This window comes from Ips typographus, linkage group LG12 (genome assembly GCF_016097725.1).
Source record: "Ips typographus isolate SLU linkage group LG12, UJ_Ityp_2.0, whole genome shotgun sequence".
Classification (NCBI taxonomy): domain Eukaryota; kingdom Metazoa; phylum Arthropoda; class Insecta; order Coleoptera; family Curculionidae; genus Ips; species Ips typographus.
In genome coordinates, this window is record NC_138433.1 from 9,256,742 (window position 1) to 9,328,830 (window position 72,089).

The 72,089-nt window shown below is 36.4% G+C and overlaps 1 protein-coding gene and 4 long non-coding RNA genes across 6 annotated transcripts; 4 read left to right on the forward strand and 1 right to left on the reverse strand.

Annotated features, from left to right (window-relative positions):
- Window positions 1-1,228: 1,228 nt before the first annotated feature.
- LOC145736622 (uncharacterized) lies at window positions 1,229-32,178 on the forward strand. The gene is made up of 2 exons (XR_014180056.1): window positions 1,229-3,006; window positions 31,954-32,178. It is a non-coding gene; the product is annotated as an uncharacterized LOC145736622 (long non-coding RNA).
- Window positions 20,052-23,407, forward strand: LOC145736706 (uncharacterized). The gene is made up of 4 exons (XM_081991122.1): window positions 20,052-21,504; window positions 21,568-21,818; window positions 23,082-23,302; window positions 23,368-23,407. The coding sequence occupies exons 1-4, from the start codon at window positions 21,087-21,089 to the stop codon at window positions 23,405-23,407; spliced, it is 930 nt and encodes a 309-aa protein (XP_081847248.1). The 5' UTR covers window positions 20,052-21,086.
- An 8,542-nt stretch (window positions 32,179-40,720) lies between the features above and the next one.
- LOC145736251 (uncharacterized) lies at window positions 40,721-42,198 on the forward strand. Its single transcript, XR_014179856.1, has 2 exons — window positions 40,721-41,965; window positions 42,018-42,198. It is a non-coding gene; the product is annotated as an uncharacterized LOC145736251 (long non-coding RNA).
- Window positions 42,199-42,278: 80 nt separating this feature from the next.
- Window positions 42,279-42,937, reverse strand: LOC145736249 (uncharacterized). 2 transcript variants are annotated; one of them, XR_014179854.1, is made up of 3 exons: window positions 42,612-42,929; window positions 42,442-42,550; window positions 42,279-42,360 (listed from the first exon to the last, which is right to left on the reverse strand). It is a non-coding gene; the product is annotated as an uncharacterized LOC145736249 (long non-coding RNA). The 2 variants fall into 2 exon arrangements; XR_014179853.1 differs by having other exon boundaries at window positions 42,442-42,937.
- A 773-nt stretch (window positions 42,938-43,710) lies between these two features.
- LOC145736250 (uncharacterized) lies at window positions 43,711-44,099 on the forward strand. The gene is made up of 2 exons (XR_014179855.1): window positions 43,711-43,936; window positions 44,018-44,099. It is a non-coding gene; the product is annotated as an uncharacterized LOC145736250 (long non-coding RNA).
- The last annotated feature ends 27,990 nt before the right edge of the window (window positions 44,100-72,089 follow it).

The following is a 72,089-nucleotide window of genomic DNA, read 5'->3' on the forward strand; positions in this document are numbered from 1 at the left end:
GCTATCTACATTTGCATTCATTTTTCCTGGTCTATATTAACAGTAAAACTGTATTCCATTAGGAACATACTCCATTTGGCCAGTCTGGAACTTGAATCCTTAATATTTAATAAATATTTCAGTGGCCGATGGTCCGTCATAATGGTAAAATGAGTTCCTGTTAAGTAGATTCGGTATTTCTTAACAGCGTACACTATAGCCAGGCATTCTTTTTCAATTGTCGAATACCGCTGCTCAGCAGTATTTAGCGTACGGCTAACGTAACATACAGGATGTTCGATTCCATCATATTTTTGCGTCAAAATGGCGGCGATTGCAGTTGCACTTGCGTCTGTGTTCAAAATAAATTCACGATTCATATCTGGGTACTTTAGAATAGGCGGCTTAATCAAGCTTGTTTCAGGGTATCAAATGCGATTTGGTGGTTCTGTGTCCAAAGCCATTTTTCATTTTTTTTGGTCAACTGAGTCAGTGGGTGACTAACCTTGGCAAAATTTGGAACAAACTTGCGGTAAAATCCACATAGTCCAAGAAAAGCACGTACCTCTTTAACTGTCCTTGGCACAGGATAGTTTTCAATAATTCGAGTTTTCTCAGGCTGGGTAGTGTACCCTCCGGCTTTTATAATGTGTCCCAAGTATTCGGCTTCCCGTTGTAAAAATTTACATTTAATTGGTTTAAATTTTAAATTGCTCTCCCGCATTTTTCCGAATATATGACGTAGGCGCTCTAAATGTACGTCAATATTGGCTGGACTAAATACAATGATGTCATCCAAATATACGAGGCACTCATTGTAAGTAAGATTCGCAAATATATGGTTCATCAAGCGACTCCACGTAGCAGGTGCGTTTTTTAATCCCATTGCCATTCTAGTAAACTCATAGTGATTATCTGGAGTCGAAAATGCACTTTTTTCTCTATCTTCAGGGTGTAAGGGTACTTGAAAATATCCAGATGCTAAATCCATGGTACTAAACAATTCCGCATTAGCCAATTTGTCAATAGTTTCTTGAATGTTAGGCAGGGGAAAGAAATCTGTTTTTGTAATTGCATTGAGTTCACAATAGTCTATACAAAGCCTATATTGCACCTCTTCACCTGGATGTCTTCGCTTTTCAATCAATATGGCAGGGAAACTCCACGGAGACTTTCTACAATAATTCCGTCATCCAATAAGTTCTGAATTTCCTTTCTCAATATTGGTTGTCGATGATACTCTCACGAATAACATAAATTGCACTATGTTCCGTTACCTAGTCGGGCCCCGGTCTCCCCTAGTGCACTGTCTGAATCAGCAAGACCGGCAAATTGGGGTCACGATGTGGGTATTTAATCAGCGTCTCAAGCCATCGAGGATTACCGAACTCTGGGGTCATCCCCAGAGGGAGGTCACGAGCGACAGTCCGAACTTTCTAGTGCCCGGACGGCTCGTTACACTTGGACGGCTTGGCGACACTTCAGAAGGGCTTACGCACCTACCACTAGACGTACACACCCACACACCCCCTCTTGGTCAGTGTTCACTGCCTAATAAAGAAGACATACTTAAGCTACGATCTTGTTTCTCTTCCTACGCTACCCCCAAAACGTGACATGGTGGAGGCGCCCCGTTCAATCCCCGTCTATTAATCTTCATATTGATAGACACACCCTCGCCAATTGAAGCCAATTAAGTCACGGGAAAAAGATGAAGGAATAACAGAGAAGAAAGAAGAGAGGCAAAGACCAGAAGAGAGACAAAGAGAGAGAAAGAAAGAGAGATCAGGAAGACGACACAACAATGCCCACCCCAGAAGAATCAAGCGAGTTTTGAAGGACCAGCCTGCAGGTCCGCAGTTGCTTGAACTGAGTAGGGCAATATCAAGAACGGCCTGTAGGTTGCCCTAAACATTTTAGTGTACAGGATCACATATTAGTTTGTATAGTATTGGGTAAGATAAAACTAAATTTTTTGATGACTAGGTTTCGTAAAATAAGTGTATGTATAGTTAATGAAATAACAATTTTTTCTAGACCAGTGACGCCATTCCCGACCTAGGTACTTTGCTGAGGTAGCAAAATCGCGCAAGTATCAGGTGTTTTGTTTATAATAAGGTCAGATGCTAATACATGTTATGTCTGTTTATGTTATTGGAGTCGGGCTTGTTTGCTAATTAATTGTTGACTTTAGGGGCCACCTAATTACCTCGTTGCGTCCATCGACAAATTGACCTGATTAAAGAAGCGAGAAGAAGAGGAGCAAGCCTAGGAGAAACCAGCATCTTCGGATGGGTTCCGCACCGTCGGTTCTACAGCCGCGTGCACCCAGAGTCCCTTAAATGACGGGCTGAAGAAGGTTCTCCAGATGGGCTTAGAAATGATGTATAGTAGTCCAAAGCAACGTGTGCTAAAAAGAGAGCACGCAATGGACCAAAGATGTCGAAGCTAAGCGATGGATTTCCGCTTAGACAATGTAGTGCCGAGAGAAGGTACTAGAAGATGGTGCCCGATGCAGGGGACAATTTACGCTTAAATGAGAAGGCAAGAAGATGGACGCAACAACAAGGTTGAAAGGTGACCCAACGAAAGGAATAAGTGTTTTTTGGGTATGCAAACATGGCAACGTTTAAAAATCGAGAAGTAGTTAAGATATTTGTTCAATAAAGTTTTTCCACCCCTTTTCTAGAAGATAAGTAACATGTGTTAGTTTAAGAAGTAATATTTGATGATAGGTTGGTTTAAATAAAGTACTCCCCCACCTGCATTAGAAAATAAGAATAGAAAATAAGTGAGTTGATTTTGTAAACATGGACTTTTAGTGTTCGGGGCGAACACTTGTTGGAAGGGGGAGATGTCACGAATAACATAAATTGCACTATGTTCCGTTACCTAGTCGGGCCCCGGTCTCCCCTAGTGCACTGTCTGAATCAGCAAGACCGGCAAATTGGGGTCACGATGTGGGTATTTAATCAGCGTCTCAAGCCATCGAGGATTACCGAACTCTGGGGTCATCCCCAGAGGGAGGTCACGAGCGACAGTCCGAACTTTCTAGTGCCCGGACGGCTCGTTACACTTGGACGGCTTGGCGACACTTCAGAAGGGCTTACGCACCTACCACTAGACGTACACACCCACACACCCCCTCTTGGTCAGTGTTCACTGCCTAATAAAGAAGACATACTTAAGCTACGATCTTGTTTCTCTTCCTACGCTACCCCCTAAACGTGACAATACGGTACTCGGTATGGCCTCTTATTATCGGCAGTACGTTTTCAGTGATGATACGGTGTGTCACTTTTGTCGTACAAGTCAACTTTTGGTCAGGATAATGGAAAATATCTATAAATTCTACAACCAATCTTTTTAGCTTGGCATCGTCGTCGCTTTTGACGTCTTCCAGGTTCAATTGCTTTAATATTACTTGGGTACTTTCTAAATTTACTTTTCTAATAGCTTGCTCTTGTACATCAGGCTTATTCTCAATATCCACTTCAAAGGCGTCTGCTATCCTTTGTCTTCGCTGTACCAGCATATCTTTATCTGATACATTCATGAGCCTCACAGGCACCTTGTCGCCCTTTTTACAGAGACTTCTCGCAACTAGTAATCCCTGCTGAGAATCTTCACATGGCTCTATGACAACATGCTGAGTCGTAACTCTTGAAGAATCAGCTATACTAGCTAAACAAATCACCTCACTTCTTGGGGGTATAATTAAATCTTCCTCTAATAAAATTTTCCACGATTTTCCCTCATTTTCCACATAATGAGTCTCATCAAAAAATTCTCCCCGGACTTCGGAGCCTTCCATTTCGGCAGCTCGTGAATCCATTTTAAAATCACCGGAACATATAAGTTTGCCCTCAGAACATCCATGCTTTTCTGAGTTTGATTTTTCCATTGCTTCCAAACGACTACCAATCGTTTGAAGGCCCACATCCCTCGTGGTTGGTAGCAACGATGAATGATCGTTGGAGATAGCAGTGTGTGAATGCGTCTGATTCTGTACTTGTGGTCCATCTAAAGTCCCATGTAAACTCCCCAAATTCTCTTCATATAGAGGTAGTTTTTCGCCTAGGAGTACCATTTCACCTCTTCCCCAATCAATAGTTGCACCATGTTTATGCAAAAAATCGAGACCCAATATTAAATCTGTTTGAAAACTCTCAGATTCAAGTACTTTGAACTCATGTTCTACAATTCTTCTTGGCCCAATGCCTACACGCAAATACGTGCTTCCTAAAATGGGAATACTATTTCCCTGAATATCCACTAAATTAATTCCACTATTTTGTAACGGTATAAACCCCTGAGCAACTGAGGGTTTCACTAGGGATAAAACAGCTCCAGAATCTATCAGCGCCCAATATAACTTTTCAGCTATTATTACCTTAGCAACATTGCAGGGCCTGGAGATTCTTTTCCACTCGCAAATGTTTATCCCTACAGTAACACTTTCACTTATTCCCACGTTGCCTCCCTGGCAGAAGGGGCTTCGGGGCTGGGAAGCGGCTGCGTCGGAGTTTAAATTTAAAGACTCAATTTCGGCGGTGCATTCCCTAGCAAAATGTCCTGGTTGGTTACATCTAAAGCAGGTTCGTTGTTGCTGATTGCTAGTGGTTGTATTTCTGGCCCTTACAGAAGTATTTCTATTTTGGTTATTGTAAACTTGAGTTGCTCATCTAGTATCAGGACAGTCTCGTTGGTAGTGCCCTGGTTTGTTACACTTAAAGCATAAGTTATTTCTCGTTCGAACCTGACGGAGATTTCGGGAATTTGCATTTCGGCAGTAGTTGTCCGTGGGTCCTGGCTTCTTGCAAATATTACAATAATACTTTTTAGGCTGTACGTTTTGTTGGTTCAATTTAACAGCTCGACACTCTCGGCTGGTGGATGAATGAATTAGATTCTCTATACTTTCCTCTTGCTCGGCACACTATAACGCTGCTGTCAAGTTGCTTGGGTTTTTACTAAGTACCCGTTGTTTTAAGGGATGCACTAAGGCCAATACAAATTGTGTGGAGATGTCCTTTTCCAGTTTACGTCGGTCAGCGGCGTCATCCGTAGCATCTCCAGTCAACTACAGGGTTTTATTAGCAAGCAGCTTCAGACGGGTGAGATATTGACGACAGGGTTCTCCTATGCGTTGGCGGCACTCAATGAAGTTTTTAATGGCGGATCCTTTCACACAAGGGCGGCTAAACTGCGTTCGTAATTCCTGCTTAAGCTTAGCCCAATCTGCGGTAGTTTGCAGTTCTGGTTCCGAATCAATCAATTGTTTGGCTTTACCACGTAACTTTATCCTGACAATGCAAGTTTTCTGTCGGCCACTCCAATTAGCTAAAATCTCTGTTTCTTCAATAATTGACATAAAGTCTCCAATTGAGCCTTGTCCGTCGTATGTTGGTACTATATCTAAGCACATAACTGCTCCATTATTAACCACGGGGTTAGTCGGCTGCTGGTCATCTCGGTTGGCTTGTTGTTCTGCTCCTCTACCTCTTCTCTCCATGTTTAGGGATAGCTTTTGGATTTTTTTTTTATCTTTTAATCCAAGTATAACTTGCCCCTTCTACCCTTTGTTTCCTCTAGGATAGTTTTAACAACCCCACACCTGACACCAAATGTAATGACCCAAAAATGCCTTAGCTAAAAAGCTTATTTTTGGGGTTCGAGGGGCAAGCGCTATACCCTAAATGACACAACCACCAATCTTTGATCAAACATTTATTCAGAATCGAAAAACATAGATAATTACTCAGCTAGGTACGGTTCGGTACCAAAGACTTAGGTCTAGTTAGCAATTCTGGCTTTAACGTACCTTCTGAACATGTTGAGTTGAGTTGAAGCGCCAGGCCAAGCGGTTACGTGGTTTCTTTACGAGAATTTTGGAGGGTTTTCCAAACACCTTAGTTTCACAAATCTTGAACACTGAAGAATTTTGGTAGAACTTATCTTGCACTACTGAACATGACTAGAACTTGACCCCATTAGGTCTTTTTTGGATTTTAACCGAATTTTCACACTTGTCTTCGACTTGACGTTTCAGTTTTGACTGCCCGTTTCTGACTGACTGTTTGCCAAAATGGTGGGAATATTTATACTACGAAATTTACATCTTTCTGTGGCAGGAATCCGTCAGGTCAAAAGGTGGAATTTGAAAAACATGTCGCCGAGTGCAATAAATAATAATAATTTTTTCCTGCAGCTGCAGGCAATAAATCATTTTTGCTTGGGGTCAAAAAGGTGAGAATTTGTGGCGACAGTATGACTTAGAAAAATTCCTTTCCTTATAAACACCTACTAATAGAAATATGTCCCCGCTTCTGGATTAACAACGCTGGCCAATTAAATCTCTTAGAGGTTTGGCTTAGGATTTAAAGTCAGATTTTTCTATCAAACTAGTCTTTCATTTAAGTGTTGTGTCTAGTAGTGTTCAGATGTGCCTCAAACTAATTCCGTAAGTTCTAATTTAATTTTGATTACAATTTTGACTTTGAAAAATAAACAAAAAGAAAATTGCTAATATTTTCCCGGGGCATCACAGTAGTTAATTTTCAAAAACGGAAAACTTTGTTTTTAAAAAATTATTCCTCGGTATTTATTGAAGCTTTGATTGACAATAAATTGCTATCTTTACTGTTTGTCGAGTTTAGAGCAACTTCATCGATACTTAACATTAAATTTTCACATTTACTAGGATTCTGATGTGTAGAAAAATTTTTATTTTGTCCAAAATTGTAAAACTTGTTGCTACCTCGATTAAAATTTTTACATTTTGGTGAACAATTATTTCTGGTATTACTGTTTCTTATACCTCGATTTTGATCAAACCTAGAATAATTTTGCTTTTCTCGTGACACATTTCGATAGTAGAAATCATTTTTAGCGGGTAATGGCCAAGTGTGCACGGTAAGGAACAAACCGGTTTCGGCCCTTTAGGCCATCATCAGCACTCTAATTCGTCAGATTGAGGCCGATCCACCGGAGATCACCACGCAACCAGGATGGATAGGACTCAATACGTTCACAACACTCCAAACGCAAACACCCAACACAGTTTGACTCAATCCAAGATTGCACAATACAGATACGTCACAATATGTTTGTTAAAATTAGATTAAAATGTTAAAACTTTTAAAAAAAAATTGTTAATAAAATGGGTTAAAACGGTCCCCGAGGGAGACGGTTTTAAAAATTTTAAAATAAAAGACGTTCGTCCCTTGGTCAAAAATTTTTAATTTTTAATTTTAATTTTGACTTTTAACGTTTTATCATTTAGTTTTTAATGTTTTAATTTCTAATTTATTCCGAAAACCGTTTTCACCCATTTTATTAACAAACATTTTTAGAAGTTTTAACATTTTAATCTAATTTTAACAAACATACTGTGACGTATCTGTATTGTGCAATCTTGGATTGAGTCAAACTGTGTTGGGTGTTTCGTTTGGAGTGTTATGGATGTATCCTGTCCTTCGACCCTGGACATGTGTCTGGTGGCTGGTTGCGTGGTGATCTCCGGTGGATCGGCCTCAATCTGACGAATTAGAGTGCTGATGATGGCCTGAAGGGCCGAAACCGGTTCACTAAAGATTATTAAAAATTTGCACGTAGCATACGTTCTTCACTAAACTACCCTTTGAAATAATTTTTGTTTAACTTGCTCCTTTTGTAATTATTATTTCTACCATAATTGTTGGACTGAAATTCACCATTTTTAGAATACTTGTTTGGCCAAGTACGATTAGCACCGAATTTGTCAAATTTGTTTTTCAACCGATCATTCATATCACATTTTAACAGTGTTTTTCATCTACCTGAAACAACTCTATCAAACGGCGTTCTGAAATACGGCAAATTCTACCAAATGTCACTCTGACACAAGGCCGGCGCCTCCACCAAATGTCACGTTTAAATTGTAAAGACCTTTTGGTCCAACAAGTCGCCTGCATCACAACAGTAGCGGGGATTTGTCATCGCTAAAAATAGCGATGATGCACTATGTGCATTCTGACTGTAACTTTGCCTTGCGCATTTTATTATTTTGCCATCTCCGAATCTCTGATTTAATTTAATGAATTTATACTTTTAAATAATAAGTCCATCTTTTAAATTAATGGATTTTCCATTCGTGACAATATTCAGAAAACAAAATATTGTAAACTTTTTAGTGTTTTTAACCTACCTCGCAAGACAATAATCTTTTATGTGAAGTGACGGAGAATGGTAGAAATCTTTTACTTATTTGAATAATGTTATATCATATTCTTGCTACTTTTCTATTACTCTATTTTTAAATCTCATTATTTATTGTAGGCATTGATAAAATACTGTACATAGACCAATCATTATTCGAAGATAACAATAAGTTATCTTTATATTGTCCATCCAATAGTAGCATGGAAGGAACAAGTCAGAAAACGACGGATCTATGGTATCAACAAAAAGATTCGAATGGGGGGATAGCGAAACCAAGTTATTGTTGGATTTATATCACGAATACTTACCTCAAGTTAGACCTCTAAAAAAATTTAGAAACAAAGAACTATGTGGCAGAATATTAGTGATGAAATAAAATTACACATGAAAATGGTAAGAACTCCTGGTCAGTGTGAGACCAGGTACAGAACAATCATAAAAAGAAAGGTGAATGCTATTGGAAATAACAGAACTTCAGGAGGAGTTAGAGTTGAAGTCCCTTTTGCTACTGGAATAGAAAAAAATCAGTGAATTGATGATAGCATCCAACCAGAGATTTTAATCAGTGCTAATAAAGAAGAATTATTAAAAAATATCTCTAGTAATCCCACAATAAAAATTAATAAAAGATAATCTTCCACAAATGAAAAAGAAATGATTAAATTCTCGAAGGAGCTACATGATAAGAAGGAACAAAATAAAGAAAGAAGACATCAAGAGAAGTTACAGCTTATTAAAGAACTTTTTGGGTCTGAGAAAAACTAAGAAAAAGTACTAATGTGACTTTCCAAAAGACATTTGAATGTATTACATGTTTTTTTTTACATTTCTAGTCCTGCATTTTTTTAAGGCTGTAGTATGGAGAGAGAATATTTTTTTATCTTTGGTTTTATAGTTTTTACGTTTTGAGTTTATAAAATTTTATTTTTGATATATTTTTAATACTCACCTGTTTTATAATAAAAATTTAAATAATCGTTATATTTGGTTTTAAAAGGAATAACAAATGAAACTCAATAAATATAATTCTTAACATCTATATATTCATTGAAATGCAAACTAATTATTCCCTATTTGATAGTAACACAGCAATATTATCCCTTTTAATCATTCTCTGCTCTCTATTGCCATGAACTTCAGGTGCATAATTGTCTTGTCCTATATCCTCAGGACATGGCTCCTCTTGAAATAGATCACTATTGTCTATACATAGTTGCCTGTTGTGTAAGACACAACAGGCAACTATAAATGAAGCCAATTTCAATCTTTTGACAGAGTGTGTTTTGATTCCAGTTTCATCAACTGTTGAGACCGCCCTTTCAAAATACCGAATGTGTTTTCAATTCTCACTCTCGTAGCTGAGATTTTGTAATTATAGATTTTCTGACTTTGGGTTAAGTTTCCATAGTCCCTATAAGGAGTCAGAAGATTTTCCGATAATGGATAGGCACTATCCCCCAAAACATGGAATTGAGGACCTAAACTATTCACTTTGGCAGAAATAAATGACAGTCTAAAAATCCTCGCATCATGATTTCTATTCATCAGGGGCTCTTTAGCATGAATTAAGGGAAAAGAAAAATATTCTCTCACACTATAAAAGGGGTTATTCAATAAGGCATCTTTGACTGTTCTTAGAAACACTCGTTCTTTGAGAGATCTCAAATCAGACGGTACATGATTCCAAATCTTGAGAAGACTACAATGCACATTCCTTTGCACAAACGAGTACTTGGTCCTATCCAACAGAAAGTCGTCCCCATGTCTAGTATCATATCCATGTACTTTAACGTTAGATTGAAATAATGTTTTGTTTTGAAGAATGAATTTTATTGATTCATAGACATAGAGACCGACCACAGTGAACAATTTCATATCTTTAAAAACTGATCTACAACTCTCCCTAAACCTCAGTCCACAAATAGCTCTGACACATCTTTTTTGCAGTACTTACACCCTCAAAACATCAGACGAACTACCCCAAAAAATAATTCCATACCTGAACCTGGAGACAACATATGCATGGTATGCATTCAGAGCACACAACTGACCAACCTCGCCTGCAATAACCCTAAGAGCATAGCAATACTTGGAGAGATCACTCACCAATCCATCGACCTGAGTCTTCCAATCTAGACGATGATCAATAGTCACGCCCAAGAAGGATACTGATTTTGATGTATCTATTTTAACGTTATTTATTATGTATGAGCTTTCCTCCTTTATGCTTGATCTAAATTGTATTAGCTGAGTTTTTTCGATATTCATTAACAAATTGTTTCGCGTAAACCAGTCTTGCAGAATATTTACAGAGTCCGTGAGGTGTTCCTGTACATCGTTTTCCTCAGAGATGACAATAGAGGTATCGTCAGCATACATTACCAATTGATCCTTTACCAGCGATGGCAGTTCATTGATATAGAGGATGTAGAGCAGTGGGCCAATGATAGACCCCTGTGGCACTCCTTTAGTAGTTAAGCAATAATTTGATTTAATTATTTCCCCGCGTTCATTGGTGTCCACTACACATTGGACTCTTCCAGTTAAATATGTCGATATAAGCTTCTTTGCCACTCCTCTTATACCATATCGATCCAGTTTTTCCAAAAGTATTGAGTGATCTACGCTGTCAAAAGCCCTTGACAGGTCCACCAAAACAGCTACTGTATTTTTCTTCTGATTGATTGAATCCAGTGTCTTTTTCAATGTTTCATAGGTGGCTTTTACTGTTGATCGACCCCTTCGAAAGCCATACTGACTGTCTGACATAATACCCCTTCCATCCAGATACCTAATAAACCTTTCATAGATCATTTTTTCAAAGATCTTGCTTAAATTTGAAAGTAAAGAAATTGGTCTATAGTTCTTGAGATTATCAATATCACCTTTCTTTTTATATATTGGCTTTATATGTGCAATTTTCAATTTACTTGGGAAGGTACCTGTTTGAAAACAGATATTTATTATATGTGTTAAAGGCTCTGCTATTATGTCTGCCACCTTTTTTAACAGTGATACCGGAAGTTCATCTTCTCCCACTGATTTTTTGTTTTTAAGACTATTAATGCATTTAATCACTTCCGGCTCTGTTACTGCCTCTAAAAATATAGATGTCTCACTATATTTCAGATGTGCGTAATCTGGTTCCAGCTGCTTTCTTGTGTCTGGACATGACTCAATGAAGTAATTGTTAATGCTGTCCAGTAAATCATTTTCATTGTTGTACCTGTTTTTAAAGTTGTCAAATATGCTACCTTTTTCTTGTTTTTCCTTCACTATATTATTAATTATTGACCATGTTGCTTTTCCTTTGTTATCTGCTTCGATTATAAAATTAGTGCTAGATAATAGTTTTGCCTGTTTTATTATTTTTTTGAGTATATTGCCAATAAGTTCTATAATACTTTTCACTTACCATATTATTTAGCATTCCACTGTAGAGATCCCTCTTAGTTGCACAAGACTTTCTTATCCCAGGAGTGATCCAAGGTTTAGTTTTATTGTTCTCTGGTTTTGGTCTACGTTTAGTAATTACCCTATTCAAGATATTTTGTAGTTTCCCTAAAAAAGTATCATACGCCACATTTGCCTCACTCATACCCATGAGATCCATCCAACACTCATTCAACAGCTCAATGCGGTATTGTTCTACTTTCACCCTAGAGAAGATTCTTTTTGGAACAGGTTTTATTTGCATTGTACTCTCTGCACTTTCCTGAAATTTCAAATATTGACCATGACGATCCGAGAGCGCAGTCACTACTGCAGAGCCATCTGTGTATTCAAAATTTATAAAAAATCCATCTATAAGAGAAGTATTTTTGGTAACCCTAGTGGGTTCAAACACCGTCTGATTCAAGTCAAATGTCAAAATTAAATCTAGAAATCTACTTTTGTTAGTATTGGTTCCCATTAAATTCACATTGAAATCCCCGCACAGAACGGTTTTGTAAAACTTATATTTTGTCTTTACTTGTGAAAGAATATCTTCAAGAGCCCTGAGAAATACATCAAAATCACCAAGGTTGGTACGATAGACACACAAAATAATAATTTTTCTGCCCTTACTTTTCACACATGCACATTCTAACTGATATTCAACAGACAACAGTTCAATTTCTTGGACAGAGTCAAATTTCAGGTTATCATTCACAAATATACATGATCCGCCATGCTGCCTTTCCTTCCTTGTGAAGAACGATTTTAGCTGATACCCCCCTGAATCTTGATGAACTTGATTTCCTCCTCGGTCATCCAATGTTCGGTGAGACATATCACGTCTGGTCTATCTTTTTGACTGTCGATGTATACTTCCAGCTCTCCCACCTTGTTTCTTAAACATTGAATGTTTTGATGAAACAGGATCAACAGATCTTCCTCCTTTCCAACCATATCATTTCCATAAGCTATGGAAAGTTTGTCCGGCGCGTCTAGTTTTTTATCTTTAAGATTTGAGGTTTGCCCTTAACATATTTTATCTTAAGGTCCTTTTCTCCCTTCTCCATCCTATGCACTCATATTCAATAAATGCATAAAAAATAACATAATACCAGAGACTTGGAAAACGGGAATAATAATCCCCATTCCAAAAACGGGACTAAACAACACACAAGTACAAAACTTTAGAACCATTACACTACTTCCTGTACTGAGCAAAATGTTTAAAAATATTATAAAGAATAGACTACATTGACTTCATTGGACAACACATACCGCCATACTAATTGGGTTTTAAACCTAAGCACTCAACTGTTCACCCCTTGTTGATACTAACTAGCAACATTCAAACTACGCATCTTGAAAACAAGAAATCAGCATGTCTCTTTATGGACATCAATAAAGCATTTGACAGCGTTTGGCACAAAGGACTACTATGCAAACTACACAAACTGAACACACCTAAATACTTAATCCACATTATTAGCAACTTACTGGAAAACAGGCAACTAGAAATACGTATAGACAACACCCTTTCCTTTCCTTTTATTCCTGAACAAGGACTACCACAAGGGTCGCCTTTATCACCCGTCCTCTACAATATCTACTGCCATGACATATACAACCACAATCTACTTGACAAAAACTACATAAGCAAACATGACTACATTCTACAATATGACTGACGGTACTGCACTCATAGTTCATGCGAAAACTACGGCAAAAGCTGTAGAGGAGCTTCAGACATTAACAGACAACACGACGGCATGGTTCTACAAATGGAGATTAACACCAAACTCCACGAAAAACAACTACTCTTACCAAATCACAAAATAAAAGAAACTCCCCCACAGTAACAACAGACGGTAACGTAACTACACCAAGACCAGAAATAAAATACTTAGGGATAACGCTTGATCAAGAACTAAAATTTACAAAACATGCACAAATCGTGGGAACTGAAATTATTAAACGAACTAAACATTTCAGAGCTCTTACGTACAAGAACAGAAGTATAAGCACAAAAACTGCAACTAAAATATACAAATTTATTTGCCGACCTCTACTCGACTACGGACACGTACTAAGAGTTATTGCTACCACCAAAACAAAAAAAAAAACACATACAAACTACAGAACAAATTGCACTTAGACTAATAACCAAGATTAGACACCCTCGAAAACCGCTACATAATCCATCTAACGAATTACTCTACAAACGGACACAAATGACAAAAATAACAGAACGATTAACGAAACTAGAGGCAAAATGGAAAGGTAACCCCCACAACTGGACAATAATAAATCCTCTCTCCCTCATAAGACCAACTAGACAATCTCGCTACGCCTTTCCCCAATATACTATGTTGGAGCATTTTACCTAAAAAACGGACTAACTGTTAATTTTAACTTTTTTTGTAAAACATTTTTTTTTTAACATGTAATTATTTATGTAAATACATACCAGCTTTATTTCTGTTACATTGGAATAAAGACCATTGTAGGTCGATAGCCGTTTTCCTCGGAAATAAATATTGTTTATACAGGGTGATTCCAAAGTTGGTGCTTTCTTTTCACCTGCGAATAGGGCTTCAAAAAATAAGGTTTTTTTTCTTTGACGCTTTTTCGAAATATGAACAATAACGAAGATACACTTAAATTTAATTTAAACTAAACTCAACAGCTAACAGCAGGGCAAAAATTCTGCGGAATTGATGATTTCCCAACACCTCATCATCATTTGTTTGATCAGTATTATGATTTTCTTCTTTTTTATTTTGAAAGCCATACATATTTAAGTTAAACTGTTGAAACATTTCCGGCGTTGGTTTAAAGACTTTTGTCCAAAAAATTTATGAAGTTTGTAAAATTTGATTGCCATACCAATCAGCCCAGTTGATTTCGATCAAAGTATTGTTGTCAGTTATACATACTTATTTTTTCAGTATCAATAAAAACATTGATGAATGGTAGAAATGCAAATTGTACCCGCAAAGTTTGAGACAAGCAAACAGAAGGACTATAAACTTGTAAATCTTTAAAGTGATTGAGATTTGTGGGAAATCTATCTATTGTACCTTTCAGTAGACAATGAACATATTTTTTCAATCTGTCCTTTATATTGATGAGATCCTGGGTGGATATTTTATTTTCATTTAAGGCTAGATTAAATTTAATACCCACTTCAATGTTGTTTGTATCAATAAGAGCTAAATTATTGGTTATATTGTTGAAAACATCATTAAAATTAAGAAATACCGGCTTAAAAATCTTTGCAGCCAGAAACATTATTATTGTTTGGACATCTTCAATTGATTTACCAATTTCTAAAAAATCTTTTTGAAATATCAAATTTAATGTATTCATTTCATACAATATGGGCTTTAAGAAGACCAAATATAGGTAATTTTGGGAATCCTGTAACATGCTATTTAAAGTCCTAGCCGTGTAAGATTTTTCTTTGTCTACAACTAATTCAAAGTAGGCTTTTAACTCTGTATACTCCTCTAAAATAATTCTAGTGACATTATATCTGCACAGCCATCTAGTTCTCCTTAATTTTAAAAATTTGTGATATACATATCGCTCAAACTTCAAAATATTTTAAATTAAAATTTCTTCGAAAAAATCTAGGGGTTTCTTACAATTTGCCAGCAATTTAGTTACTTAACACCAGACATCATTGATGCTAGACAAGTATTTAATTACTTACATTTTTCCAGCAAGAAATTTTTTTATTTTTTCTTAAGTGGTATTGGTTGGATTAGGCCAGAAAAAAGCAGACGTTTATTGTCTACCACGAGTCTGTAGACAATAAACGTCTGCTTTTTTCTGGCCTAATCTAACCAATACCACTTAAGAAAAAATACCTTACAGAGGCTACTACCAACCAACTACACAAAAAAATAAATTTTTTATGTGCGAATAAAAACAGTTAGTTAACTGTTTACTGTTTAACTGTTTTTATTCAAACTAAACTATAACTCCAATATATTAACATTTACAGACAAGTGAAAATCATTGCAGTTTACAGTGTTCTTTAAACTGCATTGCTGAACCTCAAGCTAATATGTCATGAATATATGTAGCCTTATCTAAAAGCATGTTAATTAATAGTAGTAATATTTTTGAATAAAGTGTAGTTTGTGGTGAGGTTAAATATTAGTTCTAGAAACCACTTATATGAGACATCTACCGATCAAGTACTATGATTGTAATGAAAACATCTTTGCTGCTGCAATGTTTTTTTTTTTAACAATAGATTCAATACTTGATAAATATAAATTTTTAGATATTTTGTTCCTATAAATACCATCTCAGAAGAATGTAATGTCTCCATTCTTTTAAGATGGACTACTTTAATGAAAAGAGGGAATCAAATAGTAACACCAAACCACGGACAACGCCTGTAATCCCTTGGGTATTAAGTGCATATTGTGCACCCGAGCATCCACTGTGGCGTCACCCGGCGTATCTCATTAAGAAAAGAAGTTCCGCTGATAGGCCATCTTGGATCTGTCAAATGCCAACATTGCCAACTTGTCACTTGGCTTTTGTTTTTGTTTTGTTGTGTCAAAAAAAGTAACATGCAGCTAAAATAATTATATTTTTATTACAATAGTCTAATAATTGGTTAAGATTATACACTAAATTCAAGTAAATGTATATTTTTCAATGGTCATAATTCACACAACGCCTGCTAGCCCAGGTAAGATTACAATGACAATTTCATACCTAACCTAAATAATCTCTGCTGATGCATCACTTGTATACATTACTAACAATTTTTCTAGTCTGACAATTTTTTAAGGGTGGTTCAACTAACAAATTGGGCCTATTTCACAGATCTGTATCCTGTATATGCTGAATACTTTACTACTTTTCCTTGTGGATGAGAAAATACAACTTTTATGAAGAAATTGACCTAAGGGAAGAACAAATTACCCACTAAGAAGATTGCAACTTATCAATCAAGTTGAAGAGTGAAATTGTGAGCAATGGGTTCAACTACTTACATTAGAACAGTGTTCACTTAAAAACTGAACTGAACTGAATTCACTTAAAAACCAAAATTTTTTATGGCTAATACTAAAATTAAATCTTTTTGCCTTTTTGCACCTGCAGTATGGTTAACCTGGCATTGACAGATGAATATTATCACAAAAGTGATAGTTTTTAGGTAAATTGTTTTATTAACTTTTTTGTTTTTGTTTTGGGTTCCAGCTTAAAGAAAAAGGATTGCAGCTACAAGCTACAACTTTTTATTTAATATTAACTATTTATGTACCGGCACTTGTCAGTCTATATGTCGTGTAATAACCTCCATAAACTTATCATTTATAATCGGGGGTAATTGCACGAGTTCATAAAAATTACCGATAATTTTGCATGAAAACTTGTTATCTCATAACTGCATGAGTTTATTTTCTTATTTTTTTGGCGAAAGAGCACGACACCAAAGGTGGAGGGCAACAATTCTTAACATATTTCATGCAACATACTCCATAGTGATATTCAATTGTTTTTAAATGTTATGTCAAAAACAATTTTTAAAATTATAGGTCCCACAACTTTTACTTAAAAAAATCGAAAAAAATTAAAATCAGCTGTTCAAAATGAACTCTACGGACAATAACCAAGACAGTTTATTATCTTTTTACATTTTTTTAAAAAATGCCATCAATAATTTTTGGGGATGTTAATCTGATTTATTGGAAAATTATTGGTTTCAAATTATCAATATGGTCCGTCCACTGTGTGTGTTCGTCCAAGTTGTTGTTTTTAGCTGTATCATTCAATCCAATCATAGTTTCATAATGTTGTCAGTGCTAATTAACAATCCTTTTTATCGCAATATTTATCAGTAATATTTTGTCAATTTACCGTTTTTCGAACGTCTCACTTTGTTTGCTCGATCGTGCCTCGGATCGACAATAAAAAATACCTTTAAGGAATGTCACCTTCCCGAAGGTTCTGACCGGATCTATCGTGGTCGGTTCGCGTCTTCGATCACACCATTATTCGCTTGGTTTACCGCATATTCGTTATAACGCCGTGAGTGACTGATATTAATCCACATCACCACGTAATCATCAGCATCAGGGAGGCCTCCACGAATTGGACCAGATTTAACCAAAGGTAAGAGTTTTCTTAAAGGTCGCGCGATACGATACGTCCACTAATCTCTCTCACGAGCCGAGAAAACAAAGTTAACTAACTAATAAGCCAAAGCACAACACAATATTTACAGGACAATTGTGGTACAAGTTGCATGGAACAATACTTAGAATTGTTTGTTTCTAGATTCCAAATCATACAATAATAAAGAAGTGTTGCCATTTAAAAGATCAAAAATATTTTAAATACACAGTTTTTGGGCCGTGTATAATTCCAATTCATATAACACAAGCAGCGGTTAATAAAAATAAAAACATAGGGGTCCGTCTTTTTAATTTTATTGAGCTTAGGCAGTATGCTTGTTACAAAAGCACTGTATGTAGTGTTATCTAAATGCATGTTTGAAGGAACAGTAATAATCTAATTCATATAAGTGTCAATTTTTCAGATCAAATGATGGCTATGAAATTACTTATATGATACAACATTTGCTTATCTACTACCATGATTGTAAAGCAAACATACAGGATGTTACAAATTTGATGCATTAGCATTGCTATCTCAGAAAGTATAGTTGATCGAGGTTTAGTTAAATAGTTAAAGTTGCGCATTTTATTGCTAAATAATTTGGTAAAAAAAAATAAAAAAACTATTCATTACATCCGGAGATATCCAACAAAAGCAATTAACCAAATTTCTATTTTATTTTTTTACCACTTTAATCAATGGCACCTTCTGGAGGCACTTTTTATGCTCTTCAAGAAAATAGTGTTACGGTTTGGGCCTACTATGCTCGATACTTCTTAACAAGCGCTCGCTTCGGGATGAAACCGATGCGCCGTAATATCTGGCCGGGCGCGTATTAAAGTAGGCCACAGTTAGGAAGCGTCACCTGGAAGATTCTTTAATGTTCAAGGCAACCCGCGAAGCGTTTCGCGGTCATTCTAGAACGTGGTTTGCGAATATAAAAGACGCGGTGTTGTCGCGTTCTCCGTTGCCTCCAGCCCGATGATCACCCATCGATGCCGTTTCTAATGGCACTGGCGTGTCCAGCAAGCTTGCGGACACAAACGGGGCTACATTGTCCATGTAGATTGCAGATGGGTTCGCTGCAGTGGTTGGGGAACTGGTGTTAAAAACAGGAGGAAAATCTAGGTCGTTGTAACGATCCATGGTTAAAAAAAAATTAAAGTTTTCAAACCAGAAAACAAAAAAAAGTAAAGAAAAGGGAAATTTCAGAATAAGGCGACTTTTGAAAGTATCAAACCCAGTTTAGAGGGTGAACTCTCGGTCTGTTGATCATCATAAAAGTCCCTTTACGGCGTAACTGTATTTATTTTGACTTTAAGTTTGACTTTAGGACAAAAATACAAGTTACTTGAGAAAGTTAGCAGCGTCTACCGACTTCCCTGTCTTTAAGGCACGATTCTACTTTACTTTTGTCTTTTTAAATAAAACTTTGGGATGCCAGACTGTTTTTCTTGGTAAAACAGCCAAACCTTAGTTTTTACAACACACTATAAATCTAAATGATTTATTTTCTGGCTAAAGGCCTGACGACATGAGTTGATTTCAGTTTAGAATGCACACAAACACTTTAGCGGACTAATTTTCCTTGGTTTGGGAAAAAGGGATGAAGGGATTATTTTGCACGCCCGACACTAAACCCAAACGCGCACAAACCCGACACTTTTCCTGAAAATAAACCTGAAAAAATAATGTCTGTCAACGCTGAAATGTGCCAATGAAATGCACCTCAATAAGAGAAAACTGAAAAACCAAAATCACAAAACCAACAGGGAAAAACAAACAATTCACAACCCCAAAAAATTTGGAGTTCCGGACCGTCAGAAAATTTTATGTCCCTAAGTTGGAAAAATTGTCTAAGTCCCTGATCTGAAAAATTTTCTAAGTCCCTGCTTGAGAAAACTTTCTAAGTCCCTAATGTAAAAATCCATTCATTAATAACAAAGTTATGACAAATTAAAATTCAAAAATCCTCTAAGCTAACGGTCACAAAAGAACACCCTGCATCAACTGTTGCCATAGAAATGGTGTTATTATTTACTTGTTTATTATTAATTATTAATTATTAATTGATTAATTTCTAAAAAAAAAAAAAAAATTTATAAAAAAAAAAAATTTATAAAAAAAAAAAAATAAAAGTTGTAACACCACCCCTTACATCCGACAACACCGCCACTGTGCCTGATGCGCCACCTACCTCCAGACCAACACCAGAGTCTAGCCATTTCCGTTTTCCGCCAGTCTACGTCCTACTTACACTAAGACAAGGTGGTGTCGCTAATAAATTATATTCTTTTTTTACAGGTTCAATATATTAAATATTCGGATTAGTAGTGAGTTTGTTAGTGACCGTAAATTACCGCCTCCTATCCGCTAAACCCGATCTTAGACCGGAAAGTGCAAACTGAGGTCCCGAAGCTGCAACCCACACTAATGTAAAGGAATCATATGACCCACGAGGAACCTGCCCTTACATTTTGGCGCCCAACGTGGGGCTTCGAAAAGACTTTAGTAAAGACTGTGTACGTAGTCTCCGGAGTGTAAAAGCCCCGACAACCTCTTTTCAAAATCACGAAAACGTGTTCGATTTTCGTTCGTGTTCGTTTCACCTCCATTTTGTGCAAGTCCAGTTTCGGAGTCGCCAGTGATCGCTCTTCCCGACCACTTCAATCGTGCTGCCGTTACAACGTTGCCAGTGATAACGAACTATAAGCATTTGAAACAGTGCTTCTCAGAGTAGCAACCGCTCAAAGCGCTTACTTTGAACGTGACAACGCCGCCGACATTCTGTCAAGTGTCACCGTAACGCCCTAACCTAACCGTTTGTTTACATTCTGCTTTTGTTGACAAGTTTTCTCACTTTGAATCCGTTCGATTTGGAAAATGAGTGAAAACGGTGATGAACCGCACCAGTTCGTGCAGCAGATTATCATGACGCCTGAGATTTTGCAGCAGTTAATATCAGGGATACAGTTAAACACAGGTAGTCCGCAGACTGCTGCTGCCCAAAGTTCACAAGGCAATTTTTCTGGATGCAAAAGTCGCTTCAATGGCAAAGCAGACAGCGATGTAAACGCGTTCATTGATGCGATCTGTGTATACAAGGATTGTTTAAACATCCCAGAAGTTCATGCACTCAAAGGACTTTCTATGTTTCATTGAAGCATGCCTATGGACAGTTTAAGCCACCTCATCAGATATATCAAGAGTTGTTTAGCTGTAAACAAGGTAATGAAAAAACTGACATCTTTATCAGCAAGGCCAGAGCATTATTGGCCCAACTGAAAGGTGAGTCCGCTGTTAGTGAGCATGTGCAGTTGGATATGGTATATGGTTTGTTAAATGTACATGTCCGAGATAAAGTTTTGAGAGATCAGGTTAGCTCATTTAAAGAACTAATTGAAGCAGCCCGCATTGCTGAACAAACCTTTACTAATAATGCTAAACCCAGTGTTACAGCACCTATTTCCAGCAAGACCCGTGTACAGTGTGCTTACTGTAAGCACCTTGGACATGATAAGGAGAGCTGTCGTAAATTAGCTCGCTCCAAACTGGAAAAGGCTCAAGAAGATTCACCATCTATCAGAAAACCTTCACCATCTGGTCCCACACCCCCTACTCTATACAATGGACAGACAATCAACACTCTGATTTGCTATGGATGTGGCAAACCTGGACACGTCAGGAGTAATTGCCCAAACTGCAACAACAACTCTAAAGGTAAACCAAACCATACTACAGGTATGTTAGCAAATCTAGGTAATCCTACTAGTCAGTGTGAGTATTTGAGTTTTTGAAGTCCAGTTGTCAACATTGAGCTAGGAAATGCCCAAATAGCAGCTTATCTGGATTCTGGAGCTCAACACAGCATTGCAGGGACTCAACTCAAGGAAATACTGTACCAAACATGTACTCCTCAAGAAGAGGCAGATTTAAAATTGACGTTAGCGGATGGACGAACCAGAAATGTTCAAGCCCATACCTTTACAGCCCAAACCAAATGGAAGAGCGTGCACACACCATCTCATTTTATGCAATACCTGAACATCAACAGAGTAAGACATTACTTGGTGCTGATTTTTTGCAGGCAGCCAACGTTGTCCTAGACCTACCAAATCAATCATGGTTTTATGGTGACTGTCCACACTTAAAATATCCATTTGTTCCTGACCACACAGAGAAAACCAACCTTTGTCTGGACCTGTCGATCCAGCACACAAGTGAAATCACTCTTCGATCTGATGAAGGAACACTTCTCTCAAATGAGGAAAGAAAAATCCTAAACGATCTACTTTACAGAAATGAGGACTTATTTGAAAACAATACTCAACCTACTCCTTTTGCAGAGCATGTTATTAACCTGAATGATGACTTACCAGTTGCTGTGCCACCTTATAGGTTATCTCCGCAGAAAAAGGATCAATTAAAAAATTGAACTCGACAAATTACTCAGCCAAGGGATTATAGAAGACTGTGAATCTCCTTACGCTTCACCAGTTGTTCTAGTTCCGAAGAAAGATGGTTCTACTAGGTTGACAGTTGACTACAGGAAGCTCAATGCCAAGACCAGACCAGACCGCTACCCATTGCCACGAGTAGACGATATTTTGCATCAGACGACGAGAACTCAATATATGACTACTCTCGATCTAAAGGCCGGTTACCACCAAGTCTCTGTACGACTTGCAGATCGCGACAAGACAGCATTCATATGTCCATTCGGGACATACCGCTACACAAGAATGCCTTTCGGTTTGCGAAATGCGCCGTCGACGTTCCAACGTTTGATGGACAGATTCCGCGCAGGATTGCCAGACTTGAGTATATTAGCATATTTAGATGACTTGATTATTTTATCTGACACATTTCAGTCTCATATCCACCATCTTCAACTAGTTTTCGATCGACTTCGACTTTTCAGATTGTGCCTAAACCGAAAGAAATGCCACTTTACCTGTCCACGCGTCGAGTACCTGGGACATGTCATTACGCCGTCCGGTGTTGCACCCAATCCAGATAAGGTCTCAGCGATCCTCCAAATGCCGCCACCCAGAAATGTGAAAGAACTGCTTTCATTTCTGCAGACCTGCTCTTGGTATAGGCGCTTTATTGAAAACTTCGCTGACGTAGCAAAGCCCTTGACAACCCTCACCAAGAAAAAGGCCACTTGGACTTGGACATTACCAGAAACTGAGGCGTTTAATAAATTAAAGACCTTACTGACAACGAGCCCCATCTTACGTCAAGCTGACCCCACGAAACCATACATTCTGAAGACAGACGCTTCCTCTTATGCTATTGGCGCATGTCTGTTGTAGGGGGAGGGTCCCGACGAAAGGCCCATTGAGTATGCCAGTCGCCTTTTGACAGCTGCAGAGCAGAATTATACAACAACTGAGCGCGAAGCTTTGGCTGTTGTCTGGTCAGTGACACATAAGTACCGAGGCTACCTTGAAGGCGCAGAAGTCCACGTGAAAACGGATCATCAGCCACTTACATGGTTAATGGGACTGAAGTCACCAACCGGACGCTTAGCAAGGTGGGCCTTGGCCCTCCAACCTTATGACTTACAGATCGAAACTGAAATTAAACATGTAATTGTAGATTTACCGACGAAGAAAAATTACCGCCTCCTGTCCGCTAAACCCGATCTTAGACCGGAAAGTGCAAACTGAGGTCCCGAAGCTGCAACCCACACTAATGTAAAGGAATCATATGACCCACGAGGAACCTGCCCTTACAAAGTTAATTTTTTAATTTTGGTCACAGCTATTTGAAAGCACTATAGATCCAGTGGCGTAGTAATTTTTTCAATAAAAAAATCGCTAATAAAAATTCTCCATTTTCTATCAAGAAAAAGTATCGTAATATGACCTGAAAACTGAAATAAATATTTAAAATTTTCTCCCGTAATAGACATTTCATTCCTAATTATTTCAAAAAAAAAAACATTGAAATCGGTTAATAACCGGTACCTAACCTAACCTAAAATTTTATAGGGGTGTTTCCATTCTAAATGGGTCACACTGTAGGTATTTTAAGATTTTTTAAAAACTAAGCAATTGAAATTGATATGTTGTCATAATGAGTAGATAATTTAGTTTTATATAATTTAATAATAAGGTTATTTGCTCCTTCGAAAAAGAGAGAGAGTTTCTTATGGTACTTTTCATTTATTTAAAAAAAATTTGTTTTGGTTAGTTATTTATTTTTCAGATACTCACATTTTTGAATTTGAGGTTGAGTTTTAATGAAACAGCTTAATCATATCAAACTAAATTATTTACTCATTATGATAACATGAATTTCAAATGCATATTTGAAAAAAACAAATACCTAAGTACACTAGGTATACATTTTTGACAAGTGTGGCACATCATTATTTTTGGTAGGTTGGTAGTTACTAAAAAAACGAAATCGAAAGTCCTGGTCCGTATTTTAAAATATTAAGTGGATGATGGTATCTAAAAAACGAAACGTTGTAGGAAAATACAAACACTATTTTCTTAAATAGCATAAATTAATGCCTCCAGAAGGTGCAATTGATTTTCCAAAATAATCAATAATAAAGTGGAAAAAAATAAAATAGAAATTTGATTAGTTGTTTTTGTTGGATATCCCCGTATGTAATGAAAATTGAAAAAAATAAATAAAATGCGCAACTTTGCCTCCATTAAACTAAAGCTCTATCAGCTATACTTTCTGAGATAGCAATGCTAATGCATCTAATTTGTAACACCCTGTATTTGTGCAGCTGCAATGTTTTTTTTAACAGTCCAATACTTAATGAAGTTCAATTTTTTGATATTTTGATGATTTGAGCTTACCATTTTCTATAAATATGGTATGTCTCAGATGGAAAGTAGTGCGTACATTCTGTAAAAATAGATTTCTAGTTTCTACTGTTCAATGTAAAAAATAATATAAAAGGTTTTAAGTGCATATTGTGCAGCCCGAACACCCTACTGTGATGTCACGCGGCTTATCACTTTGAGGAAACAAATTCAGCTGATTAAGCCATCTTGCATCTGTTGTTATGTCAACTAAATTTCGAATTTGTCACTTTGCTTTTGTTTTTATTTTGTTATGTCAAACAGATTCCCATGCAGCTAAAATAGTTATATTTTTAATTTTAATACAATATTTCAATAATAGTTGGAAATTATACACTAAAATCAAGTAAATGTACATTTTTTGTAGGACATAGAGCCTGCTGGCCCAGGTTACAATGCCAATTTCATACTTAACCTATGTATTTAACCCTGCTGATGAATCATTACTACACATTTTTCTCGTCTGGCATTTTTTAAGTATAGTTCAAGTAACAAACTAGGCCTAGCTTACAGAAATGTATCTGGTATATGCTGAATATTCAATATATTTTCATGTGAGAAAACATAAGTTTTATGAAGAAATTGACTTAAACAAGGCTCAAATTACCCACCAAGAAGTACTACATTAGAACAGTGCATAAAAGAGCAAGTTTTAATGTTAGTTAACTATTTTTACTGAAATTGACTGCAAAATGACTTGAAAAGCATTAACACAATAATCTCAAAAATAATCATCATTATTCACTTTAGTAAATTGCATTGTTGAACGTCAAATCTATATGTATTATATTTAGTGTTATCTAAAAGCATGTTTAAAGTAATAGTAATAATGAGGTAGTTTACAGTGAGTACAAATGATGAACTCAAGACACCGCTTGTATGAGACATCTTCTATCTTATGAGTACTATCATTATAAAGCAAACACCTTTGTGTAGTTCAAGTGTTTTTAAAACCAAGCAAATTCTTCTAAATTTTGAGATAATTTGATTATTCAAGCTTTTTCCTTTCTTTTATTAGCGTCCCAAATAAGGGAGTAATTTTGATTTGAATAAGCGTGTGTACCAAAAAAAGTGCAGAAAAAAATACTCACCTTTGACACCCTCTAGCGGCCGAACCGTACCACCAACCTATAAACTTTTATTCATCAATTGAAAGCTCATTTCATTAGCTTTCCATTGACATATAAAACTTTATACAAAGCGTCCCAAATAAGGGAGTTATTTTGATTTGAATAAGCGAGTGTACCAAAAAAAGTGCAGAAAGAAATAATCAACTTTGACGCCCCCTAGCGGCCGAACCGTAACCAAACCTATAAACTTTTATACATCAATGGAAAGCTCATTTTATTAGCTTTCCATTAAGGATAAGTTATAATAACATTAAGGTTGATTTGATTATTTTAATCAGAGTAAACTATTTGGGTAGCTACAAAAAGTATCTTGTAAAACTGTGACAGTCCAAATTTTCTTTGTTTATAATGTAACCCTGTATATTGTTGAATTTTTGAATTTACTCATTGATCGATTGATCAGGAAGACTTGTTAGATCTAAGGTGCACCGTTTTATAATCTTTGATTTTTATAAGCTATGTGATAATATCAGTTATAATTTAGGCTGGGCAATTCTTTTTAAAACAAAATTAGAAATGTTTTCTTGTTTTTTTGACTATGCAGGGTGGAGCATAAATTTGTGGCAGATAAAATATGGGTATTTTAAATAGTACTACATTTTTTAATACATTTTAAATTCTACACTTAATTCTTAAACTTTTACACTATACAGGGTGTCCCATAACTATATGACAATCTCTCGGGAGCATACAGGGGGGTCAATAAACATGGTCTTACAGGGTCTTATAAACATTTTTTCTAAAGTCACTCCTAAGGGAGATATCGAGCACCAAAGAACTGCCTGCCAGTTAACGTTTTTGGCCGTAACTTTTGAACCACTTTGTATATTGTAATAGTTTTTGGGTTTAATGTTTTATCGAAAGAGACCTTCTATTTGACATCAAATCAAAATGTTTCTTGATTTCGTTTTTTGTTAAAAATACACTTGGAATCGAAATTAATGCAGAACGAAACGAAAAAGTATGAAAGCTGATAGGGACAGTAGGGGTTAGCAGAGGTGAAAAATTAAATAATTAAATGCTTATTCAATTAACGAGTATTCTTCCATATCTTTCGTTATTCTACACATAAATTTTGAATACTAATTTACATAAAAAAACTAGTTTAACGAATATTTTTAATAATATTGTGGTTTAAGCAGTTCAATGAAAAATCGATTTATCTCGAAAACCGTTTATTTTATCGAAATAAAAGAAGAGTACAATTTTTCGATAAAAATGTCAAGAGTATTCATTAATGGCGTTTGCAGCTGAAAGTAATGACAGCTGTCAAAGTTTAAGCAAATTGTGTCTTAGGTACCAGTTAGTTCCTGTCTTTCTGCTAAGACGAAATACCTGGTTTTGATGTCAAATAGGGATGGTCTCTTTCGATAAAACATTAAACCCAAAACTCATTACAATATACAAAGTGGTTCAGAAGTTACGGTCAAAAACGTTAATTGGAAGGCAGCTCTTTGGGTCTCGATATCTCCCTTAGGAGTGACTTTAGGAAAAATGTTTATATGAACAAATCGTATTATTTTGACTTCCCCTTTATGCTCCCGAGAGATTGTCATATAGTTATGGGACACCCTGTATACAGGGTGTTACAAATTCGATGCATTAGCATTGCTATCTCAGAAACTATTGTTGATAGAGCTTTAGTTAAATGAAGACAACGTTGCGCATTTTATTGCTAACTAATTTCGTTAAAAAAAATTGAAAAATTTGAACCGGTTAAAACACGTTGACGTTTTTTATGTTCTTGTCGTAATATTATTTTTTTTTTTCAGATATTCTCCCGGTGAAGCGAGATGCATAAAAAGTCGTACAGGGGAACGCTGGAATTTTTATTTATTTTACTAATAAACTAAAGATTGGGGCGCGGGTTGTATAGTTATTTGCTATTTCGATTTGCTGTTATACCATAAGCAGCATTTTCCTGTCCACAATATTTGGCCGCATAATTTTTATTTAATGTTCGACTAAATGGGGATGTATTAAAAGAATTGTCATTCCTTTAAATGTCAATCTACGCATGGCAAACTGAGTAACCGTGCAGAAGTTGACATTGGAATTGAACCAGACCAGCAATCAGTCATTAATATCTATCAAACGTACAATTTATTTTCCAACTGATTAACATCCTACACCAAAATTAACTTTTTGTATCAGCCCAGTTCCGATTTATATCGAAGAATCAACCTTTTATCACGTGTGTTTTTTAAGAACGAGCCAGAATGGTTATGGTTAGAACTTTAAAAAAACCGCGTTTTTTAATGTGTATACAAACTTAGAACGTGTTTGAAACAATCTTTGAGAAATAAATATAAAATCAATCTTTTTCACATGACTTGAGTCATGATCAGATGATATTGGTTGGGACTTTAAAACTCAAATTTTTACGGAGTAAAGTAGTAGTCCATGTTACTCGCAGTGGAGGTGAAATCGTAAAAGTGGTGAAAAAACACGCAACCTTCTCCACAATGTATTTATTAGACCCTCAAAACTGAAGTGAAAGTCAAAACGCCTGACATGTTTCGAGCATATAGATGCTCATTTTCAGAGGCTGTACAAATCTTAATCTACTAAAGAGCTCACCGCATAAGTGGAAAACGTACCTTAAGTTTGGTAAATATTTTATTTTGTACCTTCCTTGCGATTAATCTCTTGATTAAAACTTTTTTTCTTTGCAACTACGCCTTTTTCTAAAATTTCAGTTTGATGTCATATATTTTACGACTGATTTTTTGAAATCTGTGATCGAGATGTTTCTTGTTCATTTTGTTTGTACAACATATCCCTTAAGCTACGTTTTCCTCCACGGTCGCCAGTCGTCAGCGACCGCGACTCGGTAGCGACGATTGATTCGTTCACGATTTTCGCTCCGGCTTCTGTTTTCCTCTAGATTTAATTCGCTGGCGAATTTTGCTTCGTGTGGTAATTCTCATCGGAGTTGAAACGTTAAACGGAGTTAAAATGAACCTGTCTAAAACAAGGTCTTTACTTTTATTCTTGGACAGTTATCAGGATGATGATATATTACTACTGTCCTTAGTGCATGATCGGGAAAGAAGAGAACAAGTTTTACCAATGTTTAAGAAGCGAAAAGAAGAAGGATTTCATTCTTTATTCTGGGATCATATAATTCTGGGTTATTACTGATCAGATGAACAAGCATCCTTTTCAATGGTAAATCCATCCATTTCTGGATAAAACTTCGCGGCGACTAACGACTGTACTGCTCTAGGGCGAGACAAGCGACTGGCGACGATTCGCTGGTAGCAGCGACCCACGAATTTGTAGGAAAACAGTTGTACTTAAATTACATTAATCCAGGTCTAGCGAATTGGTAGCAGCTACCGTGTCGCGGTCGCTGACGACTGGCGACCGTGGAGGAAAACGTAGCTTTAGAGGCACGAACAAAAATTGCTCTTTTTTACCCATGTTGCACGTAAAAAATAAAGTCATAATTTTCTTAATTAAACACGTTTATTGGACAAAATGCAACAAAATATAACTTATTTTTCTTTTTTGAACTTAATCTTACACTTAGTAAAATGGTGGGGGGGTGGTACAAATTTAATACAAACAAACAAACACAAACAAACAAAATTTATTCGTGCTTACACTGTGACGCGTTTTTAAAATGGTTCTAATTACCAGCTCTAAACTCGGGCGCCACCTACTGAGTAGTTACGTGCCAGTAGGAACACGATTGCCTTCGGGCGGCTTTTAAACAGTGGAGAACGAAGTTACTGGGTTTGTGAGCTCCGCAAGGATGAGTAAAACAAACTGGTAACAAAACAACTCTCTTTATTCGGGAAAGTTACCATACGGTGAAACTTAAAACAAACCTAAAACTCCGCACGGTGCAAGAAACTTAAAAACCCCTTAACCTTAACCTTAAACTCCCGGTCTTATCCTAGCGAGCGCATGCTTAACCTACGGTGCCTAAAACTAACGCGGCAATGTTCGGCGGCCGTCTCGCTTTGGTGAGAACTACCTTAAGAAAGAGCAGGACGAACGTCTGTACGACACTACGCCATACTCGGTTGTATTCGGTTGCACTTCAAAACACTCCGTACAATAATTAACACAGCTACTAAAAACACTACTACAATTCCACAATTACTTCGCTATTTAAACTTTACCGCGTTCCCAAATTCACTACTACACTACTCTCCTAACTACTACGCCGTCGTCAACGCCGCTTCTTTTATATTCGCAAACCACGTTCTAGAATGATCGCGAAACGCTTCGCGGGTTGCCTTGACCATTCAAGAATATTCCAGGTAGCGCTTCCTGACTGTGGCCTACTTTAATACGCGCCCGGCCAGATATTGCGGCGCATCGGTTTCATCCCGAAGCGAGCGCTCGTTAAGAAGTATCGAGCATAGTAGGCCCAGACCGTAACAATATTATAAATTAGATTAATATTTATATATGTGTTTATATAGTTTCAAACTTACATTCAAATTGGCTTCCACTTACAAAACTGAATTTTTCTTTATTTAAATCAGCTTCACTATTTGGCATAGAAACTGCAAAAATTCAAAATTAGGAACCTAACACAATTGTTTTGTTTTAAATATTACTATTTGCTTTTAACTTTAGCTGTTTTCCTTTTATTTATTCTTCAGCTGGACTGAAATAATTAGTTGGCTTGACCGGCCTATAACCTCTGCCACCTTCTTCTGATGAAGAGATGCTTGAACTAGCAATCTGTTTTGCTTCAGCTAGTGTGTCTAAAGAAAATAAACTGCTTGTAACTTAGATACAAACATGTTATATCATGGTCACCCACCAGAGACGAACACTGACCCATAAGATTGCCAAGTCAGCTAAACGGAAATCGTGTTCCAATTACAAAACCATAGCTATAGTAAAATTGTGCAATCAAGCTGTGTCAGCATAGGCTAATATTATAAATTAGAGGTGTAGTGTAAAAATCGCGTCTATTAATATTAAACTTTTGCATAAGTAGTTAATAGTACCATTATTTTATTATTCCAATATAATTAAGTGATTTCTTGAAATAAATAATTTTTTTTTTAAAAAAGTGCTTCATAATAAGAAGAACCCAACAACATTGATGTTGAAAAACGTATTCATACCACAAAAACATTCCACAATTACTGGATGTTCACTCCAGTTTTCTTGGGGAGGAAGACATTTTGTTATATATAACGCCGCAAATTTGTCTTTAGGCCATTTGCAATGTTTTTTGTCTTTTGACAGCCATGAACTTGGCACTTCAGAAACAACATCGTCTTTATTCACAAATTTTACCACTGCATAACTCATCTGAAATAATTCAACAGCCAAGTATACAGGGTGTCTAAAAAGTCTGGAATATTGCAAATATCTCGAAAACTGCTGATTTTATTTTTCTCAAAATTTGCGTCTTGTTAAAGTAAATAACAGCGCATGACGTGAGGGTGAAATGAGGTTCGCAAGTATACAGGGTCAGTCACAAAGTATACCAACTTTCTTAATTCAAACCTAATACAACGATATACGATTTTTTTTTTGTACCTACCTATAACAATGATAGGTGTAACAATGACAGCTAACGTCAATATAATGTTAAATTAATTGGCAAATTTTCCTATTACTTAAAATGGTGTTTTTGAGTGAGAAGGAAAAGACTGACATCTTAAGTATGGTGGGATATGGCGACCGTAAGAGAACGAAAATTTGCCAATTAATTTAACATTATATTGACGTTATTTGTCATTGTTACACCTATCATTGTTATAGGTAGGTACAAAAAAAAAATAAAAAAAAAAATATATAATTCCTATCCACAGCCTCAGTTTCATCATATGAATTAAAATAAATTTTTCCTGAACAATTTTTAAATCCTTTAATTAGTAAACTACAATTAACAGATAAAATACTATGTTACATGTAAAAGTTTCCTGTTCTAACGTAACAAATATTTACAGAATTTTTTAATTTCTAGTTGAAAAAACTTTTTTTTATTTTTTATCGTAATCAAAATCCAAAAATTAAAAAAAATGTTTTAGATCAAAAGTTTGTAAAGTTGCTTTCAATGGCTATTTATATTTACATCTACAGGGTGAACCAAAAACATATATTGTCACACCCGTGTTAGTAGTTACGGTGCACACCCAGTAACCAGCACAGTCAGCAAGGTTAGCGTAATGAGGTCGCTGACTAGTATAAAAGATGCACCGTAGCTCGGCTAAATCACCGAACTCTGGGGTCATCCCCAGAGGGAGGTCACGAGCGACAGTCCGAACTTTCTAGTGCCCGGACGGCTCGTTACCCTGTTGCAGTGCCTTAAGTAAATCCTTTGGGCGTGTCGGACATAGGGGCACCCTGCTCGTATCGAGCGGGTTCCGCTTGGCGGCACATCAGAAGGCCTTACGCACATACACCCACACCCACACAACCCCCTCTTGGACAGTGTTCACTGCCTAGCCTAATAAAGAAGACATACTTGAGCTACGATCTTGTTTCTCTTCCTACGCTACCCCCAAAACGTGACAATATAACAGTTGTTAACATATCAGAAAATTTAATCATTTGCATGTATCAGGGGCATCACTACCCATTTATCTAAGAATGGTAACATCATGTCTTTACAAATAATATCTTGAACAGTATGAGTTACGAAGTTTTCTTCTATCATACAAATTTGTATTCCAAGTTGCAATGAATTAACAGGTTCTTGAAAAAACGCATCAATACATTTAAGTGTCGTACCTTTAATAGTAATTTCATCATTTTCAACTATCTTATTAATTAGTAAATAGTCTCCATTTTTCAACAAACAAACATTATTTGGTAGTTTATTAGTAAAAGTAAATGTTTTGTATTGAAGTTGTTGATAAGCTCTTTTTGTAGAAAATTTGGGAAACCGAAACGTTGAAATTGAATACTTTCAATCTTTTTACAAGTTGCTGAAGGGGTTTTCCTGTATTAAGACAATTTTTTTTTTTATGTGAGACATAAATGCTTCACCTGGAAAAGCACTAAACGAGGGGTAGACCACTACCCAAAACTACGTACATCTATTGCGAAATCTTGCATTACAGGGCCAATTAGCAATTAGCAAAGTTGGAGTATTTTCTCTAGCTTTAAAATTTCAATTCAACAAATAATTAAACCAATCGAAAATGTGACACTTTGACATGAACAGTTTTCTTTAGTAACTCAATATTAATTATGTCCCATACTTACCGGTTTTCTAGGTAAATTAATACTGATAAATAAAAATAATATGCCTTTTATTCAACAAAGCATCTTAAATTAAGTAACATACTTATCAATTAAAAAATAAAACATAAACACAGCACAGTGATAATTCATTTAAAGTTAAAAATGAACATATAAACCCTAGAAAGATTTTAGGAATTTTATTGGAGGGATTTTAAGACCCTTATTGAATGTTGTTTTTATCGTTACGGTTGCGCAATTATCCAGTGCTTCTTCCCCAACATTAATTTAGTGCCGTTATTATGAGTATGCGCAGAAATAAAATTATTTGCTATTTATTAACGACAACCCATTCCCTAATTTACTGATGAACATCATAAAGCGTTAACAATCTAAAAAGAACGTATTTTATTATTGCGCGTGCTCAGAACAGGGATAACTTTAAAATCAACAATAAGTAAAGGACCCAAAATTTTTCTAATTAAAAGTGATACATTATTTAAATAATGATTTAATGTTTTGATTTATTTATTTGCAAAGCATCATTTCTATATATATGAAAAGGATATGTCCCTCTAAGTGTTAAAGGCCCATAAAATATGTATTTATTATCTACATCCTGAATATCTTCACATGTGGGCAAGATATATTTATCTAGTTCAGCTTTTAAAAACTTCTCCTTTCCTAATTACTCGGCCAATATACCAGCCTACATCATAGAATACTCCATAATAATTTTCTTCCTCTATTAGAATATTATCTTTCTTTTCACTACCATCTGAATTTTCGATGTTTTCATCCAGGCTTTCAAATTCTGATTCACTTGCACTCGAATTTGCACTAGAATTGCTTGACTCGCTGTCACTACATGCTATTTTTTTTGTTTTGTGAACCGTGGTTGGCTTCATTCGAGCCTTCATTTTAAGGCTATTTTTCTGTTTAATGAACTCTCTCTTTGTAGTTGTTTGCCTTTTGTTATTTATTATCACGCTCTTTCCCGAGCTCATTCCCTTTACCCGTAAAAGTCGGTCACTTGAAAGGCGGCCAGCCTTTTCACTAAATAGCCAGCACAATGTTGATGATGATTTTTTGACAACCATAGTCTTTGTGTTATTGAGGCGAATTTTCAGGAATATTATATTGTAAGTCGACGACTTAAGGTCATTTTTATAATCCCTAATGTTCAATACTTCAACGTCGGTCATATTGTTGAGATCATTTTCAATATCACTTGGGCATTGACTTTCGGTATCTGGTTCATTTATTATATTTGAGGAAGCATTTCTACGAGAATCTTCCAAATGGGTTTCGCCGACGGTTTCGCAGTCATCTGCTTCCAAATCTTCGCTTTCCTCTTCATAATGTGCATTTGATACTCCCGAAGTAACCCCAATCGGGCCTTCTTCTAATACGGCATCCATTTGCGCATTACTCAAAATCATACCCAACTCACAGCAATCCTTAATAACATAATCTTTTGCTGTAGCTAAGATTTTAACACATTCTTCTGGCATGAGAAGATTGCTTGGGACAGTGCTATTACTCCCACGTTTATTATTTTCTCTAGGGAAAATAAATTCTTCACCTAAAATATGAAATTGATTAAATAAAATTACAAATAAAGCTATGGGTTTTACTAAAAATGGTTTATACAGCCTTTAACGTAGTAGCAACTTACCAGTATCACTGACAATATCATTTATAGCTTGGATTTTAGTTAACCTTGTTAACAAATCAAATGTGTCGAAGTTTACAACTGTCGAGTAGGTTGTTGTCATGGACCTAGTTTGCCTAAACATTTTTTCGCAAGGCTGACTGCTTTATAACCATGGAATAAATAACTCTGGAGTCTCTTTTTCCCGGCATTTTTCCATTAACAATACCAAAGCATGAGCATTAATTTCCACAGACATATGCATTTAATGTTATAAAATTCTTCATTAGAGAATATCCATTTTGTTTTAACCAATATCTCCAATATCGAAGAAACAACACAGCATACCATATTAAATACATGCGTCGTTCGGCGGACAGAGACTTTTCTAGATAAGCGTCTAGTATATAACGAGTAATTATAAGTAATTGTTTAGTAGCATATGAATTCTTGATTTGATCTAATAATTTTGTAACAATAGGGGACGAAATTTTGTCGACGGCTTCAAAATTTATCTTCAGCACCTGAAATTAAATTGTTAAATTTAAAGTACCGTTTTAAAATTACCTATTTTCGACGAAACTTACTGTTCAAAAACGAAATACATAGTAGATGCTGATCTTTTGGAATCTGTTCTATAAGACTTTTCAGATGTTCTAAATCTACGGTGTATTTTCCCATATGCATTTTTATTTTACTGTTCAATAGCCGTGTTTTCAGCTTGGTCCCAATATGAATCACATCTTGAACAACCACTACATCACTTACATCTTCACTTGAAAACTTATTATCGCTTCCGAAAATTGTCAGACAAAAAGCAGGTGCTCTATCCACTAATGGTTGCGCCATAAAGAAATAATCATTCATAGATAATTTATTTTCAGCAAAGGCATTACGTATGTCCTGCAAGGAGTTGACTTGAAATTTACCATGGATAGGAAATCCATTTTCTTGGGAAATTGGTATAACAAAGCCTATCATTTTATTCGTTTTACTGTCATATTTGATTCTTTTCAAAATGGCTGTCTGATCCTCCGAAACAAACACTCGCAGCGGGTACTTTCGCTTATCTAAATATTCCCTTAGTGCATTCATTTGGATTTCTCCTTCAAGAATTCTGGAACTGTCTAGTAGAGTTCTTTTCAATGTTGATATTGACGGTAAGCTATTTGAAAAATTTGAGTATAGAGTTTCATACATCAGACGTCCTCCTATGAGATATAAGTACAGACAAAATAACTTTAATGATGTTTTAAATCTATTTCACGAATTTCCACAACTTTTGGAATTTTTTAGGGCTGTAGTCTTCAGTATATCTAAGAACTTAAAGCAATTTAAATTGGACTCTCTTTTTTCGGTAGTTTGGTCAAACGATGTTAAGGTATTAAAAGCATGTTTTTCAAATTCCATTTGCAGGTTCGATTGATTTTTTGTATAACGTTCAATCACTTCAACGATTTCAAAGAAGTCGGTTATTTTTTTTTGGCTCAGATGAGATTTTTGATTTTGCTGAGATAGTTATTTATTTGACGACGTCTCATTTGTGAAATATGAGGAGTTTCACCGAAAACAGCAGAACTACGACCCCTTTCTTTTTCTACATTTCTCTTAATAGTTCTGCTGCATAAAAAATCCTTTTTAGTTTCGGTTTCTGCATGGTTTACATTTTCGGGCAGTAGCGATTCTATTTGTTCTGGGATTGGTTGACTAATCGTAAGCTCTTCGGTAAGCTCCGAGGAAAGCTCACCATCTGAGAGAACTATATACGATACACACTCAGGTGCGCCTTCTTCAGAATGCTCTGCAGTGCTATTTTCTGGAACTGGTGATAAGTTCTCCGTCTGACTTATTAAAACTGAGGTCGAGGGTGTGGTAAACGGTATTACTTTAACAAATGATAATAAATTATTATTGCCCGATGAATTAGGTTTGGTGGTGATTTCGGTGGTCGTGGATAACTTTCTCTTAGGCGGTAAATCTTTAAAATGGGTTTTAAAATGTTTATTGAAATTTGATAAAACCCACTTCTTTTTATTGTCATTAATCTGAGCAAAGGCTTTTGAAACAAAACCACATTTTATACTGACAAATGTATTTTCAACAGTAATCTCTAATGTGGATAATTTATTGAGCAATGGGATTTTTCATCTGGCATATTTTGACAGAAAGAAGCCTTGAACGTAATTTGTGACAACTTTCTTTACATGATCAATTTCACTTTGACTGTTGATTAGAATCGCACTCGTTTTCGACGGTGTTGGTTTTTATATGTTATCAAAGTGCTTTTCACTCATAGGTTCAGTCAAAATATCAGTTTGAGATTTAAGATTAGTTGAGGTCTCCGTTATGGCATGGCACAGCCTAATTTTTTTTACCGAGATTTGTTCTTGTGGCTCATTTACTCTTGCATTTACTTTATTGCGATTTCTCCTAAAATAATTTTTTCTTTTAATTTCTTCCTGGTTTCCGTTTATTTTCTTTAATTCCGCTTTTTCTGCTTTCAAAAAAGAATCACATTCTAATATAAATTGCTTTAGTAGAACTTTATGTCCCTCTAATATTTTAAATTTTGATGGAATAGAACAATATATTCCAAAAAAATCGCTTTTTTTTTAGTTGGTATTGTCAATCAAATCATCGCGGGCAAACTTCTCTAAATACTGAATGTGTTCATCATTCAAGTTAGCTATGGAAATTATATTGTCAAATCCACATATTACAAGCAGGTTTTTTAATACTTTGGAAGTTTCAACTGCTTTAATCCAATCGTATTTATAATATCGGCTATACAGGCTTCGCTTGATTGATCTTCACCTCTATCTTCACTGACTTCACTGCCATTCGAGTCCACTTCAAACTCCGACTGCTTCTCCATTTTTGCTAAAATATTGTCCTTGTACTATTAATCAATGATTGATTTAATCATAAAAGTGTAGATATTGTGAACTCTGATTAACCAGTAAAAACTTTTAACACCTTGTACAAGTTATATAATAACCATGATTTCGCACTATTTTGAAATTTCGTAAAAACCTTTATTACCGCACTAGTGCGTTAATATTAACACACTACTATTTAATTATTGAAATGATTGACAAAAGCAATTTATTAACAATCGTGCTCTCGATTGTACTTAAGTATGTTGCCAAAGTAATCCAAATTTTTTTTGGCCTTATAATGTATATTCAGTATTCAATATTTAAAATAATTATTTTTACTTAAATAGTGATTAAAATAATAATCGTTATAGTTGTAGATAAGATGTTGTACGCAACACGTAAGATATATAATTTCCGCACTATGTTATATGTTTTCACATGCATGCGGTAATAATATTCATATCCTACTTGTTACGTAAATAACTAAGTATTATATTGTCACGTTTAATTTATGAGCCCTTCTGGGTTCACCAATTAAACTGACTCACGACGTTAAACGTCGCGCCGGGATCTCAGTTTTAGGGATGGAATCAAACACTGAGTTTTTCTCATATAACACTTAAATCTATTAAATATGGTATACACAAACGTGTCTGCACAATACGGTTATAAACACTAAAAGTTGACAATTCTACAATTGTACTTACATAGTCACAAGCTAAGGACTTAGCATTTCCTGGTGGCTGGCTTGGTCACTTCGCGTTTGAACAACTTTGGAGAACGGACTAATTAACTTGATCTTTTCCCGAGGAGAGTCGACATTTCGACTTATCGGGTCAGCTGGTCGCACTACCGTTGATCGGTTCACACTTGTCCTATACTGCTAAAATCGGCATATTTTATACCCGATTGATCGGCTGACGCAGTTTGTTATTGTCGCTTGTTTTTCACATTTCTGTAAAGCAGGTGGTGGTGACTCATCACCGATACGGTGCACTCGGTGCATGACACATTCGGTGCATCGTGATGCGACCTTGCCTCGTGCGCTTAATATTTCGCAATCCTCGAATACTCTTATGTTTTTTAAGTTAATCAGTCCAACTTTCCAATTAACGGATTTTCCATTCGTGACATATGCCTCCGCCCCAGAAAAACTGGTCCCCAGTTTTATATGAACAATAATAAAAACTTTAAACAATAGAAAAAACATATCGTTAACATAAATTTAAAAGAAAGAAGTAGTAGTCCATATTCTTTCAGTGGAGTCGCAAGAGTACGAAAGGAAGGAAATGACAAACAGTCTTCTCCACAATACTTTATTATGACCTTAGATGGTAAGGTCTGCTCAACAAGTTTCGGTCACATAAATGACCATCTTCAGGAGCTACAAGAATAACCTACTTTACATGGTGTACCAGAAGTTTAATGTTAAAAAAACGAGATGTTAAAAAACGAGAAAACGTACCCTAAATCGATCGATCAATGTGACTACGGTCTTTTTACAAGAGGAGAGACAGAGAGACCCATGTTATAACGAATTAGTGACTATAACATGGTTAAGCAGGTGAACAATGCTGTAAAATTTAACACATGTAACAATTGATTAAAGGGATTATAGGGAAATTTAATAGTTACCTCATTATGGAGAAAAAACTAACTGTAGCACATTAAATTAAAATTAAAACTTAAACTAGACCCATTTAAGGCTGGGTGAGACCCTAGGGGGAAAAAAAGATCTTAAAACTCGTGCACCATCCACTGAAGAGGCGATCAAACAGGAAACAAAATGGAGGTGTAAAAATTTTTAAAAAATTTCACATTGATAAGCCGTTAATTTGAAGGCAGAGGGGGAACCGTTAAGAGGGGGTTACAATAAAATAAAATAAAATCAATAATTTAGCTGACAACAGGTGGATAGTTCTGCAACCCACAAAACAAGTGAAGATCAACAATAGAAAGGTTAAAACCCGCAACCATTCATACCGCAGGTGGTGGAGTTGAAAGTAAACAATGCACCAAACCAGCAAACAGGTGGACAACGTATTAAGCCAGATGAGGGTGGCTAATAGGGGTTCAAAAATGGTGGCAAAACTGGAAGAAATGCCGACACCGACACACGCCACGGTGAGGGAGGGGAAAGTGAAAGAGGAGGTGTTAGGGTTGTGTAAAAGGGGTATGTGAAGCATTAAAAGGTTAAGGACCTAAAAAAGGAGGTTGATGTATGGTTAAGCTGGTCATTCAGGCAGGTGCACCCACCATCATCAGAAGCCTTGTTAATCTCAAGCACCTCAAGGTGGTTAAGTAGGCTGCCCTTACCACAGACATGCAGAATCTTGAAACCCTGTTCGGTGTTGAAGGTATGATTATTCTGACGAAGATGTCGAGAGAAATTAGATTTCATGTAAGAAGTATTTAGGTTAGGGTTGTTGGTGAACTTCAAGTACTCCCGAGTGTGTTCATGAATGCGAGTGGAGAACTTCCTGCCCGTCTGACCAACATAGAGAGCATTACATCCTGGGGTACAACAGGACAGTTGGTAAACGCCTGATTTATGGAGTTGGGGAGTAGGGTCTTTGGAATGGGAAAGGAATTGTCTAGAGGTGTTGGAGACTTTGAAGCAAATATTTATGTTATTTAACCTGAAAATGTTTTTAACCTGAAGTGACAGTGGGCCCAGAAAAGGGATGGAAAAGAATTTGGGGTTTTCAGGTTTGTCTGAATGTATTAAGTTCTTATTGACAAATTTTTTAAAATGGTTAAAATAAATTTTATTAACTAATGTGTTTGGAAAATTATTATTGGTTGCTACTGTTCTGATCCAGGAAAGTTCTAAGTTAAAGTTTGTTTCAGACATTGGTATGTTAAATAGACGGTTAAAGAAACAGTTTAATGACGCAACCTTTTGATTAATTGGATGATTGGATTGGAAGGGGATAATGCAGTCAGTGCCTGTGGGTTTGTGATAGATGGAAAACTCAATGTGGTTACAAGACCTGTAAAGCAAAATATCAAGGAAAGGTAGTTTATGGGATGACTCTAGTTCCATGGTGAATGAGATTGAATGGTGTAAATCATTAAGAAACAAGAATAATTGTTGAAGGTCATCAAGAGACCCATCAAAAATACAGAAAATGTCATCCACATATCTTTTGAAGAAGAGTATTTTATTGAAGGAGTGGTAGGATTCTAGGGAATGTTCAATGTTGGACATAAAAATCTCTGCTAGCAGAGGGGAAAGGCATGAACCCATAGCCAGGCCTCCGGACTGTGAATAGTGTTGTTGAACTGGAAAAAGTTTTGGTCCAGTACCAGAGCCACCAGGGTTAATAAGTCTTCCACCTGGAAAGGGTCAAGACCTTCTGAAGAGGACAACAAATCCTGGACCAAGTTTAAACAATCAGGTGGTGGGATGCTGGGAAAGAGGTTGGAAACATCGAAGGAGACCATGATTGCTGTGTCTGGGATGATTAAGTCTTTGAGTTGGGAGCAAAGTTCAAATGAATTTTTTATGGAATATTTACTTTTAAATCCGGTGGTTTTAAGGATAATATCATTTAACCAGGCAGAAAGATGGTGGCAGGGAGAACCGCAAAAGGAAACCACTGGTCTGATGGGGATATTGGGTTTGTGGATTTTGGGAAGGCCATAGAGTTTGGGAACGGAAGGGTTGATACGTATGATTTTGTATTTATTAAATCCCAATGGTGTTAAAGTAGTCTGGACTCTATTAATAAATGACTTAAATTTCACCAGGAATTTGTCCAGAGGGGAGGAGTTTAAAATTTCAAAAGAGTCCGAATTCAGAAAATCCAGGACCTTGTCCATATACTGAGTTCTGTCAAGAACCACTACGCAATTGCCTTTGTCAGCTTTTGTTACTATCAAATCGTTGTCTTTGACTTTTTTCTTAAGTAAGGACAAGTTCTTGTTTTCTGTCTTGCTTACTGCAGGAACCACTGAAGAGAGACCTCCTGCGTGAAACCTGTTAAGATGGACAGCGCAAGCAGATCGAACTGCACCTTGTGAAGCTTCAGGGAGACTTCTAGAGATTACGTTCTCCAAATGGGCAGAGAAAACTTGTAAATCATTTACTCTAGGTGAAAAAGTGAAATTGTATTTAAGTCCTAAATTTAAAATACTTAAATCGTTTTGGGATAGGGCACAGTTTGACAGGTTTAGAGTTCGAGGGTGGAAAGAAAAATCTGAGCTATGAATGGGTTTAACACCAAAATCACCAATAAAGATGTTATTAACAAAAGTGGCTCCATCTGTCGGACTATGTGGGGAGTTATTGGAGGCTAGATGTGGGGTAGAGGACGGTGTAAGGGTTACGTTGGGAGTTATGTTGGAAGTGGCTTGATTGACGTAGTTAAGAGTCGGCACTGTTAAGGGGTTCAATCTTGATAGTTTACGTTGTAAAACCTCAAATTTGTTACTACCCATGTCACACACAAATTGCAATAAGGAATGGTGCAGTGAATCAAATTCAACAGGGTGCAGAACACTGGTTAGTTTGAAAAATAAACACTTAAGTTTAAGGTCAGTATTACTAAGTCTAAAATATAACCTCTTGACCTCATCCTTAATCCAGACCCGTGTGGCCAGCTGGATCGCCCTCTTAGATGATGTAAACTTGGAGTTGCAGCGTAGGGAGACATAATTCGGTTTTAGATTCCTCCTCAGGCATTCGCCATTGAACCAGATGTCAAGTTGAGTAAGCTTCCTCGCCAGTAGATTCTTCTTGAATTCACGGACTAAAATTGCTCGACCAGCAGTTTTCAGAAAGAAGTAGTAGTCCATATTCTTTCAGTGGAGTCGCAAGAGTACGAAAGGAAGGAAATGACAAACAGTCTTCTCCACAATACTTTATTATGACCTTAGATGGTAAGGTCTGCTCAACAAGTTTCGGTCACATAAATGACCATCTTCAGGAGCTACAAGAATAACCTACTTTACATGGTGTACCATAAGTTTAATGTTAAAAAAACGAGATGTTAAAAAACGAGAAAACGTACCCTAAATCGATCGATCAATGTGACTACTGTCTTTTTACAAGGGGAGAGACAGAGAGACCCATGTTATAACGAATTAGTGACTATAACATAGTTAAGTAGGTGAACAATGCTGTAAAATTTAACACATGTAACAATTGATTAAAGGGATTATAGGGAAATTTAATAGTTACCTCATTATGGAGAAAAAACTAACTGTAGCACATTAAATTAAAATTAAAACTTAAACTAGACCCATTTAGGGCTGGGTGAGACCCTAGGGGGAAAAAAAGATCTTAAAACTCGTGCACCATCCACTGAAGAGGCGATCAAACAGGAAACAAAATGGAGGTGTAAAAATTTTTAAAAAATTTCACATTGATAAGCCGTTAATTTGAAGGCAGAGGGGGAACCGTTAAGAGGGGGTTACAATAAAATAAAATAAAATCAATAATTTAGCTGACAACAGGTGGATAGTTCTGCAACCCACAAAACAAGTGAAGATCAACAATAGAAAGGTTAAAACCCGCAACCATCCATACCGCAGGTGGTGGAGTTGAACCCTAACCTAAATACTTCTTACATGAAATCTAATTTCTCTCGACATCTTCGTCAGAATAATCATACCTTCAACACCGAACAGGGTTTCAAGATTCTGCATGTCTGTGGTAAGGGCAGCCTACTTAACCACCTTGAGGTGCTTGAGATTAACAAGGCTTCTGATGATGGTGGGTGCACCTGCCTGAATGACCAGCTTAACCATACATCAACCTCCTTTTTTAGGTCCTTAACCTTTTAATGCTTCACATACCCCTTTTACACAACCCTAACACCTCCTCTTTCACTTTCCCCTCCCTCACCGTGGCGTGTGTCGGTGTCGGCATTTCTTCCAGTTTTGCCACCATTTTTGAACCCCTATTAGCCACCCTCATCTGGCTTAATACGTTGTCCACCTGTTTGCTGGTTTGGTGCATTGTTTACTTTCAACTCCACCACCTGCGGTATGAATGGTTGCGGGTTTTAACCTTTCTATTGTTGATCTTCACTTGTTTTGTGGGTTGCAGAACTATCCACCTGTTGTCAGCTAAATTATTGATTTTATTTTATTTTATTGTAACCCCCTCTTAACGGTTCCCCCTCTGCCTTCAAATTAACGGCTTATCAATGTGAAATTTTTTAAAAATTTTTACACCTCCATTTTGTTTCCTGTTTGATCGCCTCTTCAGTGGATGGTGCACGAGTTTTAAGATCTTTTTTTCCCCCTAGGGTCTCACCCAGCCTTAAATGGGTCTAGTTTAAGTTTTAATTTTAATTTAATGTGCTACAGTTAGTTTTTTCTCCATAATGAGGTAACTATTAAATTTCCCTATAATCCCTTTAATCAATTGTTACATGTGTTAAATTTTACAGCATTGTTCACCTACTTAACTATGTTATAGTCACTAATTCGTTATAACATGGGTCTCTCTGTCTCTCCCCTTGTAAAAAGACAGTAGTCACATTGATCGATCGATTTAGGGTACGTTTTCTCGTTTTTCAACATCTCGTTTTTTTAACATTAAACTTATGGTACACCATGTAAAGTAGGTTATTCTTGTAGCTCCTGAAGATGGTCATTTATGTGACCGAAACTTGTTGAGCAGACCTTACCATCTAAGGTCATAATAAAGTATTGTGGAGAAGACTGTTTGTCATTTCCTTCCTTTCATAAATTTAAAAATTACATGTGTACATACCAAGGTATTATGATTAATGGTTAGTAAGTTTACATATGCGAGTATTTCATAGTACTCAGTTAAGTTTACAATCATTTCTTAATAATAAGTTAGTACTTATTCTAACAAGAAACCTAATAAAATCTTTCCTCTCCTGAAATTATACATAAACAATATCATGCACTTTTAATCTATTCGGTTCCGGCAATGGCAGAACAAAAAAAAATATTGCAACACTGAGAAAAGTTCAATAGAGGCTTAGTCCTATGAGCCAAACTTCGCATCTCACATCACTGAACACCATTGTGATCACTGTTCCATAAATGTGTGTGGTGTGGGTCGATTATTGAATCGATGATTCGGCTAGCTTGGACCTCCGTATCAACGTACAGGCCCATCGGGAGTTCCAACAAAAATAATGGCTCATCATAGTTCGCCTCTTTCTTACATAGCCCTCAGTGTTACATGAAATATAAGACAAAAGGTTAGTGTGTGCTACTTAAGGCTTAATATACAATATTATGTCTTATAACAAAATTAATTTTAGCATCATTTGTAACCGTTATTTATTTGTTAGTATGTACGATCCATTTTCCATTAAAAAATAAAAAATGGAACGTGTGAAATTCATTTTCCAAATGCTGTAAAGCAAGGAATCCCGTGTATGCACCGCGTGATCAAAATTAGTCATGTAAACAACGTCGAACTTTTATGTTAGTAGCTCGTCATCAACCAACAAGATTGTCGGAGCGTCGTGTCAGGAATATTCGCCTCTTCAGCGAAACATTTTTTATCACACCTTATTAGTTCATGGCGCTAAAAAATAATTGGATTAATTTCATGACTTGATTATACTCGCTATTTGGGGATAATATGACATCATACATTCCATTTTTTTTTATTATCATTTTTTTTATATATCATCCACGTGTGTATATTATGCCTGTATCAACATATGTATGTAAGAATTGAGGGAAGAATAAAAACAAATTTCCCCGTACTAAACCAATTTAATGATTCTTATTCCAATATACCACTCTCTCCGCTGGTGAATATCAGAATGCTCTCCACTTTTCTTCAATCCCTTAACTAAACACCCTAAGAGCACCCGTCTCACAAGTATCATATTACATACTCCTATCTCTTATCTGTTACAATAATAATTCTAAGGACACTTAAAATAACTTAGCGTAGCAAATTCCCAAAGACGTCCTTTTACACCAATAAATATGTCGCCATCCAAGAATTGTCGATAAAAGACGCCCTCAAGTACCACGAGCCCGTGTGAAGTTCTCACGGTGGGCTCGCCACCTTGATATGATTGCTAACACGGCCAACCTGACACGTAATTCGCTCTCGAATTACCAAGTCCTGTAACAACAGAAAAACCAGCAGGATCGTACGACAACTATTTAATCGATACAAGGGATGCCTGGTGCAATGAATGTGACAGAACAAGTTAATTCACCAAATAATAACAAATACAAAAAAAACGACAATAAATTCGAATAAATGTAAAACGGTACCAATGTGCAAAGCGTTATGCTTTCAACACAATAAAACTGTACCAAGTGCAAAGCGTTATGCTTTCAACACAATAAAACGGTACCAATGTGCAAAGCGTTATGCTTTCAACACAATAAAACGGTACCAATGTGCAAAGCGTTATGCTTTCAACACAATAAAACTGTACCAAGTGCAAAGCGTTATGCTTTCAACACAATAAAACGGTACCAAGTGCAAAGCGTTATGCTTTCAACACAATAAAACGGTACCAATGTGCAAAGCGTTATGCTTTCAACACAATAAAACTGTACCAAGTGCAAAGCGTTATGCTTTCAACACAATAAAACGGTACCAAGTGCAAAGCGTTATGCTTTCAACACAATAAAACGGTACCAATGTGCAAAGCGTTATGCTTTCAACACAATAAAATGGTACCAAGTGCAAAGCGTTATGCTTTCAACACAATAAAACTGTACCAAGTGCAAAGCGTTATGCTTTCAACACAATAAAACGGTACCAATGTGCAAAGCGTTATGCTTTCAACACAATAAAATGGTACCAAGTGCAAAGCGTTATGCTTTCAACACAATAAAACTGTACCAAGTGCAAAGCGTTATGCTTTCAACACAATGAAACGGTACCAATGTGCAAAGCGTTATGCTTTCAACACAATAAAATGGTACCAAGTGCAAAGCGTTATGCTTTCAACACAATAAAACTGTACCAAGTGCAAAGCGTTATGCTTTCAACACAATAAAACGGTACCAATGTGCAAAGCGTATGCTTTCAACACAATAAAATGGTACCAAGTGCAAAGCGTTATGCTTTCAACACAATAAAACTGTACCAAGTGCAAAGCGTTATGCTTTCAACACAATAAAACGGTACCAATGTGCAAAGCGTTATGCTTTCAACACAATAAAATGGTACCAAGTGCAAAGCGTTATGCTTTCAACACAATAAAACTGTACCAAGTGCAAAGCGTTATGCTTTCAACACAATAAAACGGTACCAATGTGCAAAGCGTTATGCTTTCAACACAATAAAACTGTACCAAGTGCAAAGCGTTATGCTTTCAACACAATAAAACGGTACCAAGTGCAAAGCGTTATGCTTTCAACACAATAAAACGGTACCAATGTGCAAAGCGTTATGCTTTCAACACAATAAAACGGTACCAAGTGCAAAGCGTTATGCTTTCAACACAATAAAACGGTACCAATGTGCAAAGCGTTATGCTTTCAACACAATAAAACGGTACCAAGTGCAAAGCGTTATGCTTTCAACACAATAAAACTGTACCAAGTGCAAAGCGTTATGCTTTCAACACAATAAAACTGTACTGTCGCAAGCTAAAGTGCTTTTTATACTTTGAATTCTATTTTCTATTCGAATTTTTCATTCGGAAGGATCTGTATGATTTCAAAAGACCCTTGCCGTCCAATTTCGACAAGTGGCTATTGCCCGATGGACGATAGAAACAGTCACCTATCGCAAATTGCTTATTGGACCTCCTTTTTTTTATCAAAAAGATTTTTGGCCAACTCTGCCTGTCGCTTCATACGATCATATGCCAGATTTCTGTCATTTAATAAATGTGTCGGAAGTAGTTTTAACGCAAGCGACTCTGTTAACGACTTGATATCGGGACTATTACTTTCGACCCCAGTCAACAAATAAACGGGCAAAAACCCAGTTGATTTTTGAACGCTTGTATTGAGTGAGGTTTACAGTTTATGAATTTTGTTCGGCCATTCTGACTTATTTTCGATTTCTGTCCTCAGTAAATTAATGACTGTCCCGACATACCGTTCTACCTGACCGTTCCCTCGAGGGGCGCTTTTAGTAACTAAGTGTTGTTGGATACCCAATTCTAAGAGTACCCCCTTTACCATTTTATCTGTAAAATTAGTACCTCGATCACAAATTAATTTTTTGGTGATTTTAGTAATGCCTCTACCTTGTTTGTCCCCGGTCTAATACCGCGTTCGAAAATTTCCTAACATAAATATCCTATTTGTTTTTCAAAAAAGTGACATTTGGCAATATTTAGAGAAAATCCCGCGGTTGTGAGACAACTTGATACTCTATTTAATTTATCTAAACCTTCTGTAATTGACAAAGATGGAATTAAAATGTCGTCTAAATAGACCATAGCATCCTTATCTTTTAAATCCCCTAAAGCTTTGCAAATTGCCCGCTGGAAAACGGCCGGTGCATTTGAAAGACGAAAAGGCATTCGCAGATATTCGTAATGCCCATCGGGTGTAACAAACGCAGTTTTTTCTATGGAGGAGTGGGCTATCGGAATCTGATGAAACCCCGACGTCATGTCTAGAGTAGTAAAATATTTATGCTTCCCTAAGCGGTCTAGCTGATCATCAATCCTAGGCAACGGAAAACGGTCTTTAATAGTAATTTTATTAAGTGCGCGAAAATCGCGACACATTCGCGTGCTACCAGCCTTCTTATGGACCAGAACAGCATAAGCATAGCATAGGGAGAAGTACTTTCACGAATAATTTTGTTTTCCAATAGGTCCTTGATAATCAACTTGACTTTTTCGCGTTTCGAATGAGCCATTCGATAGGGTCGGTGATTAATTATTTTATCTTCTTTCAATTTTATTTCCAGTTCTGCAGTTGTTATTGGTGAAACGAAGGTACCAAGAAGGTTTTGTTCGTACCCTTTAAGGAGACGCAATAAATCACTTAGCTCTTGACCTTTTAAGGGTGTGTTTACAATGTCCGGTGATACAGAAATGAGATTTACTGCTTTAGACATTGGCAGCAGGTCATTTTCTAGGAACACACGCGTTCCACTATTGTCAGCATGGATTTGAATCCCGTTGTGTTTTAGTAAATCGCGTCCCAAGATACAATCCGGTTTTATAACCAATTTGTCCACAACAAAAAATTCAATTTCAAAAGCGGTACCGTCTTTCTCGACATTTAAAGTCGTTTTATTGTTTGCGAATACCGTGGTCCCTCCAATACCATTTAAAGTTAGAAAGGCGGCTTCTAAATGACAGTCTAGTTGTTTGACAATGGTTTCGGTAATCAAACTACATTCGGCTCCCGTGTCAATTAAGCAATTTACTGAGACATCTTGAATTTTGTACGTAGTACAAAAATCACTGTCTAGTTCAATTGAAAAACAATTTACCTGTCGCGAAGTGGAAGGGCGGTCTTGCTTTAATTGGTAACAGTCATTAATTTGATGTCCGAGTTTACGGCAGTAAGTACAAGAAGGCCTGTTTTGACTTTTATCAAAATTACGATTACTCAAATCATCAGAATGACCGATCTTTTGTCGTTTCGTACAATGGCGACTAATATGCCCAGGTTCGTTACACTTATAGCAAAGGTTCTGCCTGAATTTAGGTTCAATTTTAGAATTAAATGGGTTGCTTCGTTTGAGTTTACTGACATCGTTTAGCTTGGGTTTTTTGTAATTTCCCAAAAGAGATATGAGTTCCCCAATACTGTCAAATTTACTATTAAAAGCGGCAGTTTTTACTTGGACGTCAGTAATGTCACCGATAACAATTTCACGAATGTGCTCATCAGACGTGTCAAACGGTAAAGCTTTAATTAATGACATTTTTTTCTGGCATACTCACAGTAAGAGTCCGCTTGGTCGCTGTTGTAGAGGCTAGCTTTTCGCAATTTGTCATTCAAGTTCCGTTTTGCTGGATATATGCTGCATAACTCCATAACTCCTCTTTGAAAACGGTCCAGGACTTGTTGGGGGGCTGCCAACTCGCAAACCAATCAGCTGCGTCACCTTTCAATCCGGAAGCACTTCTCACCACTAATTCGTATTCCGACCAACCGAAAATATTCCCGAGTTTATCCATTTCTATGGAACGCCGTTTTACTCTTTAATGAGTCGAAGCGTAAAGTATCGTTCGAATGATCAATAGTTTTAAACCACACTATTTTCTACGTTACATGATTATTTCAATACATAATTTGGCGTTAGATTGCGTGAAAGACATTAAAGAGTACAACGGCTTATGGAAATTTTCTACTAGATGAACCATTCTTTTAAACAATCGTTTTAATCAACCAAGTCCGAAATAACTATTGTAATAATTCTAGTCATTTAAAACATTGCTTTTAAGTTACACACATTACGCCGTTTTACTCTTAAAGTGAATGCAAAAATTAAAGTATTGTTCAGACAATAGAAAATTTGGCGATACAATTTAAAACGTTGGTTTGAAAATAAATGCCAATTCCTGCGTTAGTTTAAAAATCATGTACATATTTAATACCACCACGTTTGTTGAATTAAAACGTTACTTTCACTTTCCCCTCAGACAAACGAGTGTAAAAAATCATGGTAATTTAACGATCCTTTAATTATTACGTTACTTTAAATATTTCAACCACAGCTTAAAATGAAAAAATTGTAAAAATTTAGTCAATTTTTGCATTCGATGATTTTAAACATTCGTTTAAAAAATACAAACGATGTTCAAAATAAACAATTGCAATAAATCCAGGAATTAAAACGTTGGTTGAATTAATACAATACATTTAACTACGAGTACCACATTTTTACGTTCGTTCGCGCAATCTATTGTAAAAAATACGTGCTGCTGCATGTTGCATGTGGCCGAGTTTGGAAGTAGAAATAGTAGAAAACTACTATATGCGTCTAACGAGAAAGTGAGGTCGTGTTAATAGAGATGTGTCTGGTCTCGATATCGACCGGATGATCGATTGTTTGCATGCGTACTGCCGCACTGAGTGCACTACGCTTGTTTATAGATAGGTATCACAAACGTTTAAAAATCAAGGTATAATTTTTCAAAATGTGCTCGAATACGCTGTTTATTATTATTTTTTGTTGCGCATTTTGATGTAGAATCGGTATATACAAGGGGATCAACGTAATAGTAATGATGTCACACTTGATTTTTTTCTGGCCCCGTATATTATAAGTCTTTGAATTTCTCGCAAAACATAATTTAGCAACGGTTTTTGAGATATTGATGTTTCAATGTTAATATTTTTTCTATAGCACATTATATACCTATGGAAACCATATTTGTTTTTATAACGTGTAATCGGCTTTAGAAGGAACACAACTATTAACTACATTACAGACAAAAAAACTGAAAATGCCTATTAAGAAGAGAAAGAGAAGAAATGCAATAAATAGCAAATTGGAAGTTACTGGATATAACCAACTTCAAGCAGTCAAAATCATAACATAACCATACAAAAATCAAAAATCACAAAATATGGTTCATCATCTAATGTGTCTACTGATATATTAGTATATATTAGTACAAGTACTTAGCACTTTTAAAGGATTTAGAAGGTATTTATGCAATTATTGTTGTAGGAAAAGGTCGTCCAGCTGTTGTTATTCCTAGAGAACAATTAGCTTTTTTAGTAAATGAAGGTTTTTCTGCATCAAAAATATCAAAACTATTATGTTGTTCTAAAACAGTTGTTTACCGTAACTGTTACAAGGAAGGCATAAGGTTTAGAGACAAATATTCAAACTTAAGTGAGGAACAACTCAGGGAAGTTGGCGCGAAACGAAAACGAAGAAGTTAGGTTATTAAGATTTCTTCTTAATTTCTTTATTATTTTATTGGTCTTTCGGGTTGTTCAGTATAGGTATGCCCAAAGGAATTTTAAAATCGTTATTGATAATGATATGTATTTCCAAAACCGCTTGTGCGTTTTAATGACTTTGAAAACGTTTTGATCAGCCGAAACTTTTTGTTTTTAAAAACAAAAATCACATTGCACAGTTGACGTAAGTTTTCTCTTATTTAAAGAAAAGGACAGACCAACGATTTTGAGAAATCTTAAAAAAAGTATTTCAGGTTACTTGTTTGCGGTGTGTCGTTATAAAATAGTTATTTATGCAACAAGTGCAAAAAGTACATTTTTTTGAACGCAACGTGAAAATTGTTAGACGAGACCAAAGGTCGAGTTTAACAACACGTAAGTGCAAAAAGGGACTTTTTGCATGTATTGCATACAAAATTTTTTATAAAATCGACTTATTTGATGACAAAAGTACATTAGTTGTTAATTTTAAAATATGAAATGTCTGACTTGACAGGAATTTCTCCTACCTGCAGGTACCTATTAGACGTGCAATTTTGTAGTTCAAAAAAGACTTTGTTGCACTAGTACAAAAAAGAGAAACTTTTTGCACGAAAACTATGCAAAATAAAAAGAAATCCACATAAACTTTTCTTAGGAAAACGTATGGGCTATCACATGTAGCCCATCAGAATGCGTTGAAGTTAGAGTTTTTATAGTTATTTAACCAACGAGTGTATTAATGAATGCGATTAATAATCAAAAGGTTTTAACGCGTAAACGATAGTAAACGCGTTAATAATTGAGATTTTTAATCGCTTATTAATATAAGAGTTGGTTACAACAATTTTCGCCGACTGTAGTATAGGTACCTATAATAAATAGTTTGAAGTAGAAGTCCATTGTCTCGCAGTGGAGGTGTAAGAATACAGGGTGCGGAATAACACACAGTCTTCTCCACTATAAATTTAATAACAAATTTGTTATGTAGCATTTAATAGTTACTAAGTGTAGTTAAGTGTTTTTTCTCCATGATAAGGTAATGAAACTTTTTTATACTTTAATTTTATATTTCAAATTCTTTTTCAACCATTTTACAGTTTAGTTGCCTTCCATTAATGTTAAGTTAACTCTTTGCTACTAATGGGTCTCGCTGTCTATCCCTGTATAGAAAGACAGCGTCTAATGTGTTAAGCAGCTTTTAAGATATATCCTTCGCCATTGTCCACATTTTTGAGTTCACCTTTGTTAGCGTAAAGCGTAGAGCGTTTTAATTCTTTTAGCTCCTGATGATGGGCATGTCTATGCCCGAAACTAGTCGAGCGCGCCCCCATTAACTGGTGGGTTAATAAATTTATAGTGGAGAAGACTGTGTGTTATTCCGCACCCTGTACCTATAATAAATGTTTGTAATCCTAAAAAGTTATTTAATATTTACCTACTAATTGTCAGTTGTATACACGCCACTGACAATGACAACAAAACATGTATGATAACTGACATTCACAGTTAGCTTTGTCGGAAATGGCGGATGGAGAACTAACCTAACGGTAATTAAAGTACGCCTCTTTCTGTCTGTTTAATACAGTTAAAAAAACATAGAACTTCTACGAGCGTATCATTAAAGAAAATACATTAAAGTAAAACAATTGAAAAATCATGCATTAATGGGACTCATTAATGAACAATTTTGCTTCCGTTATTGTCCATTAAAAAAACTGTTAATATACGGTCAACGGAAAAATAATTAAGTAGGGAGTTAGGTACATAGGTACTACTTGTTAGAATTTTGTTTTATATCGTTCCCTCAATTAAAGTTATAAAATCGTATATTATAACGATATAAATATAAATATAATATAAATTAAATCAGTACTTTTCAAAACATTTGCAATATTCCAGACTGGTTAGAAACCTCGTATAATATCGTAGTGTACGCAGTACGCATTAAAAGAATCGATCATCCGGTCGATATCGGGACCACATAACATCTCTATTAAAGCAACCTCAACTCTTGAACGCCTATCGTACAGATTCCTACTATTTCTACTTCCAAACTCGGCCACATGCAACATGCAGCAGCACGTATTTTTTACAATAGATTGCGCGAACGAACGTAAAAATGTGGTACTCGTAGTTAAATGTATTGTATTAATTCGACCAACGTTTTAATTCCTGGATTTATTGCAATTGTTTATTTTGAACATCGTTTGTATTTTTTAAACGAATGTTTAAAATCATCGAACGCAAAAATTGACTGAATTTTTACAATTGTTTCATTTTAAGCTGTGGTTGAAATATTTAAACTAACGTAATAATTAAAGGATCGTTAAATTACCATGATTTTTTACAGTCGTTTGTCTGAGGGGAAAGTGAAAGTAACGTTTTAATTCAACAAACGCTAAAATTAAGCATTGTTTTTATTTGGTGGTATTAAATATGTACATGATTTTTAAACTAACGCAGGAATTGACATTTATTTTCAAACCAACGTTTTAAAATGTATTGCCGAAATTTCTATTGTTTGAACAATACATTATTTCTGCGTTACATTAAAGAGCAAAACGGCGTTCCATACATTTCGATGCACCACGTATTCACATCACAATCATCCGAATGGGGATCAAAATTAGGAATTGACACAGGCGTGGACACGACACTTTTATTGTTTTGCTCTTGAAGAGATTTCACCGAATTGGCAAACAATTGCACAAATTCCTCCATGGTTTAAAGCACAGTATCACTTAATGTAGTTAGCTGGAGGGTGTAGTTGTTCTATCCCACTTCTGATGTAAGAATTGAGGGAAGAATAAAAACAAATTTCCCCGTACTAAACCAATTTAATGATTCTTATTCCAATATACCACTCTCTCCGCTGGTGAATATCAGAATGCTCTCCACTTTTCTTCAATCCCTTAACTAAACACCCTAAGAGCACCCGTCTCACAAGTATCATATTACATACTCCTATCTCTTATCTGTTACAATAATAATTCTAAGGACACTTAAAATAACTTAGCGTAGCAAATTCCCAAAGACGTCCTTTTACACCAATAAATATGTCGCCATCCAAGAGTGGTTGATAAAAGACGCCCTCAAGTACCACGAGCCCGTGTGAAGTTCTCACGGTGGGCTCGCCACCTTGATATGATTGCTAACATGTATATACAGGGTAATTCAAATTCGACCCTCACCATTGGGATCTCAGAAACCATAAGAGATACGAGAAAGTTTAAATTGGGGCAAAGTTGCGCAATTTAAAGCTCAACCAAATGCTGTTTTAAAAATTTGGATTTTCCGAGTACTTCCGAAGATATCCGAAAAAAACTGAAAATTTGACTTTTTGTTTTTATTTATTTCTAACCTTATTTGAAGAGATATCCCAAAACTAAAAGCATCTTTTCATTGTCACTTTTTCCTAGCTATTCGATGATGGATTCAAATTTGCCACACGACGTTTCGTTTTTGGTCAGTCATCATCAACTTTCTTTTTTCTTATGGGCGCCATATTGGATTTTTAGCCCACCAAATAGTACGTTTTATTCTGATTTTAGTGATGTATAATAACTTATGATTTGCTTGATAAATGACAAAATAATTCAATAAAAACTATTTTTATTTTAGTTATTGGCTTTGAGTTAATGGGCCGTTTTCTAAAATGTCATTATTTGACAGTACTTGTCAAACACGATAATTCGGACGAACATTAGAGCAAGTCAATCATAGTTAAAAATGTATCTAGATAATAAACCCCCGCACAAAATGTTATTATTATTCAAGCATTGCTGAACTATTTAGGTTAATCGGAAGAAGAGATTTGTTAGCATTATCTCTAACTTAAACAGTTCATTTATGTTTATTTTAGGAACTTTATTTTTTGTCAAATTTCAATTTTTTATAATGTTAAATGCAAGTTTATAGTTATTTATACAGTAAGTGACTTAAACCATTATTTATTCATTCATATTTATTCGAGTGAATAATCCGGTTTAACTAACGTGTTTTATACAGTATTTTATTAAATTTCGACTTCTTATATTACAAAAAAACTAAAATGACAGTTCTATTAAATTTGCACGGCGCCCCGTAGATGTGACATTGATGTTTGTTTGTTTACATCTGTAAATAGGCGAATGTCATTCAAAGTGATTTAATAGTAATTTATACAGCAAGTGACTTAAACCATTTTTTATTCACGAAAAGAACAACTAGGTCCACAAGCGTAGCGAGTGGCCTAAGCTCTTCGAGTGAATAAAACGGTTTAAGTCACGTGTACACCTTTATGACTAAGTATGTTCAGGCCAATTCCGTGTGACAAGTACTACCAAGTAATCTTCATAAAACGTCTCATTAACTCAAAGCTAACTAAGGTAAAATTAGTTTTTATTGAATAATTTTGTTATTTATGAAGCAAATCATAAGTTATTATACATCACTAAAATCAGAATAAAACGTACTATTTGGTGGGCTAAAAATCCAATATGGCGCCCATAAGAAAAAAGAAAGTTGATGATGACTGACAAAAAACGAAACGTCGTGTGGCAAATTTGAATCCATCATCGAATAGCTAGGAAAAAGTGGCAATGAAAAGATGTTTTTAGTTTTGGGATATCTCTTCAAATAAGGTTAGAAATAAATAAAAACAAAAAATCAAATTTTCAGTTTTTTTCGGATATCTACGGAAGTACTGGGAAAATCAAAATTTTTAAAACAGCATTTGGTTGAGCTTAAAGTTGCGCAACTTTGCCCCAATTTAAACTTTCTCGTATCTCTTATGGTTTCTTAGATCCCAATGGTGAGGGTCGAATTTGAATTACCCTGTATATAGCCATTAAAATACAAAACAATAATAAGGTAATATAAATTAAATTGTAGACCTCATAGCTGCTGATAAGTAGCACATGGCCCCATGTCGTCAAACGGTTCTAATTGCGCGATAAACGGCTGTGTTACCGCGTGTCTAAGAACTCCTTCAGTTTGTTGCTGATTAATGGGCCCCCCTTCTTGCACCTGCGCCAGGTTTTCCGGATTGGGGCATAGTGCCGGATTGCGGTCGACCTGACTTGCGTGTGATTCAGGAGGTCCAAATGCACCTCCAGAAGATGTGCCAGCAGAACTGATTTCTGATGTTTCATCCCTTTCTTGTGTTTGGGGCACTACTGGTACCCGAAACTGATATGTCATATCATTTACATAAGCATGCGGATATGGCGGATGACCTGGTTGACTCAAAAATTGAGTTCTCCCGTACACACATGTAGCACAAGGACATCCTTGCACAAATACATTTTCCCATGCTCGCCAAAAATCCTCAGGTCGATATTGAGGTTGTTGGGGTGATATGCAAATTGCACAATCACATGTCGAAAACGGAGTACCCCCTTGACGTACTTTCTCGCCAAGTAGAAGTATGGTATACTCCGTATGAATGATTTGAGTCCACAGGCCAAGTAGAGATTTTGTAATCCCCAATAATTGTATTGGTACCACTCGATCAAACTCTCCTTGCAGTTCCCACAAGTCGTACAGTGCCAATTTGTATAAATACAGTTTGGTTTTATTTCGGTAACACACCTAATATAAAACAAGAAATTCACAATCCATTCCATTTTTGGCACTTTCGCGAAACTTATAGGTTAACTTTACCCAAGTGTTATTTCACGACCGATTTCTAAAATGACACTGTAAATTGTTGTCCCATTCGGGTTTATTTAAACCAATCTAGTAATTAGTCATTATTCATAACTGCGCGTAGCGATGAATCAAATTTGTCTTATCGCTCGCGAATTAGTTGCTTTCTTCACCAAATGCATAAACAACTATATGGTCAAGGTGATTATTACACCGACAACATCATTATTTATCTTTATTCGTTTGTAGGTACCTACATTACAATAACAATATTCAATGTTTTTATTTCCATTACATGTAACCATTTTTTATCTTATAGGGAAAATTAAACTGATATCTGTTCTTGAATTTTAAGAATTTGCGCAATAAAAATTCAGACGCAGATAACAGAATAAAATCCTTGGGCCCTGTAAAAATAGGTACACAGCTCAATATGTGGAGCCGTACATTATAATTGTTACTTTGTTTAAACATTATGCTTAATTGCATTTTTGCATTTTATGCATTAATCGGTCTGCACTGAACAATGTCTGGTCTCATTAAGATATTATTCCGAACTGACCAAATCAGCGAATCCCATGGGTTTAAGCATGGTGCACCATTTACCTGTTGGGAAAACATTTCTCTGATAACCTTAATATTTGACAAGTTCATTGTCTGGAAGTAATTTGCTAATTTCAGCATCCTGGCTTTCCGGTGGAGAGGGATCTGAATTGTATTTATACGGTTTTCTTATCACATTCTCCACAGTTCGTCCTCTGACCCATACGAGAGTTTTGTAGTGCATTTTTGTCGTGTCATATTTGAAAGTAAGTATAAGTGTTTTTTTTTCCTTTTTATTCATTATTTCCATATAGTTTTCCTTCCAAAGAAAAATTCACTTTGTTTCGCTATCCAATGTTAACAATATTTTCCCTTTCAGATGGAACCTGGAAATGGAGGAGAAGATATTGAAAAGGGCCGGGGCCGCGGTGCCCGTCTGATGGCCCTATTGGCTGCCCAGCGGGCCCGACGGACCGTGGGTGCGGCCAGCCTCAAACTGGGGCCTGGAGTTGAAGCTGAGGCTTCTGCGACCAGCGAGGTGGAGGCTCCCCCTCAAGTGGCAGGTGAGGTGGAGGCTCCTCCTGGAGGTCAAAACTCCCCAGAAGACAAAATAGAGGAGGAAGACGCCTCACCAGTGGTGGCGCCGCGTTTGGCTGTTGAAGCCATTGGCAGTAATGCCAAAACGGTTAACTTTTATTTTTTTTAGAATAAAAAAAAACAAAATAAATAAATATTAACCCAAATGCTTGTATTATTTTAGTTGCGGGATTCCTTCTGGTGTCCATGGGTCATGGTAATGTAAAATTCTGCTTACATGGACTACTTCAGTTTTGGATTTTTGCGAAATGCCCTTTCGTATTTCATAGTCCACATCAGACATTTTTCGATTTATGTAATAAGGACCAAACCATCTAAGCAGTAATTTTTCACTTTTTCCTACTTTCCTAATAGGGGTGAAAACTTTTACTTGGTCCCCCACTTCAAATTCAACATGGCGGTGTTTGCAATCATAACGTAATTTATCTATGTCTTGACGCCGTTTTATATTCTCAACTGCCAAATTTCTGACTGCTAAACCAATGTCTCTAATTTGGTCGCTATTACTACTTTCCAAGGGTGGCAATAAGTTTGCTTCCGTTGGTAAAATAGGTTCACGACCGTACACCAGCATGAATGGTGAAAATTTAGTGCTATCCTGTTTCGCAGAATTATACGCAAAAGTCACATGTGGAAGATATTCATCCCAATTTGATTGATCAGTATTAGTATACATAGATAATATATTGGCTAAAGTTTTATTAAATCTTTCTGTTAAGCCATTAGTTGCGGGATGATATGCAGTAGTAAACTGACTGGTTGTCCCCATCTTTTTTAGCAATTCCGTAACCAATTCTGATTGAAAAACTTTCCCTCTATCGCTTAACAATTCCTTGGGTGCACCGTGTTTTGTAATAATTCTCTCCAGTATAAATTTCGCTACAGGTCCGGCTTTGCCGCTCGGTAATGCGTCAGTCTCCGCCCACCTTGTGGCGTAATCTGTCGCTACCACTATCATGGTTTTGCCGCTGCTACTTCTGCGAAACGGACCTAACAAATCTATTCCAACTTTTTCAAATGGGGTGCCAACTGGAATAGGATGTAACAGACCGATAGGCTCTTGATTTTGTTGGCCTTTCCTGGCCTGACAATCCGGGCATCCTTTTACAAAACGTTCCACGTCCTTTTGCAACCCTTGCAAATAGTATCTTTGTTTTATTTTCGCTAGGGTCTTTGACAATCCCAAATGGCCACTCAGCGGTTCTGAGTGGTGGGAGTACAAAATTTCCCCTATTAACTGTTGCGGTATCACTAAAAGTTTAGTCCGGCCCACTCCATGTGGGTTTATACGGTACAAAACTTCTGATTCAAGCCTAAAATTTTTCGCTTGCTTGCGTATACCAATTGTAGCTTCTTCAGGATGTTTTATAGCCTGAATTATCTCCAAAATGTTTTTATCTTTTGCTTGTAATTCTGCAATGTTACGCATATCCAATAGAAAGGTTGGTATTTCGTCAATTTCTTGTACTTTCGTATTTGCTGGCAAAACAGGATATCTGCTTACGCAGTCTGCATCTCTGTGAGCAATTCCTGATTTATGATGTACTGTGTAGTCAAATTCTGATAACTTTAACGCCCAACGCGCTAAACGTCCAGTAGTCTCTTTCAAGGTTTTTAACCAACATAGCGCATGATGATCAGTCACTATTTTTATAGGTTTTCCATAAATAAAATGTCTAAAATAGGATAGCGCCCATATAGCTGCTAACCCTTCAAGTTCTGTTATCGAATAATTTTTTTCAGCTTTACTGAGGCTTCTACTTGCATATGCTATTGGATGTAACGCATTTTCATGATCTTCCTGCAATAATATTGCTCCGATTCCATCTTTACACGCATCTACCCTTAATTCGCATCCTTTATTTGGTTGAAAATGTGCCAAAACTGGTTTACTAATCAATTTTTGTTTTAGTGTTTCAAATGCTTTGTCATGTATGTCCTGCCAATCAAATTTATTTTGTTTCTTTGTTAGATCATGTAAAGGACGTGCAATTTTTGCAAAATTTTCTATAAATTTCCGGTAGTAGTTACAAAATCCCAAAAAACTTTGTACACCCTTTACATTTTTTGGCCTTGGAAAATTTTCAATTGAAACTAATTTCGATTTATCTGGAAAAATTCCATCTTTCGAAATTGTATAACCAAGAATATTAATTTTTTCTTTTAAATATTCACATTTTTTAGGTTTTAGTGTTAAGCCTGCACTTCGGAGTCTATTGAAAACTTTACGTAATTTTTCCAAATGTTCATCTATCGTTTTAGAAAAAATTATAATGTCGTCCATGTAAATTAAAACTTCTTTCCATTTTAAATCTCTAAACACTACATCTCCTAACTGTTGAAATGTTGCCGGGGCATTGCACAACCCAAAAGGCATTACATTAAATTTACATAATCCGTGACCTGGCGCTGTAAAGGCAGTAAGTGGCTTACTTTCTTCTTTTACTTTGACTTGCCAATAACCTGAATACATGTCTAACGATGAGAAATATTTGGCGTTTCCTAAGTACGTCAAAATATCCTCAATATTAGATCCTGACCATGAATTTTTTACTGTCACATTGTTTAACTTGCGATAATCCACGCAAAATCGTGTCTCTCCCGACTTTTTCTTTACTAATACGACGGGACTTGCCCAGGGCGAGTTACTTTGCCTTATTATGTCGTATTGTTCCATTTCTCTTATCTGCTCATCTATTATCTCTCTTTCTTTTTGTGCCACTCTGTAAGGTTTCTGTTTTATAGGCTTAGCATTCCCTACATCGATTTCATGTTCAATGACATCGGTTTTTCCCATATACTTTGGTGTTTTTGAAAAAACGTCACTATATTCTGAAAGTAACGTCTGCAACTTGTTACACAATTCTGGGTTCGTTATATTGCTTAGATTATGGTCATTCATGGTAATCATTTCTCCGTCATCTTCAGTTTCATTAATACAATGAACTGGAATTTTTGTTATATCCATTTGTATATTTTTCTCTAAATAACCGATTGTGGTATTTTTCAATATGAACACTTCTTTAAACCTCATATTATTAATTTTGATGTACCATTTGCCATTTCTTACAAAAATATTTGAACAAATCAATCCTCTTGGTCGTAGGTATTTATCGTTCTCGATAAAGCAGTACCTCGTGAACTCGTGCGGAGATAAGGCACAGTTCAGTCGTACCGTTATCTCGCGACCAACCTTGACCATGTAGTCGGTTTCAAGTGCAACCTTCAAACTTCGCGCGGTTGACTCAATCTCGACGTTCGCAAATACTTTATTAGTATCTTCCATTTGTTCTATTTTCCCTATGTTGTTGTTGACATTGTTGCCAAAATGTAAAATCAATGGGTCAAGTTCATGGTATAATGTCACAGTATTGGTATTATAGTCAATCAATGATTTTTTACTAGCCAAAAAGTTATGTCCCAAAATTAAGGCTTTTGATAAATTTTGCACCACTAGTGCCTCAACGGAAATAATTGTGCCATTAATTTTTATAATTACCTCAGAATTGCCGAGAGGTTGAACTGGATAACCTCCTGCGGTTATCAGTTGTATATTGTCTTGTAACCGTCTCATGTTACTGATATAACCTATGTCGACTACATTTTTACAAGCTCCTGTATCAAGTAGAACAGGGACGTTATCTTTATCGTTAACCGTGATATGTACTATTAATGTTTGCTTACTGGTGCCCGTAGATGATAATTGGACAATTTCGTTCGGGCTTCTTAGTTTTGAAACTGTCCTCTGTCGTTTGGGTTTCTTCGGCCTTGAGGTGCATTCCTTTGGAAAGGCCTGTTATTGAAGTTACAAGGCACGTGACCGGGCCTACGGCAATCAATGCAAATAACCCGGCCGTCGTGCGTTCTCGTACGAGGCAAATAATTATTGTTATTATTATTTCTCCAGTTCTGATTAGAAAACTGATTTCTGTTCCCATTAAAAGTATCCTGGTTCCGGGGTTGTTACAAATTGTCGCCCCCTATTGAATGAGTTGTTCCTCGGACTATTTTGATTTGGTCTAAAATTATTCACCCTTGGAACAAAGGTATTTCGTGTCTGATTTTGAACCGTATTTGAAAAATTTCTATTAAAAAATGTCCGTGGCCTGGTGTCATTCCAGGTCCTTTGCCGGTTTGTTGGGTTATTACCACTGTTACTGTTCACTGCCGCAGATACTGACAATAAAGCTGTATTCTGTGTCATTTGGTTTACCAATGTCCTTTCTTTTATATCGCTTATTTTAATGACCAATTGCTTTAAATCGTCAAAATTTCTATTGCTAGAACTAAGCAAATAATACATCTCATAGTAAGATGGATGTAAACCATTTTCAAAATGATCCCTAAACGCGTCAAAAGTCATTTCTGGGTCAATCTCGTTTGCGATTGCCAATAGATCATAATAGTATTTTTTAATATCCTCGACGTCCTGCTGTTTGCGGGTGTTTAATCTAAATTTTAACTTTCGAAGTGGCTGTTCTCCTGAAAACTCTTTCAAAAAATCTGATTTAATATTTAGCCATGTTTTCATCTGATTCTCTGGCTCACCAATATAATTACTAAACCATGTATGGGCTGGACCTTCCAAAAAATTAGCCAAATAAGATATTTTGTGATTTTCTGACCAGCTATTCACAATCGCTGCCTTTTCGTATTTATTTATAAAAATACTGGGAGAGTCAATAGAAGGGTTAAATGTAGATGGGCATGTAAACTTTGGGGTAGCCGGAGTTTTTGGCTCAGCCAAAGCTGCCTGTAATGTCATGTTAGCCATTACTAAAGTATTGTTAGGGCGTATGGCACGGTTTCTTTCCCGAATCACAGGGGGTGGGCAAGGATTATTAGAACTTTGTAATAATTCTGAGGGGCGGGATTTTGGTGGCACTACTTCTAAGGGACTTTCTTGCCAAGGATCCTCTGTTTCACGTGGTTTTGGCGGAGTTCTACTTAACGAAGCTCTTGGTCTGAAATAAACTTCCGTGGATTGGGGCTTAGAAGTCGAAGCCGAGGCTTGGGGAGTTTGAGCTTGAACGCCCACGACAGTATTGTCAAGAGTATTTTCTTCGTCCTCACTGCTTGTCAAACAAACTGAACTGGGTTTGTCAAGCTTTTGTTTGTGTGAAGAAGTTGCCGTTTGTGTCGGAGCAGGAGAACTCACAGTCGAACTGTGATGCTCGGGTTTAAAATCTTTTAACTCTTTTATCACCTTCTCTGGGTTTCGACCCCTAGCGATAGCTTCACGTAACACGAATTTTTCTTTTTCCGACAAACTTTGAGCCGTACTGCGAGTTTTTACTCGATCTTTGTCACTCGACTCACTCATGGACAATTTTTAAATGACCGTTTAAATTCATTTATGTGCTATATTTTTTTTTTTTTCAAATTATTTTTCAAAAAATTAAATTTAAATTTTTTTTTAAGCAAGTTGATTATTCCTAGCAATTTCTTTACGAATTTGCTTGTTCATCAGACTAATAATCTTTTTGACGCTAAAATACACAAGCATTAATACCCCCATGCACAGAAAAATAATAATTAAAATTTCCTTAGCTGACCATGAAGCGTCTTTTCCCGAATTATTTGATACACCTCCACTGTTTCCCGCTTGAGAAATAATAATTTCCTCCTCTTTTGAAGATGTACCCCCCATATTAAACTAAAATTTTCTCAAATGAACGCTTAAATAGCACAGGTAATCCCCAAAAAATCACTAAATAAATCAACGTTACTATCCCTAGCCAAAAGAAAATAATACTTAAAATTTCTTTTACAGCCCACACATTATTTTCCTGAATCTGTATCATACCCCAAAAAATAAAAACAAAAACTCAACTAATGTTTTTCATCCATCTCAAAACAGACCGGCGCCTCCACCAAATGTCACGTTTAATTTATGAGCCCTTCTGGGTTCACCAATTAAACTGACTCACGACGTTAAACGTCGCGCCGGGATCTCAGTTTTAGGGATGGAATCAAACACTGAGTTTTTCTCATATAACACTTAAATCTATTAAATATGGTATACACAAACGTGTCTGCACAATACGGTTATAAACACTAAAAGTTGACAATTCTACAATTGTACTTACATAGTCACAAGCTAAGGACTTAGCATTTCCTGGTGGCTGGCTTGGTCACTTCGCGTTTGAACAACTTTGGAGAACGGACTAATTAACTTGATCTTTTCCCGAGGAGAGTCGACATTTCGACTTCTCGGGTCAGCTGGTCGCACTACCGTTGATCGGTTCACACTTATCCTATACTGCTAAAATCGGCGTGTTTTATACCCGATTGATCGGCTGACGCAGTTTGTTATTGTCGCTTGTTTTTCACATTTCTGCAAAGCAGGTGGTGGTGACTCATCACCGATACGGTGCACTCGGTGCATGACACATTCGGTGCATCGTGATGCGACCTTTCCTCGTGCGCTTAATATTTCGCAATCCTCGAATACTCTTATGTTTTTTAAGTTAATCAGTCCAACTTTCCAATTAACGGATTTTCCATTCGTGACATATGTCATGACTGATTAACTTAAAAAACATAAGAGTATTCGAGGATGGCAAAATATTAAGCGCACGAGGCAAGGTCGCATCACGATGCACCGAATGTGTCATGCACCGAGTGCACCGTATCGGTGATGAGTCACCACCACCTGCTTTACAGAAATGTGAAAAACAAGCGACAATAACAAACTGCGTCAGCCGATCAATCGGGTATAAAATACGCCGATTTTAGCAGTATAGGATAAGTGTGAACCGATCAACGGTAGTGCGACCAGCTGACCCGAGAAGTCGAAATGTCGACTCTCCTCGGGAAAAGATCAAGTTAATTAGTCCGTTCTCCAAAGTTGTTCAAACGCGAAGTGACCAAGCCAGCCACCAGGAAATGCTAAGTCCTTAGCTTGTGACTATGTAAGTACAATTGTAGAATTGTCAACTTTTAGTGTTTATAACCGTATTGTGCAGACACGTTTGTGTATACCATATTTAATAGATTTAAGTGTTATATGAGAAAAACTCAGTGTTTGATTCCATCCCTAAAACTGAGATCCCGGCGCGACGTTTAACGTCGTGAGTAAGTTTAATTGGTGAACCCAGAAGGGCTCATAAATTAAACGTGACAATATACAGTGTGTTAGGTTTGAAATAAGAAAGTTGGTATACTTTGTGACTGACCCTGTATACTTGCGAACCTCATTTCACCCTCACGTCATGCTGTTATTTACTTTAACACGACGTAAATTTTGAGAAAAATAAAATCAAAAGTTTTCGAGATATTTGCAATACTCCAGACTTTTTAGACACCCTGTATATATTTAATATATATAATTTGAAGATTTATTTGATGAAATAAGTGCGCGTGCTTTACTGATATTGTCAAATCATCATCTCCCTACCGGAATGACATAGTTCCCAGAGACATGTTACGGGGTTTTCAATAAAATTACCAGACATTAATAATAATTCATAAGTTGGAATTTCGAGACGCATTTTATTCAATAATTGATCAAAACTCATCAATGGATGAATTGCACAAGTTTTATTATTTAAAAGCACATCTTGAAAGTGATGCATTTAAAATGTTAGAGTCGATTAAAACTACAAATAACGATAATTATAGTATTGCCTTAAACATGTTAAAACACATATACGAAAATAATTGACTAATTATTTTTAATTTTGTCAATGCTTTATTTGAAGCGCCTTCAGTAGTCAAAGAATCACACACTGAATTGCGTACCTTATTTGATTTATTTCATAAAAATGTTTAAGGTTTAAAAGCATTAAATCAACCCACAGATCAGTGGTCAGTGTTACTTGTTTATTTAATGGTTACAAAACTTGACCACCACAACTCGTAAGGATTGGGAATCTAAAAAATTTAATACTGATCTACCCTCTTTTGAGGACTTGCTCAATTTTGTTAAAGAGAATGTGAGTTATTAGAGAATCTTGAAACTGTGAGTACAAAAAGCAATAAAAATCAAAATAAAACTTACAATAATAGAAATTCTAATCAAAACTTCAACAAATCGTACTCATTACTAACAAACAACAACTAACAAAACAATTTTTTTTTTACTGTAAATCAAGTCATTCAATATTTAAATGCAATTCATTTTTAAAATTTGATCCTAATAAAAGAAAGCACGAAGCGGTAAGGCTGAAACTGTATCTAAACTGTTTGAATCCAAAACATGCATTTGAAAATTGTAGCTGCAGCAAGGGAAATAAACGCAGGCCGAGCGGCTCGAGCAGACGAGAGAAGGGCGCACATAAACATTGCGAATAATCACGACCCGGTTGAAGATAGAAACAGTATTCAACGCAACGATGACCTTGGCTGCATTCGTTTTCGCGCTCCATGGAGCGAGAAGAGCTTTTTTGACGTAACGATGACGTAATTTGGGAAAACTATAATTTGACCAATTGTCAAATTACGTCATTGTGACGTCAAAAACGCTCTGCTCGTTCCATGGAGCGCGAAAACGAATGCGGCCCTTGTCTCGCCTCAAACTACGTTAATAAGTCGGGCTAATAAATATGCGCTGTTGTCTACTGCTTCTGTTTTCATCCTAAATAAAGGATTACAGTTTAAGGCGACAATTTTACCAGATCAAGGCTCACAATCAAATTTCATTACTGGGAGATTTTGTAAAAAAATTGGTATCCATAAAAAAGAACTTAATTATTCTGTTTCGGGTGTTGGAAGTAATAACTTTTTGCAAGGTAGATATTGTCACGTTTAATTTATGAGCCCTTCTGGGTTCATTAATTAAACTAACTCACGACGTTAAACGTCGCGCCGGGATCTCAGTTTTAAGGATGGAATTAAACACTGAGTTTTCTATTAAACACTAAAATCTATTAAATACGGTATACATAAATAGGTCTGCACAATACGGTCATAAACACACTAAAAGTTGACAATTTAACAATTGTACTTACATAGACTCATAAGCTAAGGACTTAGCATTTTCTGGCGGCTGGCTTGGTCACTTTCGCGTTGGAACAACTTTGGAGAACGGACTACTTGACTTGATCTTTTTCGAGGAGAGTCGACATTTCGACTTCTTGGGTCAGCTGGTCGCACTACCGTCGATTGGTTCACACTGATCCTATACTGCTGAAATCGGCGTATTTTATACCCGATTGATCGGCTGACGTAGTTTGTTATTGTTCGTCGCCTATTTTTCACATTCCTGCAAAGCAGGTGGTGGCGACTCATCGCCGATACGGTGCACCCGGTGCATGACACACTCGGTGCATCATGGTGCGACCCTGCCTCGTGCGCTTAATATTTCGCAATCCTCGAATATTCCTAAGCCGCGTTGCCACGGGTAGTGAATCACGAACGTCATTCACGCTTTCGTGTACCACTCCTCATGGTAACTTTTAAGTTAACAAGTCCATCTTTTGAATTAATGGATTTTCCATTCGTGACATATGCCTCCGCCCCAGAAAAACTGGTCCCCAGTTTTATATGAACAATAATAAAAACTTTAAACAATAGAAAAAACATATCGTTAACATAAATTTAAAAATTACATGTGTACGTACCAAGGTATTATGATTAATGGTTAGTAAGTTTACATATGCGAGTATTTCATAGTACTCAGTTAAGTTTACAATCATTTCTTAATAATAAGTTAGTACTTATTCTAACAAGAAACCTAATAAAATCTTTCCTCTCCTGAAATTATACATATACAATATCATGCACTTTTAATCTATTCGGTTCCGGCAATGGCAGAACAACAAAAATACTGAGAAAAGTTCAATAGAGGTTTAGTCCTATGAGCCAAACTTCGCATCTCACCTCACTGAACACCATTATGATCAATGTTCTATAAATGTTTGTGGTCTAGGTCGATTATTCAATCGATGATTCGGCTAACTTGGACCTCAGTATCAACGTACAGGTCCATCGTGAGTTCCAACAACAATAATGGCTCATCATAGTCTGCTTCCTTCATTCTCATATAGTCCTCAGTGTTACATGAAAGATAAGAACAAAGGTTAATATGCGCTATTTAAGGCTTAATATACAATAACATGTCTTATAACAAAATTAATTTTAGCATCATTTGTAACTCTTATTTATGTGTTAGTATGTACGATCCATTTTCCATTCTCAAAATTAAAAATGGAACGTATGAATTGATCTCCTTAACGCTGTAAAGCAAGGATTGGGATGTAATTTCCCGTGTATACACCGCGCGAACAAAATTAGTCATGCAAACAACTCGAATTTTTATGTTAGTAGTTTAGCATTAACCAGCGAAGTTGCCGGATCATTGGTTCGGGACTATTCGCATCTTCAGCGAAACATCGTATATGGTTCGCACCTTCTCAGTGTAAAGCACTATATAATAATCAGATTAATTTCATGGCTATATTATTCTCGTAAACATTAATGTACAATTTCCAATAAGAATAATCGATAAGTAGACCATATTGCTGCTGATAAGCAGAATAGACTGTTATTGCTGCTGATAAGCAGAATATGGCCCTATATTTCCAAAAGGCTCTAACTGAGCAACAAACGGCTGTGCTACCGCTTGCTCAGGATTCTTTCTAGTTTGAGGATTAATGGGCCCCCCTGCTCGCACTTGCGCCTGGTTATCCGGATTTGGGCACAGTGCCGGATTGCGGACAACCTGACTTGCGTGGGATTCAGGTGGTCCCATAAGTTTGTGGTGCAAACGCACCTCCAGAAGATGCGCCAGCAGAATTCACTTCTGAGGTTTGCAACCCTTTGTTGTGTTTGGAGTACTACTGGTACCCGAAACTGGTGAAACGTAGCATTCGGAATATAAGTATGCGTGTATTGGGAATGATTCGGTGGATTCAAAAATCACGTAATGAAAATCAATATGCACATAATGTAAACCGTCTCCCTAACTCGGACTATTTAAATTAGTCATTTATTTATGCGCGCAGCGACACATTCATTTCTCATCGCTCGCGAATTAGTTGCGTTCCTCGCAAAAATGCATAAACAACTTTATGTTCAAGGTGATTATTACACCAACAATATTAATTTTTTTCATATATCTATCTTTATTCGTTGGTAGGTACCTACATCACAATAACAACATTCAATATTTTTATTTTCATCGCTTGTAACCATTTTTTATCTTATAGGGAAAATTAAACTGATATCTGTTCTTGAATTTTAAGAATTTGCGCAATAAAAATTCAGACGCAGATAACAGAATAAAATCCTTGGGCCCTGTAAAAATAAGTACATAGCTCAATACGTGGAGCCGTACATCATAATTGTTACTTTGTTTGAACATTACGCTTTAATTGCATTTTGCATTTTATGCATTACTCGGTCTGTACTGAACAATGTCTGGTCTCATTGAGATATTATTCCGAACTGGCCAAATCAGCGAATCCCATGGGTTTAAGCATGGTGCACTTATTAACTGTTGGGAAAACATTTCTCTGATAACTTTAACATTGAACCTAATATGACAAGTTCATTGTCTGGAAGTAATTCGCTAATCTCAGCATCCTGGTTTTCCGGTGGAGAGGGTTCTGAATTGCATTTATACGGTTGCTATCACCACTTTCATTCAGTTTGTCCCTTGATGCACGTGCTGAATTTTCTAGTGTATTTTTGGTGTTTGATTTATTAAAAAAGAAAAATGTAAGTACAAAGTTTTTCAAATCCACCTTATCTTGCCATTTATTCGTTACATTTTTATTTTATTATTATTATTTTTTTTTCATTATATAGGAAAAAACTTTTTATTCCTCAAATTTTTGTTTTTTCATAAGATGGAACGTGGAAACGGAGCTGGACGGGGCCGGGGTCGCGGTGCTACGCTTATGGCCATATTGGCCGCAAGACGAGCTCGAGATGCCGCTCGTGAGGCCGCGTCCGCGGTCGACCCCCAGGCGGAGGCTCAGGCTAGTGACAGTTACACTCCCGCCCAAGATGCTAGTGACAAGGAGGCTCCTCATGAACCTCCGACTACAACGCAATCTTACCAGGGGGAGGTTACGGGGCAAGCGTTCGGGGGAGGTTACGGGGCAACCGGTATTCCCAGCACCTCAAATGGCGGCCGGGGCTATAGGAAGTCACTCCAAAAACATAAACTTTTACTTCATGTAGTTTTTATGGAGAAAAATAAAAAAGTATTATAATAAATTGATTGTATCACTCAATTGAGATCCTCTGAGATGGGGTTTCCTTCCGGTGTCCAGGGGTCATGGTAAGGTAAAATTCTGCTTACATGGACTACCTCAGTCTTAGATTTTTGTGAAATACCTTTTCGTATTTCATAGTCCACATCAGACATTTTTCGATTTATGTAGTAAGGACCAAACCATCTAAGCAGTAATTTTTCACTTTTTCCTACCTTCCTAATAGGGGTGAAAACTTTCACTTGGTCACCCTCTTCAAATTCAACATGGCGGTGTTTACAATCGTAACGTAATTTATCTATGTTTTGTCGCCGTTTTATATTTTCAACCGCCAAATTTCTGACTGCTAAACCAACGTCTCTAATTTGGTCGCTATTACCACTTTCTAAGGGTGGCAACAAGTTTGCTTCTGTTGGTAAAATAGGTTCACGACCGTACACCAGCATGAATGGTGAAAATTTAGTACTATCTTGTTTTGCAGAATTGTACGCAAAAGTCACATGTGGAAGATATTCATCCCAATTTGACTGATCAGTATTAGTATACATAGATAACATATTGGCTAAAGTTTTATTAAATCTTTCTGTTAAGCCATTAGTTGCGGGATGATACGCAGTAGTAAACTGACTCGTTGTCCCCATCTTTTTTAGCAACTCCGTAACCAATTCTGATTGAAAAACTTTCCCTCTATCGCTTAACAATTCCTTGGGTGCACCGTGTTTTGTAATAATTCTCTCTAGTATAAATTTCGCTACAGGTCCGGCTTTGCCGCTCGGTAATGCGTCAGTCTCCGCCCACCTTGTGGCGTAATCTGTCGCTACCACTATCATCGTTTTGCCGCTGCTACTTCTGCGAAACGGACCTAACAAATCTATCCCAACTTTTTCAAATGGGGTGCCAACTGGAATAGGATGTAACAGACCGATAGGCTTTTGATTTTGTTGGCCTTTCCTGGCCTGACAATCCGGGCATCCTTTTACAAAACGTTCCACGTCCTTTTGCAACCCTTGCCAATAGTATCTTTGTTTTATTTTCGCTAGGGTTTTTGACAATCCCAAATGGCCACACAGCGGTTCTGAGTGGTGGGAGTACAAAATTTCCCCTATTAACTGTTGCGGTATCACTAAAAGTTTAGTCCGGCCCACTCCATGCGGGTTTATACGGTACAAAACTTCTGACTCAAGTCTAAAATTTTTCGCTTGCTTGCGTATACCAATTGTAGCTTCTTCAGGATGTTTTATAGCCTGAATTATTTCCAAAATGTTTTCATCTTTTGCTTGTAATTCTACAATGTTACGTATATCTAATAAAAAGGTTGGTATTTCGTCAATTTCTTGTACTTTCGTATTCGCTGGCAAAACAGGATATCTGCTTACGCAGTCTGCATCTCTGTGAGCAATTCCTGATTTATGATGTACTGTGTAGTCAAATTCTGATAACTTTAACGCCCAACGCGCTAAACGTCCAGTCGTCTCTTTCAAGGTTTTTAACCAACATAGCGCATGATGATCTGTCACTATTTTTATAGGTTTTCCATAAATAAAATGTCTAAAATAGGATAGCGCCCATATAGCTGCTAACCCTTCAAGTTCTGTTATAGAATAATTCTTCTCAGCTTTACTAAGGCTTCTACTTGCATATGCTATTGGGTGTAACGCATTTTCATGATCTTCCTGCAATAATATTGCTCCGATTCCATCTTTACATGCATCTACCCTTAATTCACATCCTTTATTCGGTTGAAAATGTGCCAAAACTGGTTCACTAATCAATTTTTGTTTTAGTGTTTCAAACGCTTTGTCATGTATGTCCTGCCAATCAAATTTATTTTGTTTCTTTGTTAGATCATGTAAAGGACGTGCAATTTTTGCAAAATTTTCTATAAACTTCCGGTAGTAGTTACAAAGTCCCAAAAAACTTTGTACACCTTTACATTTTTTGGC

Coding starts and splice junctions, on each gene's coding strand:
- LOC145736706 (XM_081991122.1), top strand. CDS start 21,087: ATGGTATATGGTTTGTTAAATGTACATGTCCGAGATAAAGTTTTGAGA. Junction 21,505..21,567: donor TAAACCAAACCATACTACAG/GTATGTTAGCAA, acceptor TTTGAAGTCCAG/TTGTCAACATTGAGCTAGGA. Junction 21,819..23,081: donor AATACCTGAACATCAACAGA/GTAAGACATTAC, acceptor TGTCTGTTGTAG/GGGGAGGGTCCCGACGAAAG.